The 70,024-nt window shown below is 48.6% G+C and overlaps 6 protein-coding genes across 8 annotated transcripts; 4 read left to right on the forward strand and 2 right to left on the reverse strand.

Moving 5' to 3' along the window:
• The first annotated feature begins 16,350 nt into the window (after positions 1 to 16,350).
• Positions 16,351 to 17,954, forward strand: LOC136524800 (uncharacterized). Its single transcript, XM_066518046.1, has 2 exons — positions 16,351 to 17,090; positions 17,634 to 17,954. The coding sequence occupies exons 1-2, from the start codon at positions 16,483 to 16,485 to the stop codon at positions 17,638 to 17,640; spliced, it is 615 nt and encodes a 204-aa protein (XP_066374143.1). The 5' UTR covers positions 16,351 to 16,482; the 3' UTR covers positions 17,641 to 17,954.
• Positions 17,955 to 26,148: 8,194 nt separating this feature from the next.
• Positions 26,149 to 26,874, forward strand: LOC136521810 (small ribosomal subunit protein eS17x-like). Its single transcript, XM_066515576.1, has one exon. It carries the CDS (start codon positions 26,245 to 26,247, stop codon positions 26,671 to 26,673), a length of 429 nt encoding a protein of 142 aa, XP_066371673.1. The 5' UTR covers positions 26,149 to 26,244; the 3' UTR covers positions 26,674 to 26,874.
• A 2,150-nt stretch (positions 26,875 to 29,024) lies between these two features.
• Positions 29,025 to 32,900, forward strand: LOC136521562 (uncharacterized). 2 transcript variants are annotated; one of them, XM_066515309.1, is made up of 2 exons: positions 29,025 to 31,858; positions 31,963 to 32,900. In XM_066515309.1, exons 1-2 carry the CDS (start codon positions 31,215 to 31,217, stop codon positions 32,174 to 32,176), a joined length of 858 nt encoding a protein of 285 aa, XP_066371406.1. In that variant the 5' UTR covers positions 29,025 to 31,214; the 3' UTR covers positions 32,177 to 32,900. The 2 variants fall into 2 exon arrangements, with proteins under 2 accessions (XP_066371406.1, XP_066371407.1); XM_066515310.1 differs by having other exon boundaries at positions 32,593 to 32,900.
• A 16,497-nt stretch (positions 32,901 to 49,397) lies between these two features.
• LOC136519674 (uncharacterized) lies at positions 49,398 to 50,267 on the reverse strand. Of its 2 annotated transcripts, none has more exons than XR_010775013.1 (4): positions 50,003 to 50,267; positions 49,810 to 49,903; positions 49,627 to 49,728; positions 49,398 to 49,518 (listed from the first exon to the last, which is right to left on the reverse strand). XR_010775013.1 is itself a non-coding variant. In XM_066513052.1 (4 exons), the coding sequence occupies exons 1-4, from the start codon at positions 50,249 to 50,251 to the stop codon at positions 49,451 to 49,453; spliced, it is 510 nt and encodes a 169-aa protein (XP_066369149.1). In that variant the 5' UTR covers positions 50,252 to 50,267; the 3' UTR covers positions 49,416 to 49,450. The 2 variants fall into 2 exon arrangements, 1 of the variants encoding a protein (XP_066369149.1); XM_066513052.1 differs by having other exon boundaries at positions 49,416 to 49,515.
• A 6,683-nt stretch (positions 50,268 to 56,950) lies between these two features.
• LOC136521657 (exocyst complex component EXO70B2-like) lies at positions 56,951 to 58,967 on the forward strand. The gene has a single exon (XM_066515410.1). The coding sequence runs from the start codon at positions 57,164 to 57,166 to the stop codon at positions 58,655 to 58,657; it is 1,494 nt and encodes a 497-aa protein (XP_066371507.1). The 5' UTR covers positions 56,951 to 57,163; the 3' UTR covers positions 58,658 to 58,967.
• Positions 58,968 to 65,376: 6,409 nt separating this feature from the next.
• LOC136523622 (uncharacterized) lies at positions 65,377 to 67,031 on the reverse strand. The gene is made up of 2 exons (XM_066517241.1): positions 66,927 to 67,031; positions 65,377 to 65,588 (listed from the first exon to the last, which is right to left on the reverse strand). Exons 1-2 carry the CDS (start codon positions 67,029 to 67,031, stop codon positions 65,382 to 65,384), a joined length of 312 nt encoding a protein of 103 aa, XP_066373338.1. The 3' UTR covers positions 65,377 to 65,381.
• Between the last annotated feature and the right edge of the window lie 2,993 nt (positions 67,032 to 70,024).

Consider the following 70,024-nt stretch of genomic DNA (forward strand, 5'->3'; position numbering starts at 1 on the left):
GTCCGTGCGGTGTTGTTTTCGAGGCGGGGATCACGGGACACAGTCCAGTGTGGGCGCTGGTCGTGGGCACAGCGTTGGGATACAGTGACCGGTAATCCCCGCCGTGCCCTGCCTCAGCCAGTATGGGGCTGATGCGACCTCATGTCCCGTCGGCCATTCTGTGGTGTCGAGCCATCGTTCGGCTGAGATTGCGGGAGTGGTTGAAGTATTAATGGGACATGACGCGCTGTCGGGAAGACCGGCCGAGGCGAGGGCGATGGACTATGGATAAGCTGGCCTCGCGCGAGACGGAGATCGGGCTCCTCGCCGAGGCCTTCCGAGGGAGGCCTCGCGCGATACGAAGGATGCACCCCCTGCCGAGGCCTTCCGTGAAGAGCCTCGCGTGAGGCAGAGATTGTGTTCCCGGCCGAGACCTTCTGCGCGAGACTCGAGGCGAGGCGGAGAGCCTGGCGGGCTCGGATGTGGCGGGTGAGGGGCCCGCGGCTTACCTTCTAGCTTTGAGTGTTGATGGGACTTAAGTGACCCCTTTGATGTTCGCTTGGGGTACCCCATTCTAAGGTACCCGACAGTAGCCCCCGAGCCTCCGGGGGAGTGCGTGCACTCTCCCTAAGGGTTTGCCAAGGCTTGGTTTATACCCGCTCCCGTAGGAATTGGGTTTCGTTTCTTGAGGTTCCGGTGGGTGCGCGCGAGCGCACCCGCCGGGTGTCGCCCCTGAGGCCCTGGAGGAGTGGAGTTACTCCTCCAGGGGCTTTTTTCATTTTTGCATTTGAGCGAGGAGTTTTTATCGCATTTGCCGAGCCCATAAGCGCAAGTTCGGGTTGCGGGGGTCTCGGCGAGGCTGCAGGAAAAGCCTTCTAACCTCCGTGCAGAGCGAGAGGTCCGTCAGGGGTTCCCCTAACTTGGGGTACGACCCTCACGCTTCCTTTTTGCTCGGAAGGAGGGGTGGAATGTGCCAGGCTACCCTCGATGGGCACGAGCGTGGGCACTTCCGGTGAGCTGTTATCGGGTGAGTCCGAGTGGAGGCCCGTACCCCGTTCGCTAGGGGACGGCTAGTGGTCTAGAGACGCACTCCAAGAGTACCAGAGGGTTTCTCTAGTGGGTGCCGAGGCCGTTCGCTGGGCCTCGGTGGCTCGGTGCCTCCCTACGGTGGGATCCCATTCGGAGACTTCCCTGCCGGTCTCGGACACGACTTAGGACGCCCCGAGCGATTGCTCGCTCGGGCCTCGGCCATTCGTAGGCTCGCCCTGAAGTCATCCCTGACTCTGTTGCCCTGGGGCGGCTGTCGAAACCTCTTGGAGGCCCAGCCTTCGAACCCCTGTACCATAACGGGCTCGGTGCCCTTTATCGTGTTTGTAACGAAACCTCTAGCGTGGACTTGGACCGTTTGTCTTTGTCTTAGGTGCAAGAGGAGTCCCCCGAGCCTCCGTCTAGAGCAAGAGGGCGGTCGGGGATCCCCTGACCTTTTCATCCGACTCTCATATATCCTTTTCGTTCGGACGGAGGGTTGGTTTGCCGAGCCCATTCTGGTCTCGGCAAGGTTGCAGGAAGAGCCCCTAGCCTCTGCGTGGAGCGAGAGGGCCGTCGGGAGTTCCCCTGGCTTTTTATACGCCCCTCGCGCATGAGGGTTTGTTTGCCGAGGCCCCTTTGGGCGCGAGCTCGGGTCGTGGGGTCTCGGCGCATTTGCAGGAAGAGCCCCCTAGCCTTTGCATAGGGTGAGAGGGTCGTCAGGAGTTCCCCTGTCTTTTTGTAAGACCCTCACGCTTCCTTTTCGCTCGGAAGGAGGGTTTGTTTTGCCGTGCCCCTTTGAGTGCGAGCCGGGGTCGCTGGGTCTCGGTAAGGTTGCAGGAAGAGCCCCCTAGCCTCTGCATAGAGCGAGAAGGCCGTCGGGGGTTCCCCTGACTTTTTGTGCGACCCTCACGCTTCCTTTTTGCTCGGAAGGAGGGGTGGAATGTGCCTCGCTACCCTCAGTGGGCACGAGCGGTGGCACTTCCGGTGAGCTGTTATCGGGTAGTCCGAGTGGAGGCCTGAACCCCATTCGCTAGGGGACGGCTAGCGGTCCAGGGACACACTCCAAGAGTACCAGAGGATTTCTCTAGTGGGTGCCGAGGCCGTTCGCTGGGCCTCAGTGGCTCGGTGCCTCCCTACGGTGGGATCCCATTCGGAGACCTTCCTGCCGGTCTCAGACACGACTTTGGGCATCCCAAGCGTTTCGCTTGCTTGGGCCTCGGCCCCGTATAGGCTCGCCCGCGGTCGTCCCTGACTCTATTATCCTGGGGCGGCTGTCGAAACCTTTTGGGGCCCAGCCTTCGAACCCCTAGACCGTAATAGGCTCAGAGCCTGGTTCCTTCATACGAAAGGAATAGGCCATGGGGAATATCTTCTCTATTGGCTCGGCAATGGGTGGCGCGCCTTTTGAGGCGGTTTCCTGGGGAGGTGAAACGACGCCTGCCGCCGTAGTGGCCGAGCGTGACATGGTGGATGTTACGTAACTGTTCTCGCATTTAATGAGGGAGACGTGGGCGCGTGGGCCAGTGAAATCGGCTCGTGGTTAACTGCGCCGGATCAGGGGGGAAACTTTCCCGATTTCATCGCTCGTTCATTTCGCCTCCCCCCTGCATAAATACCCGAAGAGTCTCGCCCCTCCTCGTCTTACCTTGCCTGCATAAGCACTGCCTCCGTCGAGCCGTCGCTAGAGCAGCGGGTGCCGGGAAGAAGAGGGGAGAAGAGCGAGCCTAGGGAGAAAGCGAGAAAAAAGGGAGAGCATGGGAGAGAGAGAAAAACTCATCGCCGCGCTCGATTCCTCCATCGCACCCATGGCCGGCGACATCGTCGTTGTCGAGGCGGACCCCTGGGATCCTTCGGACATCACCAAGGAGATGCTTCAGTCGCTTGTCGACGGTGGACTCCTCCGCCCGGTGACAGACCCCACCAGGCCGGAGTGGATTGCTCCGTACGGCGAGCCAGAGCCGAGGTCTCGCGATGGCTACATCGTAAACTTTGTCTCCTTTCACGAGCGCGGCCTCGGTGTCCTGGTGGATCGGTTCATGCGGGCGCTCCCGCACTACTACGGCGTGGAGCTCCACAACTTCAATCCCAACTCCATCGCTCAGGCGGTTATCTTTGTTGCTGTCTACGAGGGGTATTTGGGGATTGCTCCCCATTGGGAGTTATGGCTCCACCTATTCTAGGCGGGGCACACTACCAAGCCGACGGGTACGTCGGGTAAGAGGAAGGCGACGAGGGCCGGCGGCTGCACTCTCCAAGTGCGCCAGGACCGCCTGCACCTCTACATCCTGGCCCAACTCGCGTCCTCCAATCGCCGGTGGTACACGAGTTGGTTCTACCTTCGCAACGACGACGGAGGACTTCCCCCCTACACTGGGCGGATTGTGGGGAGTTGCCCGGAGAGATGGAAGTACGGCGTCCCGAAGGACGACCAGCCCAAGCTGCAGCCGCTTCTAGAGGGGCTGGCGAGGCTGCGGGGCCACAGTCTCACCGTGGCTGTGGTCGTGGCCACCTTCCACCATCGGAGGGTGCTGCCGCTGATGGCTCGACGGCGGCGGCTGTTCGAGATGAAGCCGGGTGAGCCCATTGAGGGCACCCGGATGTCCTCCTCCGCCCTTTCCGACGAGGAAATTCTTCGTCGGGTGGGGGAGACGGTAGAGGCAAAGCTGAGGGCGGCAACTTGACCCCTATCGCAATGCGGCCGTCGTGGGGGTTCCTTTCGCTGGTAAGTCATGTGCCGTTGTAGCCTCCGAGCCTCCTCAATCTCCCCTTACCCCTTGTTTCCTTATGCGCGTCCGTCGTTCCTGCAGGGGATGAGGGACGTGCGCTCCTCTCCGCCGCCCGTCCCCGAGGACACGAGGCGGCGGGCGATCAACCGCGCGCATGCCGATGCGTAGAAAAAGCGGAAAGACGCGAAGGCGGCGAAGCGCACGAAGCAAATCCTTGCGCGCGAGGAGCTGGATAAGCACCGCCGTCAACAACGGAAGGATGGTCTCCCGTTGAAGGAATCCCCGTTGACGTCACTGTCGACGGAGGCCTCGGACAAGGATGACGGGGGCGAGGTGGGGCGAGGTCCCCTAGACCACCTTCCTGATGTAGTGGAGGTGGTGCCCAGGGCGTTGGCAAGCAGCCCGGCACTCTCGGGAGGAGGAGAAGTGGACCCGAGGTCGGCGGTTGCCCGCTCCGGGGCCGAGGCCGACACGCCCGAGGCACGGGCGTTGGGCAAACGCGCCGTCAGCCCGGTGGGCTCGGCAGCCATGGTGGAACAGGTGGCGGTGGAGGCGACGCCACCGCCCCCGCAGAGGACCGAAGGGGCGCCGGGGTCCATTGAGGATCGACCGGCGCCGATGGATACGGAGGCGACGCCTCTGCCGCCTCCTCCGCTGTTGCAGACGAGGTTTGCCATGGCGAAACGGTTGCCGCCCCGTTCAAGGTAAGTGTATTCTTGGCAGGGTCATAGTGCCTTCTGTTCACCTTTTGGTTTCGCGCTGACCCTGTAGGTTATTTTTCCTTAGTCGGAAGCGGCCCGCGGACGAGCTTCCCTTGGCGCCCCTTAAGGCGCTCAAGGCAAGCCCCGGCTCCTCCGCCCACTAGGTGGCGGAGGCCCAAGCCGCTATCCAATGTGGCGCGGCGTCGACGAGGGTCGACCCGAAGGAGCCGGCTACCCAAAGAGGGGCTGCCGAGGTGACCCCTACACAGACGAGGGAAGGAGCGCTTCCGCCCCGTGGGGGCGAGGCTCACGAGTCGGATGGGGCCGGCGCGCCCTTGGTTGCCGAGGCCCCTGGGGTCTCCGAGGCTGAGGCGATGGAGGACAGTGCGCCCAAGACCGCCGAGACCGCGGTGGCCGCGGTCGGTGTTTCCGCGTCCTCCGAGGCCACGATGGCGGAGGCTGGAGCCCCCGAGGCCGTCGAGGCCATAATTGCGGAGGCCAGAGCCCCCGAGATCACCAAGGCCGTCGTAATGGCAGCGAGGCCATCTACCCAGGAGGCGGAGATGAAGGCAGCGGAGGCCTCGGTGGCGCCCTTGGTTTAGGGGTCACCGTTGTTGCGAGAGAGCTCCCGGGAGGCGGAGGTCTATCTGATCTCCTCCGACGATACTTCCCGGGCGCTGGAGGTGGTCGACGCCGAGGATGCCGGTAATGTGGAATAGCCGACGCCGGTCTTGGACGAGGGAAGCTCGGCCCTCGTGCGGGCGCGACCCGAGCCTCGCGGGTGGGATCACCCGCGGGTACTGTGGCGGAGCCGGGATGACCCTGAGGGGGAGCCTCTGTTCGCCCTTGAGGACGCAGTTGAGGGCGGGCGCTGGGGCACCTTCGAGCAATACCGCTAGCTGGCGGAGCGGTCGCTGCGGACGGCCCTATCCGTGGTGGCCGACGAACTGCCCGGAGTCGCCCAGGTTCGCGTTTTCCTTTCTCACGCGACGTTGTCCTTTTCTGGTTTTGTTGCAATCAATGACCCCTGTTCTGCTTCCCCAGGAGCTCGAGACCCGGTCCCTTGGGAAGTCGGTCTTTCTCCGGCGGGAGAGGGGCGTCTGGGACCAGCTTCAGCGGCAGAAGGGCCTTCTTGCCAGCGCCAACGAGCTCCTGTCGGCGCGGAGCGCGGAGGTAGAGGACCTCCGCCTTCGTTGTGCCGATGCGAAGGTCGAGTCGGCCACGGCCTAGACGCAGCTCGCCCCTCTGGCGGCGCGGGTGAAGGAGTTGGAGGAGGAGCTCGCCCACGTAGTCAGTGATCGGGATGCCTTCAGGGGCCGAGCCGTTGAAGCTACGGCCTCGGCCGTGGCTCTCGCAGGGCAGCTGGGGGCGGAACAGAGGGCGCACCAGCTGATGAAAGGTGCCTTGGATGAGGCCCTTGCTGCAGCTGAGGCCTCGCGAACCGAGGCTGTGGTCTGGAGGGGGACGGTTGAGGGTAAGTTTTAGTCCCCCCATTTTGTTTTCTTTTCCTTATGTTCGCTCCCTAACTCCCTTGTGTGACGCAGAGCTGGGGAGTGAAGCTTCCAAGGCGGCCAAGGCTTCTCGGGTCGAGGCCCAGCGCTTGAAGGAGGAGGCCGAGGCCCTGCGCTGGAAGGAGAGAGCCGAGGCCTGTCAGGTCAAGACCCGACGCTGGGAGCGGAAGGCCAAGGGTGAGTTCTATGGGCTTCTGCCCCTAACTTAGGTTGTTTTTTCCCTCGCTCGACCTCATTCCATTTTCCGTGGTGCAGAGTCAGAGGCGGAGGTTACTCAGGCCGCCGAGGCTTCCAGTGTGGTGCAGACGGTGCTCGAGACCGAGATCGGGGAGCACGAGGCGCTGAAACGTGCTGCCCTTTCCGCCTGCGAGGCCTTGGAGGTTGAAGGGGTTCAGTCAGGCAGCTCCTTGGGGAGCCGTTTGATCGTACTGAGCAACCAGATGCGCGAGAGGCTCCGAGGAGCGCTGCACATGGGTGTCAAGCGCGCGCTGGCCGTCATCTCTTCTCACTACGTTGGCGTTGACCTCCCGGCCATTAGTGATGGGTATGTCATGCCTGATGATGACGAGGAGGCTGACGCGGCGGTCATGAAGCTAATGGAGGCGGCGGAAGGCCCTGGCACAGCGCTGGCGACGCTCTTCGAAGAGGAGGTGGTTCCTCCCCTACCATCTACCGGTGCTGAAGGCCCTGAGCCTTGATCTGGGCCCCGGGGGCTATGTAAAAATAGAGAAGGAGTTATTTTTGTATCGTAACGCTTGTGGCCATCGAGGCCTTTATTTTTGAAGTATTTGTGTTTCTTAGTTGTTTTTCTTATGTTTTCGAGCCTCTGCCCTCTGTTGCTCCTGATCAGATTTCGTTTGCAAAACACCCCCTTAGGGCCTAAGCCGTCCCTTGGGCGAGAGGTAGTGGGGGAGTGCCGTAGCCCGGAGGCGTAGGCCGTCTCACGACTCTACCGGCCTCTTGCTTAGGAAATAGACCTTGGTCCGAGGGGTTTTTACAACTGATTCGTCAGAGCCTACTAGAGTCTTGGCGTAGGAATTTTTTGTGAAAAACAACTGAAGAATGGTGCGTGGGACCTAGGGGGAGTCCCCTATCTAGCCCTCGAGGGAGGCTTGGTTCTGCTGAGGCAGAGCCGAGTCTCCCTTGCCGTGTTATTGTATTGCCGAGACCTACGATGGGCTCGGGGGATTTCTCGAAAAATTAGACCAACTAAAGAACGCTTTTTAATTGTATTTCGAGAAACGACATATACAATGCTTGGAGATTTTAGGGATAAAAGCGATGTAGCTGTTCTATGTTCCAAGCGTTGGTGAAGACTTCACCCTTCTCATTGGCCAGCTTGTAGGTCCTAGGCTTCAGTACTTGGGCGATGATGTACGGTCCTTCCCATGGCGGGGTCAGCTTGTGGCGGCCCTTGTTGCTCTGTGCTAGCCTCAACACCAGGTGACCTACCTTCAAGTCTTGGCCTCGGACGCGTCGGGCCTGATAGCGCCGTAGGCTCTACTGGTATTTGGCCGAGTGTAGTAGCGCGACGTCTCGGGCTTCCTCCAGTTGATCAAGGGCGTCCTCTCGGGTGGTGCGGTTACTTTGTTCATTATAGGCTTGTAGCCTTGGGGAACCATATTCTAAGTTGGTGGGGAGGATGGCCTCGGCCCCATAGACCAGGAAGAAAGGCGTGAACCCCGTGGCTCGGCTTGGAGTGTTCCTCAGGCTCTAGATGACCGATGGGAGTTCGGCGAGCCATTTCTTGCCAAACTTTTTCAACCGGTTGTGAATCCTTTGCTTGAGGCCTTGTAGGATCATGCCGTTGGCACGCTCTACTTGGCCATTGGTCCTTGGGTGTCCTACGGCCGACCAGGCCACACGGATGTGGTGGTCGTCGCAAAACGTCAGGAACTTTTTGCCGGTGAACTGCGTCCCGTTGTCGGTGATGATGGTGTTGGGGACCCCAAATCTGTGGATAATGTCAGTGAAGAACAGCACCGCCTGCTCGGATTTGATTTGATTTGATTGATCGGACAAGCCTCGGTCCATTTGGAGAACTTATCGATTGATACCAGTAGATGGGTGTAGCCCCCGAGGGCCTTTTGCAGAGGCCCGACCATGTCGAGCCCCCACACGGCGAACGGCCACGTGATGGGGATGGTTTGCAGGGCCAGGGCCAGGAGATGTGTCTACCGAGCATAGTACTGGCATCCTTCGCAGGAGCGTACTAGCTTGGTAGCGTCGGCGACCGCCGTCGGCCAGTAGAACCCTTGGCGGAAGGCGTTCCCCACGAGCATCCGAGGCGCCGCATGGTGCCCGCAGGTGCCTGCGTGCAAGTCCCAAAGCAGGGCTTGGCCCGCCTCGGCAGTGATACATCATTGGAGGACACCTGAGGGACTTTGCCTGTACAATTCATCATTGTAGAGGGCGTAGGTCTTGGCTCGGCGCGCAAGCCGTCGTGCTTCGGTTCTATCGCCAGGAAGCTCCCCCCGCTCAAGCCAATCGAGGAATGGGATTCGCCAATCCGCGTCCTGATCAGTCTATGGAGGCTCGGTGTTGACTTCCATGACCTCGGGCTCGGTTGAGGGGGTCTTGGCAGTAGAAGGGGTGTCGAGCTTTGCCGTGGGTTCCACAGGTGGGCCCTCCTCTGTTGTCGAGGTGTAGCCAATGGAAGGTTTATGGAGGTCTCTGGCAAAGACATTCGGGGGGACCGGGGCCCGTGCTGAGGCCATCTTTGCCAGCTCGTCGGCGGCCTCGTTGTACTTTCGTGCGACGTGGTTTAGTTCAAGGCCGTCGAACTTGTCTTCTAGGCGACGTACCAATTTGCAGTAAGCCTCCATTTTGGGGTCGAGGCAATTTGACTCCTTCATCACTTGATCCACGACGAGCTGCGAGTCGCCTCGGATGTCGAGACGTCGTGCCCCAAGTTCGATGGCGACTTGCAAGCCGTTGATGAGGGCCTCGTATTTGGCCATGTTGTTGGAGGCGGCGAAGTGGAGCCGCACTATGTAGCGCATGTGTACTCCAAGGGGCGAAATGAAGAGCAGACCCACGCCTGCCCCGGTCTTCATCAGGGATCCGTCGAAGTATAGGGTCCAGCACTCCGTCTGAATTTGAGCAGGTGGCAGTTGGGTGTCTATCCACTCAGCCACGAAATCAGCCAAGACCTGAGATTTGATCGCTTTTCGAGGCACAAAAGTCAAGGTTTCCTCCATAAGCTCGACGACCCACTTGGCTATCCTCCTGCCCGAGGCCTCCCGGTTATGAACTATCTCCCCAAGGGGAAAGATGATACCACAGTCACTGGGTGAGACTCGAAGTAGTGACGCAATTTGCGCCGGGCCAGGACCACGGCGTAGACCAGCTTCTGGATGTGGGGGTAGCGTGCTTTGGTCTCGGAGAGCACCTCGCTGATGAAATAAACAGGACATTGGATGGGTAGAGCATGCCCTTCTTCCTGCCTCTCTACCACTACGGCAGCGCTGACCACTTGGGTCATTGCGGCGACGTAGAGTAAGAGGGCCTCGTCCCTGGCCGGGGGTACCAGGATGGGAGGATTTGTGAGCAGCGTCTTGAGTCTGTCGAGGGCTTCTTCGGCCTCGAGGGTCCAAGAAAAACGCTCGGATTTTCTCAAGAGTCGGTACAGAGGCAAACCTTTTTCGCCGAGGTGCGAGATGAAAGAAGTCGCGAGCTGGTCTGACTCTTTCATCTTGATTTGATGGTAACCAGAATATGCATCAAGGAAAGATAAGGTTTCGCACCCTGCAGTGGAATCAACGATTTGATCGATTCAGGGTAATAGGAAGGGGACTTTTGGACAGGCTTTGTTCAAACCGGTGTAGTTTACGCACATCCTCCATTTCCCATTTTTCTTCTTGACTAACACGGGGTTAGCCAACCACTCTGGGTGGGACACTTCTTTGATGAATTCGGCCGCCAAGAGTTTGTGTAACTCCTCACCGATGGCCCTACGCTTTTCCTCGTCGAAGCGGCGCAGGCGCTGCCTCGCCATTCTAGATCCGGCCCGGATGTCCAGGGCATGCTCGGCGACCTCCCTCGGTATGCCCAGCATGTCCGAGGGACTCCATGCGAATATGTTGGCATTTGCACGGAGAAAGTCAACGAGCACGGCTTCCTATTTGATGTCGAGGGTGGCGCTGATCCTCAGCGCTCGGTCGTCGGGGCAGGCGGGGTCGACCGGGACGAGTTTGATGGCTTCCACGGGCTCAAACGCCCCCGCACGACGCTTGGAGTCAGGCGCCTCGCCGCTGAGTTGGTCGAGGTGGGCGATGAGGGTCTCGGCCTCCGCAAGAGCCTCGGCATACTCGATGCACTCAACGTCGCAGTCGTATGCATGTTCGTACATGGACTCAATCGTGATGACACCGCTGGGGCCTGGCATCTTGAGCTTGAGGTAGGTATAGTTGGGGACTGCCATGAACTTGACGTAGCACGGTCGCCCCAGGATGGTGTGGTAGGCTCCCTCGAACCCGACTACCTCGAAGGTAAGGACTTCCTTGCGGTAGTTGCAGGGGCTGCCGAAGCAGACGGGAAGGTCGATGCGCCCGATGGGTCGCGTGCGCTTCCCTGGCACGATGCCGTGGAAGGGGGCGACCGTGCCTTGGAGCCTCGACCGGTCGATCTCCAAGAGCTCCAGGGTATTGACGTAGAGGATGTTGAGGCCGCTGCCTCCGTCCATCAACACCTTGGAGAGTCGGGTGTTGCTGATGATCGGGTCAACAACCAGTGGGTACTGCCCGGGATTCGGAACATGGTCGGGGTGGTCGTCTCGATCAAAGGTGATCGCCTCCCGAGACCAGTCGAGGTACTAGGGGTGGCTACCTTGATCGAGAAGACCTCTCGGCGTTCCCTCTTGCGCTGTCGTGCCGTAAGGCACGCCGAGGGTCCGCCGAAGATCATGAAGGCGTTGCGTACCTCGGGGAACCCGTCGTCCTTGTCCTCGTCCTGGTCGCCGGCGCCCTTCTGCTTGGCGTCGTCGTCGGGGAGCCCGAGCCTGGCGTAGTAACGTCGTAGCATGGAGCAATCCTCGAGGGCGTGCTTGACCGGGCCTTGGTGATAAGGGCAGGGTTTCTTAAGCATGTCGTCGAAAGGCCTAGGGCCTCTGGGCCTCGGGGATTCTTGCGTTCTGTAGCCCCAACTAGATCGGCCTCCAGGACCTCCTACTTCCCTAGGCGCCCCTTTTTCTTTCTCCTGGGGAGGTGGGAGGCCGAGGCCTCGGGGGCCTCGTCCCTCCGCTTACCCTTGGTGTCGCTGTCGGGGAAGATGGCTCCGACAGCCTCCTCACCCGAGGCGAAGTTGGTGGTGATGTCGAGGACGCAGCAGCGGAGCACGGTACGTTCCGGCCTAACTCTCGAACCAGGTCTCGGCAGGTGGTGCCGGAGAGGAAAGCCTGGACGATCTCCGAGTCACCGACGCTGGGCAGCTCGGTGCACTGTTTGGAGAAGCGCCGGATGAAGTCTCAAAGAGACTCGTCCGGCTTCTGGCGGCAGCTCTTGAGATCCCAGGAGTTCCCAGGGTGCACGTATGTGCCCTGGAAGTTCCCGACAAAGATCCTAACCAAGTCGCGCCAGTCGTGGATTTGCGAGGGAGGAAGGTGCTCGAGCTAGGCTCGCGCTGAGTCTGACAAGAGCAAGGGGAGGTTGCGGATGATGAGCAGGTCATCGTCCGCGCCACCTAGCTGGCAGGCCAGGCGGTAATCGGCAAGCCAGAGTTCGGGGTTGGTCTCACCGCTGTATTTTGCGAGATTGGTTGGTTGCCGAAACCGGGCCGGGAAAAGGGCAGCGCAGATGGCCCTGCTGAAGACCCAAGGGCCTGGCGGTTCAGGGGAAGGACTATGGTCCTCCTCGCTGTCATAGCGGCCGCCTTGGTGTGGGTGGTAGCCCCAAGCGGGCCCCTCGTTGTCGTGGCATCGTCGCCTGCTGACCACCTCATGGTCTCCCTGCACCTCGCGTCGATTGCCGAGGCGGTCCAGAAGCACGGGGACCCTGTGGGCTATCGGTGCGCGAGCGGGTTCGGGACGAACCGAGGCTTCCCTATCCTGCCGAGGCAGGGCTGCGGGCAAGTTCGAGGCGCCCCCGTGCCATCGGGAGGCGGAACTTTCGGCCTGTTGTACCGCGGCGGTCTCTAGGAGATCCCGGAGCTCGCCGCGGACCCGCCGCCCCTCCATGGTAGAAGGCTCAGGCATTGTGCGGACCAGCATTGCCGCTGCCACGATGTTCTGGCTAGCGCGATTGAAGACTGGGGGTTGCTCACTCCCTTCGTCGTCATGGATGCGGTGATGCACATTGTGGGCCCTCCGTCGGGCTCCTCTGCCCTCACCGCGACCTCGTTGTTCCTGTTCAAGAGAGTCTCGAAGCTGCTGTAGAAGAAGTCGGTCTTGTTCGACCTTGGCCTAGAGCTCACAGAGCTGTTCCAGGTCCGGGCGTTGAGGTCGCGCAGGAGCGAGGTTCTCGTTCCGTGCTGCCGGCAGGACAATGCACGGAGGTGTGGCGGCGCCTGTACCCGGGTGAAGCGGGGAACGGCTACCTACCCCCTCGTCCTCTTCGCCCGCCCTCGGCATCCTGAGTCCGACGTGAAAACACTCGCGAGTGGGGTCGTAGGTGCCTTCGTCGTCGGAGTCGGAGTAGCCTAAGCAGTAGTCGCTTGTGGCCAAGAACTGGCGCATAGCCCCAGGGTCGTGGAGTCCGGAGAAATCCGCTCCAGCCCATGCCTCGTCCTCCTCCGAGGAATCGGTGTAGGCGTGGGTCGACTCGGTGGTGTCGAAGTCGAGGGCGAAGCGCTGGCGGCGTGCCGAGGGATCCGCGTGAGCAGCAGCATAAGCGTAAGCATAAGAGGCAGCGGCGTTTCTTAACCCAAAGGGGTATGGGGATGGTGCCGTCGCCTGACTTTGCTTTGCCGGAATTGGCTCCCCAGGGAGTGGTGGAGCAGAGCTTGATGACTGGGCATCGCTGTGTGCCACCGGAGATTTTCCTTTATCCAAGCTCAGGCTAGACAGGTCCCCAGCCAGGGACCCTGTGCCAATAGCTGGTCGTAGGATATCGGCGGGGAGCGGCGTGCCGCCCCGGATTCACGTAGCGTCAGGGTGGTCTTGGTCGCGTCGTGACTGGCGAGCGCGGCGAGAGCGGCCGCCCGGGCGCCGCCTACGCCTGGGCTGTCGGTGCGTGACTTCATCGTCGGTTGGTGGGGCTCGAGGAGTGAGGAGTACCATGTCGTACTCATGCCCTAGAGACATGAACTCTAGGCTCCCAAACCAAACCACCGTGCCGAGGCGCAATGGTCGTACGGGGTCTGCCATCCGGGACTTGCTGGGATGACGAAACTGACACGTAGAGGCCCCTACCTGGTGCGCCAACTGTCGGTGTTTCGGACCGGGGGGTCCTCAACCGACTAGTGAATTTGAACTGCGTGCTCCCGATTCCGAATGGTGATGCAAAGAGACACAAGGTTTATACTGGTTCAGGCAATCGATGCCCTACGTCCAGTCTGAGAGATCGATCTTGTATTCCTTGCACCGAAGTGCTTGTAGTAGGGGGTTACAAGCAGGGTGAGAGAGGGAGCTGATCCCGTGCTCTCAGACGTTTCTCTCTCCTCTAAGTGGCCCAAGTCCTCTCCTTTTATAGTTGAAGGGAGGACAAGGACAGTACATGTGTTAACTATGCAGCGTCGTGCCAACAGGGGCGGCATGTTCGAGCCCTGTGGCCTGTTCCTGTGGCGGCGTGGTCGTCGGAGTGGTCCGTCCTTGGAGCACTGGGGCGGCGCGCTAGTCCCATCCGATCCTGTGCGTCGTGGGAGCCCCGGGACTGCCTCGGAGTGGGTGCGGTGGTGGACGTGCAAGCCGCTGTGGACGGACTGTGCGCGAGGCCGAGGCTTGGTTGGTGCCGAGGCTGCACCGCGGTGGGGGGTCTCGGCGGGCACAAACCCCGAGATAGCCGAGACCTTGGTGCACAGTGCCGAGGCCCCGAGTGGGCGGCTGATCTGGTGCGCCGGCTGGAAGGCGATGATGACCCGGGCTAAGTTGTCCGTGCGGTGTTGTTTTCGAGGCGGGGATCGCGGGACACAGTCCAGTGTGGGCGCTGGTCGTGGGCACAGCGTCGGGATACAGTGACCGGTAATCCCCGCCGTGCCCTGCCTCAGCCGGTATGGGGCTGATGCGACCTCATGTCCCGTCGGCCATTCTGTGGTGTCGAGCCATCGTTCGGCTGAGATTGCGGGAGTGGTTGAATTATTAATGGGACATGACGCGCTGTCGGAAAGACCGGCCGAGGCGGGGGCGACGGACTATGGATAAGCTGGCCTCGCGCGAGACGGAGATCGGGCTCCTCGCCGAGGCCTTCCGAGGGAGGCCTCGCGTGATACGAAAGATGCACCCCCTGCCGAGGCCTTCCGTGAAGAGCCTCGCGCGAGGCGGAGATTGTGTTCCCGGCCGAGACCTTCTGCGCGAGACTCGAGGCGAGGCGGAGAGCCTGGCGGGCTCGGACGTGGCGGGTGAGGGGCCCGCGGCTTACCTTCTAGCTTTGAGTGTTGATGGGACTTAAGTGACCCCTTTGATGTTCGCTCGGGGTACCCCGTTCTAAGGTACCCGACAATATTCATATTTGTGGTACCAAATAAATTTATTATAAAAATGCATATCTTAAAATGGTACTTATTTAATATCATAAAGATTAGTAATATTTTTATTTATAATTGATCAAATTTAAAATACTAAAATGTGTGCTATAATTACATCCGGCAAAAGCCTCCACCTCAAAAGTCTGGTAAATGCGAGGCGGCTGGCAGAGGATTGCCCGTTAATCCGAGGACACGTGACCCTGGCCCAGTCCCCTCCTTCAGTCGGTGCCGTGCGCCACTGTTTGTTTTCCCACGGGAACGCCACTGATCCGATAAACCGCGCGACGGATGCGAACCGCCTTCCCCGGTCCGAACCAACCACGCGTAGGAAATGGAAGCCGCCAGTCTCGTCTCGTCTCGCGCGGCGGCAAACAACCCCCTGCCCGCCCCTGCCGCCCTGCGTCGCGCGATCTGTACCGTCTCGTGCGCACGTCGCCCTCACGACCGGACGCCAGCTCACGAATATCCATCCGATTTAATCCCGGCCCCTTCGATTCCGCCGCTCCCGACCTATCACATAAGCAGATGCACCTATCGATAAGCTCTACAGCATCTACCTATCAATAAGGCCACTGGCTTCTGGCGGGTGGCGTGGGGAGAGAGAAAAGGGCGAGACCGCGAGAGGTCTGCAACGCATCGAAGAAAGCGAGACTAAAGTTTCTCTCTCCCCCCAACCCAGCCCTCTTCCACATCTCCGCTTCTCTCTCGCCTCCGCTTCGCTCGCGAGAGAGGCCGAGAGGGGGCCGACGACGGAACCCATTAGTTGGTGAAATTTTTTAGGAAACGGTACTACAGCATTTTTATTGTTATTTAGCAATTAGTGTCCAATCATAATTTAATTAGGTTTAAAAGATTCGTCTAAACTGTGTAATTAGTTTTATTTTTTATTTATATTTAATGCTTCATACATACGTTCAAAAATTTGATGTGACGAAGAATCTTGAAAAATTTTGCAAAATGAAGTGGACTAAATGGTACCTAGGATTCGCGCCCGCCTGGGCGGCCGAGCGACCGGGACCGCGCCCTCCGGACTCGGGGCTGCCGGCCAAGCTCCAGGGCGCGTGGATCGAGCACCGGGCGGGTTGAACGGGCGGCGAGACAGCGTTAGCCCGTTGAACGAGGTTGGCAGGATAACCAGGTCAGCGAGACAGCGAAGTGCCTGGGTAAATTCCGCTGCCAAAATATGGTCCACTAGACTACTTTACGCAATAACAAGCCTGACGAGTCTAGTCAAAGGGAATTTATGTCACATCAAATATTTAGATACTAATAAGGAATATTAAATATAGATTAATTATAAAATCAATTACCTAGATAGAGGCTAATTTCTAAGACAAATTTTTTAAGCCTAATTAATCTATCATTAGTATATGTTTTCGGTAGCATCATGTTGTCAAATCATATCCTAATTATGCTTAAAAGATTCGTCTCGTAAATTAGTCGTAAGTTATGTAATTAGTTTCGTAATTAGTCTATATTTAATACTCCATGCTTGTGTCAAACATTCGATATGATCGAAATTTTAGGAGACGCCTAAAGAACCAAACAGGGCCTGTCGTCGAAAGGGAAACTGTTCTCCCAGAGATCAAGAAGCTTTGCCTTCTCGATCGATTCAATCAGTTGTTCAACAGAAACGCGCGCTCATAGTTTTAACGTAGTTTCTGTAAAGTGTAAACCAAAGCTACGCGTAAACGTGTCTGTGTTTCATGCCGGATGGGCGGATGCCGGGGCCGGGGATGCCTATTAATAGAGGTTGCTTCACTAGCTCGGTTGCATATACGAGAGACACTGCATACCAGCTCTTCGTGGAGACAGTCCTCAGGCCACGCAGCTCTGTCTCCTCCAACGAGCAAGCCGCCCTTCCGGCCTTCCCCGGTTCCCCCTCCCTCCACGCCTCGAGATCCTCCCCAAACGAACACCATGGTGAGCGTTTTCGCCGCCTTCGGCTTCGCCGACCTGTGTCTGGCCTTCGCCGCCCTCGAGCTCTTCACCTTCCTTGACTCGCAGTGCGGTGCGGGCACCACGACATCCGATCAGGCCCCACTGCTCGACAGCGCGGCCGAGCTTTTGCCGCCGTTGGCTGCGGTGGTGGTCCTCTTCGTCGCCGTCGCGCTCATCTACCACCACCTGATGGGTCGCCGCGTCGTTGCCGTCCCCGTGGCCGGCGCGGGCAACGGGCGGCGCTCGATCTCGGGGCTTGTCATGTTCCTGCTGTGCGTCTCCGCGGGCACGCTCGAGTTCATCGTGTTCGGGCACGGGCAGGCCGCCGGTGGTGGTGGTGCGGGCCACGGCGCGCTCGGCCTGGCTGCTCTCCGCGCGCTGCCTGCCGCGGCGACGGCCACGTTCTTTCTCGGGATGATGCTCATCATCGTCTCGCACATCCGCGCCGGCGGTGAGGGCGGCGGCGGTGCCGTCTCCGGAGACGAGCCGATCCAGGGGCCACTGCGCCCACTCGCCAAGGTCGCGGCCGGAGCGGCGGCGGCGCTCGTCGTCTTAATGGCCATGGCCCTCGCTCTCCACGGAGCCAAGTAAGTTCCCCCCAAACTCCACCTGCCGCCGACCGACCTCACCCTTCCCGGCTGCCCCGCCGGCCCGCCGTGCGCCCGAGCATCCGCCCTCCGCCCCCGCACGGTACCGCAGCCCCACCTCCCTTTCCCCTTGCCGCCTCGGTGTTCCGTGTGCCCGTGCCTCTTCTCCGGCGTCCCCGGCTCCCCGTTTGCCCTTAACCCCCAAACCCCTCTTGCTTTGCTTTGGTGGTGGTGCGGTGGTGCCTGCTGGGAGGAGTCAATTATCCATTGGAGCGTGCCGCAGGGCGCAGCATTGCCGGCTGCTTGCCACCATTTGCTTTGCTTCCGCGTGCTGCTTCGGTGCTTCCTCGAGCTGAACCTTTTAATTTCCCCTAGAACAGATGGATGGTTAATGATCATCCAATCACAACCCTTTCATTATACATTTATACAATCATCTTTACAATTTACTCGTATCGTTTACCTTTTGCGGTGTTCAAGATTGGTGGTTGCATATACAGATGATTAAACATAAAATTAATGTGGGCAATCTTGTGTCTTCAGGTACTAAAATTAAAGCATGGAAGTAGAGGTGCTGTCTGGTTACATCCATTGGTATTGACAACGGCCTACCACAGCAGATTTCAACAACATCTCCATAAATAAATTTTTGTATGTGTAATTCAGATGGATCATGTACTACAATATGGTTGTTGTGGTTACTTGTGACTGCGGGGTGGAGTCAGCTGCGATACTGTTTCGAGCTTGTGTGTCTATTATGGTCGAAACTTGCGTATGCATTTGTCACCATTTCGTACTATCAGACATATGGGAATTGGTTGAGTAATACTCCGTATGGTACAATCTTCTGTGTTGCCGAATGTACCTGATGATTGCTAATTTTACCGATTTGATTTGACGCCTTGTTTAGTTGGGTGAAATTTGGAAATTTGGCTACTGTAGCATTTTCGTTTTTATTTGGCAATTAGTATTCAATCATGAACTAATTAGGCTCAAAACGTTCGTCTCGCGATTTTCAACCAAACTGTGCAATTAGTTTTTTTTCCGTCTACATTTAATGCTCCATACATGTATCGCAAGATTCGATGTGATGTCTACTGTAGCATTTTTTAGGAAAACTTTTTGGAACTAAACCAGGCCTGAGATTCTTGTATTGGTGCACTGGCATATGCAAATGTGCAATAAATGCATGTGTTGCCTTTTGCCTAGGAATGGACCATTTCTTTCCATATACGGGTTGAGAACTGGAGACTTGGCAGCTGAGCTTGAAGGCCCCGTTCGCTTAGCTGAAAAAACAAGTCGAAACACTGTTCTGGCTGATTTGTTGTGAGAGAAAAATACTGTTCCGGCTAAAAAAATAAGCTGAAAAAAACGGATTATAAAAGAAGCGAACAGGGTTATATGCCTCTATAAAATTGCAAATTACATCTATTTGGTATTTCAGTTGGCTCAGTATTTTGGGGCCTTGTTGGAGTACTAATTCCAGTTTGGTGGTTCCTATAAGTACCTTCTGTTATATGCTTCTGTAAAACTTCTCCTGGCTTCTGTTCAAGCTATGGGGGTTACTACACATGCACTTTGCTCTAAAAAGATCTGAATGAGTGTTAACAATTTCTCTGAAAGCATATTCTGTCAGCTATGGAGTACATCTTAAGCATATCATCACTGCCCAAAGATAAGATATAATGCTGTAAGTTTTGCCTCTAAACCTGTCAAATAGTAAGACTCTGATTTATCACTTAAGGTGTCTTTTCAGACTTGTTAATGATGACTTCACTTGAGTCTTGAGATGTGGCAATATATAGCCACAAACCAAATATGCCCTAGCTAGTCACACCTAGTGTCATGCTTGCTATAAAACTTGTTTAGCCCATTGCAATCTGGTTGTGATCTTGTGGCAAGTTCTCGTTGATCAATCTCGTTGATCATGCTAAGATATCCGTGGTGGCCATCGTGCCGAACATGGCCCTGTGTGGACAGTGATGGTTCATGGCTGTCAGCGAAAGTCTGCAAATTTATCATTGGAGTAGTAGGGGGCTTGATCAGTGGAGTATTAGTGCGGCTGGGTTACAATCAAGGCCATCACTGTCACTGGTAGCGCACGTACGGACTCATCCTCGCCGCGCCGCGCGACCAAGGCAACGCGGCTTCGCCTTCAACCTCAAACTGTCGAGAGACGTTTCCATCGATGCGACAAGCAAATTGCATCTTGTGCGTGCGAAAGTATCCACTCTATATTTTGTGCTCCTCCGTCTTTTTTTTTTAGTTTTTTTTCCACACTGACAACGAGAAGGTGATATTGTAATTTTCTCAGCTTCTTTGATAGATTGTCCGGGACTTTCAGATTGTCAACACCAGCAGTAGTTCCTTTAACAATCGCAGACGGGGTTGCTGCAACTCTGGTCTGGTGTGCCAATGCCAAGAGGAATTCGCGCTGCGTTTTAGGGCGCGTTTGGTTACCTGCATACGCCGCGGCCAGGCTCTACGGATGCAGCTCCGAGCGTTTGGTTGGCTAGTTGGAGGTTGGGGCCTGTCCCATGCGGTGCAAGATTCTCTCGTGAGCCAGACTCAACTCTTACGCCAAAAACCCTCGTTCCTCCGCGGCTAGGCTCGCGCGAGCGCAGCAAGCATGCAAACGGGACATGTCAGTGAGACAGCCGATGCTAACATGCAGTGAACCAAACGAAATCTCCGAACAGACAGGCTCTGTGAGTACGATAACCAAACACCGGCCATGTGCACGCGCTCGGCCTGGCTACCTACAGCCTGGCTGCCTAGGTACAACCTGGCTCATCTGAGAAGCTAACCAAACGCGTCCTTAGACTGTCTCCAACAATAAGAACCTAAACACAACATCTATTTTCTGATTTGGGTCATGCACAGAAAAAAAATCCCCATCCAAAATTTAGATTCTCCAACACACGACCTAAATCACTCCCCCGTCGTCTACAATACACCGGTAAAAATATCTCCTCTCCTCTCTCTCTCTCTCCCCTCGTCACTTCTCTTCCTGTGCTTTGGCGTGCAGCTGGAAAACAGGGCATTGCATAGACTCACTCTTTCTTCCTCCCGTGTTCATTTCTGTAGGAACGCACAGCAGGAAAAGCAAGAGGAAAGCGGCGGCTAGCCACGGCCTGCAGGGCCCGTGCCTGCACCGCTCTTCACGCGCTCGCCGGCGGCCAGGGAGCTGCGGAGGGGCCAAGGGCGCCCGTGCGCCCGCGCCAGGGGACTGGGCAGCGGCGTCGGACAGCCAGGAGGGCAGCCCGTGCGCGCGCCGCTTGCTGCGACGGCCGGTGCGGCTTGCAGGGCCGACTCGCTCGCGCCGGCGGCCAGGAGGCCGGCAGTAGCGCCGGCGGGGCCGGAGGCGCCCGCGCGTTCGCGTCGTTGGGGCTGCAGCGGCAGCCTGCGGCCGGTCGGGTGCGCTCACCGGTGGCGGCGGCCCCTGCTGGGGGCGGACCGGATCCGCGAGCCTCTCCCCTTCCGGTCAGCGGCGCGGAAGGCCGAGAACTGTCGCCTCGCCGAGGCGGAGGCCGCCGCCGTCGTCGCTTCCGCGTCGGAGCCGTCCAAGGCCGCTTCCTCGTCAACGCCGTCCAAGGCCGCCACGCGCAGCAGAGAATTGGGTGGAGGAGAGAGACACATGCATATTTGGGTTCCCACTCGACTCTGACGCGAACTGCGTGTTTGGGTTGGGTACTCCGTTCCGTTAGACCGTCGTTTTTTTCACCAAAAGGGGTTTGGTACCGTGGCTATCCTGTTGGAGACCGTCTTAGTCGTTGCGTAGCCGCACACGGCATCGATCAATGCATCATTCCCAGCCCGGAAGTCGGAAGCGTGTGGTCCGACGCGCCAAGCGGCAAGGCTGCTGGCCTGCTGGGGTCCCTGTCTCCATTGAGTTGGGGTTTTGCCGTTTTGGCCGCTCCTGCAGGCGAATCCCTGTCTGCTTGTGTCAGGTGCCGCGTGGGGATTAGGATCTAGGCTGTCTGCGAGAGTGGGAGACACGCACATGGGGTTCCGACGATCAGCCGAGCAGGACCAGTCCAGCGCCAACATCACGCAACCTGAAAACTAGCGATGAAAACGGATCGGATACGAACGCATATCACTCATATTATATTTGTTTTCATATTTCTGTTCAGATTCGGATTCGGACACAGATAGCGTTCGGATACATATACGAATACGGATTGACTCGGTTACGGATACGAATAATGAGTATCGAATACGGTATGAATCGGATTCGAAGAAGGTCGGATACAAATATCTATTCGGATATTGAGTAAAAGCAGCATATATATATATATATATATATATATATATATATATATATATATATATATATATATATATATATATATATATATATATATATCATACGTGCGCAAACCATTACACCACTCTATGAGTCCATAATCCATCTAGATTAAGCCAAAAGACTAAAGAGTAAAGCAACAAATAAGATAAAGATACAGATACATCATACATCAAACATCATACAAGCACCAATCTTCGCGGCATGAGTAGAAATAGCCAAGCTCATGGCTTCATGGGTCTCATGGAGTCATGGTCATGGATTCAAGATCTACAATCCTTATATAGGCCATTTTTTTTCATTTGAGAAAGTTTGAACAAAATGTAGTTCAAATTTCACAAGTGTGACATAGTTTTAGAAAGTCTATACGAGATTCAAGAATTTGTTACTAGTGTTTGATACAACTTTCTCAAATGGGAAAATGAGCTATGTAACAATTGTAGATCTTGCTGAGATGATCAAACTTGGTATTCAGAGTTTTTTCATCTGAGGTCATTTAGTGTCTCATTTGAGCAAGTTTGACCAAGTCAAATTTGGTCAAATGAAAAAACAACACTTTGACTCTAGTATTATGAACTCTAAATGACTTCAAATTGAAAAGTTTTGAATACCAAGTTTGTTCAACTCATCAAGATATACAATTGTTGTTTTGGTCAACTTTCCATTTGAGATAGTTTGGACGGTTCAAATTTGTGATTTTTAAATTTCAACGCCTACAAACTAGTTTTCGGAACCCTAGATTGTCTCAAATTGAAAAGTTTTGAATACCAAGTTTGTTCAGCTCATCAAGATCTACAATCCTTATATAGGCCATTTTTTCATTTGAGAAAGTTTGAACAAAATGTAGTTCAAATTTCACAAGTGTGTGACATAGTTTTAGAAAAGTCTATATGAGATTCAAGAATTTGTTACTAGTGTTTGATAAAAATTTCTCAAATGGGAAAATGAGCTATGTAACAATTGTAGATCTTGCTGAGATGATCAAACTTGGTATTCAGAGTTTTTTCATCTGAGGTCATTTAGTGTCTCATTTGAGCAAGTTTGACCAAGTCAAATTTGGTCAAATGAAAAAACAACACTTTGACTCTAGTATTATGAACTCTAAATGACTTCAAATTGAAAAGTTTTGAATACCAAGTTTGTTCAACTCATCAAGATATACAATTGTTGTTTTGGTCAACTTTCCATTTGAGATAGTTTGGACGGTTCAAATTTGTGATTTTTAAATTTCGACGCCTACAAACTAGTTTTCGGAACCCTAGATTGTCTCAAATTGAAAAGTTTTGAATACCAAGTTTGTTCAGCTCATCAAGATATACAATCCTTATATAGGCCATTTTTTCATTTGAGAAAGTTTGAACAAAATGTAGTTCAAATTTCACAAGTGTGTGACATAGTTTTAGAAAGTCTATATGAGATTCAAGAATTTGTTACTAGTGTTTGATAAAAATTTCTCAAATGGGAAAATGAGCTATGTAACAATTGTAGATCTTGCTGAGATGATCAAACTTGGTATTCAGAGTTTTTTCATCTGAGGTCATTTAGTGTCTCATTTGAGCAAGTTTGACCAAGTCAAATTTGGTCAAATGAAAAAACAACACTTTGACTCTAGTATTATAAACTCTAAATGACTTCAAATTGAAAAGTTTTGAATACCAAGTTTGTTCAACTCATCAAGATATACAATTGTTGTTTTGGTCAACTTTCCATTTGAGATAGTTTGGACGGTTCAAATTTGTGATTTTTAAATTTCGATGCCTACAAACTAGTTTTCGGAACCCTAGATTGTCTCAAATTGAAAAGTTTTGAATACCAAGTTTGTTCAGCTCATCAAGATCTACAATCCTTATATATGCCATTTTTTCATTTGAGAAAGTTTGAATAATATCCGGATAATATCCGTTTGAATAATATCCGGATATATCCGATACTTAACCGGATTATCCGATATCCGCCGGATATCGATGATATTACATTCGTATTTGATATCCGCCTAAGATATCCGTTTTATTATCCGTATCCGAAAAAAATTACAGATATCCGAGTAACTATCCAGATAAGTGTTCATATTTGTTCGGTCAAACGGACAGTCGAATAAATATCCGTACCGTTTTCGTCCAAAACAAAGCAACACGCACACGAACTGGCGGCGAGAACGCCGAGAAGCCGTGCGCCGGCCGTAGTACGCGCCGCGTGCTACACGCCTACACTCAGTTCGTGTTGTGCCAATACAGAAGACAGAGTACACCCTAACAAATTATAGAAGTCGGGAATAGAGTATGACCCTAAAAAATTATAGAAGTATTTTTTTTAAAAATATCTAAATATTTTTCTAGAATAAATATGCATTAAAAAAACTAAAATCTGATTTATTATCATAAATTTTGTTATAACTTAGAAAAATATGAAACCGGTTTAATATTTTTCCTAAAACCATGTTATACCTTTTTGTTCCTTTATTAGAATTATTTGAATCTTATATGGTCTCCTAAAATTTGAAAGTAGGACAAATACGAAATGAAGGATACGGACCAAGATAAATTATTGCAGACCGCAGCTAGGATCGCTGTGCAACCCGCCATGCAAACTAAAAAAAAAATCCTCGGCGGCAATGTCTTTCTTAGCCATCAAAACATGCATGGGAAAATCCAAATAAAACATATAATTCGAACTCTGATGGCATATTAGTAGAATGTATGATGTGATTTAAATGTGTAGCAACAGTGTCTTCTTAAAGGGACATCGCAAAAATGACGTGTGTAGACTCATTGGACCGTCAACAGCAGTCGGCATGTGACTTATTAGCCTCCCAAACTGACTTTTGTGACCTGACCAACAACATCCGAATGCACACAACCACTTCCTTTTTTGTCGTCACTGTTATAGGTTTGCACATGCACCGATAGCACACTATTCAGCAGGGAGGCAATTTGGACAGGTTCAAGATGTCGGACTTCATGTTTTTCTAAAATCATGATCTAGATTATGGTGTCTAGCTAAGAAAAATATAAAACATGATTTTAGAAAAAAAAATGAAATTGGTTTCATATTTTCTAGGTTGAAATAACTTTTCTATGATTTTTCTCATATTAAATCAAAATTTAATATTTTTAAATTAATATTTGTTCTAAAAATTATTTAATTTTTTTTCAAAACTTATTTATTCAAATTTTAGGAACATAATTTCAGGAAAATATGAAACGCATTTTATATTTTTCTGAGTTAAAACAATTTTCATAATGTCAAATTAGATTTAGTTTTTTTGAATGCATATTTATTCTAGGGGAAATATTTGGATATTTTGTTGAAAAAATATTTTACAGATTTTTTATAAAATTTAATTAACCTTTCTGAACTATCGCGAAAGTCTGATTTTACCTCCCTTGTGGTTGACTTGGCGCTACGTCAACAAAAAAACCACTCTTAAAACCACTTAGGTAGGTAAATTAAATGATTTAAATAGTTGGAGGAGTCTAAAAAATCAAATTTTCTAAATGAGGGAGGTAAATCGAACATATGGAATAGTTGAGGCATGTTAAAAGAGACCTTTTTCCCATTTTAGTGGCTGATTAAACTTTTAGGCCCATTCGAATGAAGCCGAGACAGACCATGTTTTGGGCTTTTTTAATTCCTTTTCTCAACTTTCACTTTTTTTGCAATAATAAATTTCTTCATTCCGTTCTGTCCACTAAGGCTAGTACTTGTTACTTCTAGGGCATCGTTTAGCTCTTAGTGGTACTGGTTTTTACATTACTAGTACGTGTTTGTAATTCGAAAAAATTAAGTTATTATCGATGTTTAGCTGTTGGACTGTAGTAGTTAGTTACATTTGTGTACACTAGCGCGTGTCGTATGATGAATACAATGACGCTGTTCGCTTGAGCTACTTTTCAGCCATAGAACAGTGTTTTTCTCTCACAACATTTCAGCATAAGCATCAGCATAAGCTAAATTTTAGCATAAGCGAACATGGAAAATATTTATATTCGGACAAATGTTAGACTTTGGACGGCTAGGATCTTCTGGCCCCGTTCGCTGGTCTGAAACTTGGCTGAAACTGGCTGAAAAACACTGTTCCGGCTGAAAAAAGAAGCCGAACAAGCCGAATATAGGGTAAGCCGAACAAGGCCTCTACATTCTCCATGAGCTCATCAGAATTCCTCCAATCATCAAGATTGGGTATCCAGTTGCAGCTACAAAGCAAGTTTCAAGCGTCACTTGACCAAGACCAAGCCTAAACTATAGCTAGATGCGCAATTGTTACTCTCCTCACACTAATCACGCCCTTAATAAAACTTTGCAAATCACTTTACGTGCTACAGGTCCAAAACTAGTTGTTTTTTCTGCGACCCTATCCATCCAAAGTCTAAACAAGTGGAATTGTTGTGCGACCAGTTTTTTTTTCCTTTTTTTTTAGAATCGGCCGAGTAAGTTTTCTGGGGCCCAAAACGCACAATAAAAAGGCCACTGTTGCCTGGTGGTAACCCCTGCGGCCCTGTAGATCCGGTATGAGCGCTAGCGGTTGGACGCAACAATGAACCGATTTTAACGAACTTGTCCAGTATGAACGGATGGGCCAAAAAGAACTCCCAACACCAGCAGGGCCAGGCAACAAAGCCCAAACTTGCGTCATCCATATCTGTCCGCCCATCTCAAATGAACGGCTCAGATCCTCCACAAACACCGAAACCCTAGCCCCAGCTCACCCGCCTCTGCTATAAGTACCTCCCCTCTCTCTCCTCACCAAAACCCTTGCCCTACTCCTCGCGCCGCCGCCACCACTGCCCCAGCGCCCAGCCGAAGCCACCGCCGCCGGAAAAGAGGAGGGAGCCAGCACCAGCCGCCATGGGTCGCGTCCGCACCAAGACCGTTAAGAAGACCTCCAGGCAGGTGATCGAGAAGTACTACTCCCGCATGACCCTCGATTTCCACACAAACAAAAAGGTGCTGGAGGAGGTCTCCATCCTGCCGTCGAAGCGCCTCCGTAACAAGGTGGCGGGGTTCACCACCCACTTGATGCGGCGCATCCAGCGCGGCCCCGTCCGCGGCATCTCGCTCAAGCTGCAGGAGGAGGAGCGCGAGCGCCGCATGGACTTCGTCCCGGAGAAGTCGGCGCTCGAGGTCGAGGAGATCCGAGTCGACAAGGAGACCATGGAGATGCTCGCGGCCCTCGGCATGGCCGACCTCCCCGGCGTCGAGCGCCAGCAAGAGGTCTCCAACGCCCCCGCCTTCGGCCGCCCTCAGTACGGTGGTCCCCGCCGTGACCGCGTCTAGGCTTCCCGCTGATCGCCGTGGTTGCCTCTTGATCGCACTGCAATTCGTACTATGTCAAACTTCTTTTAGATCTTTTGTTGCTTCTGTGGCGGTTAAGTTTTGAACTTGTCTGTTCTGCTATAAATTCAGAAGTGTCGGTCTGCGTGTGATGGACATGAGATTTATATTCTCGCGCCAATGAAGTCTTAAGATATTTTATAAGTTACTATGAGATGTTCCCACCTTTTTTGTTTGACATGCTTGTTATCTTGAATGTGTGCATGTGACAGGGATTTGTGATTTGTGTCTTGTATCTAAATTGCATGTTTATACATCTATATTTAATTTGGTGTTGCTGTTAGGTTCATTGTGTCCTATGCAGATTAAATTTGTTTGGATTCCATTCCTTTAATTTGCTATACAATTCAATGCTGCCTAGGTGTGTGGCTGTTAGCTAGGGCCACTGTGATCTGGGTCGATGAAGTTTTATCAATCCGATGAGATTTAGCTACACATTTTCAATTCAATTAGTGCATTTTTAGTGTACTGAATTGGCCATATTTGTTTGCCTCTATTGAACACTAACTTTACTTGGATCTGGGTTTACTTTCTAGTACTACAATAACCTCAGATTAAATTATGTTTTTGTTATAGCATAGCATTTTCACTTTCATATTTGCCATACACTTGTCCTCCATGTCATCAGCACTGTGTGGTATTTTCATTTCTTTGTTTCTATAGGAATCCAGTCGTTTACTTGGTTTCATTGAAGTAGTTGTTTAAAATTACTTGGTTTAGAATCTAGCTGGCTTTAATACTGTAGAATCTACTGTAGTTCAAGCCGGCTGATAAGTTAAGCGGACAGGCCTATAGGGCCTGCTTGTTTTGTACTGCTGGAACTCCAAGTACACCTCCACCTTAGATTTAATGGAGCTATCGCCCATTTTTATATCAGCAAGCCTCATATGTTGTCCAGCAAGCAAAGAGGTGCTCCTCTGATTCTTTTTTAGTTTCTATGTCACCGTTTATTTTTTGGGTGCAGAGTAGGTGTTTATTTTTGGGGGTGCAGAGTAGGTGTTTGTTTTTGTTTTTTTTGGGGGGGGGGGGGGGGGGGGGGTGCAGAAAAGATGAATGTTGAAGAGCCGTGTGAGGTTGTAGGAATTACGGAATTAATAATAACACAACTTGGGCCTCGTTTAGATTGAAAAAAATTTCAACCCGATGAATAGTAACACTTTCGTCTTATTTGGTAAATATTGTCCAATCGTAGACCAACTAAGCTCAAAAGATTCATCTCGTGATTTCCAACTAAACTGTGTAATTAGTTATTTTTTTTATCTACATTTAATGCTCCATGCATGCGTCCAAAAATTGATGTGATGGAGAGAGAGTGAAAAAACTTGGAATTTTGGAGTGATCTAAACAAGGCCTTGATTAGCATCAGAAAACATTTGCTTTCGTCAAGCTTGTTTTGTGTATGGTTCATATTGTTTGCCTTAACTTTTTTAGATGGTTGCTTCTGTTGTGATTGAGCATTTAACTTACCAGGTATGCTAAAATTTGAAATGCTTTGGTCTGTGATGGACATATGTCTGTATTCTTGGGCCAATGAATTCTCATTTGCTTTTGATAACTTAGTATGTATTCTTGGGCCAATGAATTTTCACTTGCTTTGATAACTTAGTATGAGATGTTGCCACTTACTAATTCATTCATGTGTATTATTCTGACTGCTGAAATGTGAAAGGTATCGTTATTGTTGACTGCTGAAATGTGGTGTAACGGGTGTTCTGCACAATGGCTGGCCTTGGTGCCGGTGTGAAAAAAGTCCAGGTGTCTTTTCGACCTGCAAATGCGTATACAGGTCAACACATACGTTTTTTTTACACTTACGCAAGCGTTCATGTTCTTAATTTTCGGCCTCGGGCAACATGGAAAGGCGAGTAGAAGACTTCTGTAGCTGAAGCAAAGCGACAGAGCCGGTATATCCTGGCGTGCTGATCTCGTCACAGAAAAATGCACCAAATATTGTTTTCCAAGCGTCATTTGGTCACTGTTTTCCATATTTCTACTTGAATTTCATGTAATTGACTCGAAACTATCCACCGAGTTGTATGCCGAAGACAACACCTCCTGTATTAGTGTATTTCCAGTAGAGCATAAATCAGTGTAGACAAGTTATAACCAAAATTAAATCATCAACAAGGATCAGACTGTTTTTGAAATGGTGAAGATTACAAAAGGGCGGGAGGCAACTCGACTGGTGTTGCATCTGCTACAGGACCATTACGAACAGGAAGCGGTGGAGAATCAATTTCAGGACTCCACTAGCCTTGCCGGCCTTATAAATTTTGGTTACGAGGAGACGACGACTCCATGTTCCAGGTCAACTCCGGGTCTCCGCCCAAGCCAGAGGAGCTCGAGAGCAGCTTGCTCGCGCACCTCTCGCCGCAACGTCCTGCGCTCGCCGGCCGGGCGGGCGGCAGCGCCACCGCGCTAGCACCGCGGCAGGCCGGCAGCCGGCAGGTTTGCCCAGTGGTGTCCTTCCTTAGTTCGTCTGGCCTCTCCGTCTCAGGTTTCATTCCTCGCTCTGGTCTGCTGCATCTTCTGCTAATTTTGCTCGCTCGGCGTATTTTGTGCTGGCTCAATAGGCACTTCCTTTCACAGCACATAGCAGTCCGATTCTTTCTAGGTAAAAGATTGGAATAGGTCACTTATAGATCTGGCCATCTGCTTATAACAAAGTAAAGGTGATCACTGATCAGGTGATGTACATAGCCTGATTTAGGATGACGAATTTCTTGGTGTGGGCAACATGCTTGGTGAGAAAAAAAGAGAGGTATGTTTAGTTTCCAAAAATTTTCACCCCAAAGTGTCACATCAAATCTTGCGGCACATGCATGAAGTACTAAATGTAGACGAAAAAAAACTAATTGCACAGTTGGGTGAGAAATCGCGAGACGAAACTTTCGAACCTAATTAGTCCATAATTAGACACTAATTACTAAATACAAACGAAAGTGCTACAGTAGCCAAACCCGAAAAATTTTACCAACTAAACGCGCCCTTAGCTTACATGTCACATCACATTGTCAATTGTGCCAGTCGTTTGCTCGTAAACGATTGTAAATTTCCAGCCAAGAACAGTGTTTTTCTCTCACACCAAACCAGTCAGCAGTAAATAATCCACGATCGTTTACGGCCTCCCGAACAGCTTCACTCGATTTATTTATTTTTTTTAAGTTTTGAGAGGAAAGCTCGACTTGGCTAGAAGAGCTCAGTAATCCCAACCTAGGAATGTAGTTAGTGGATCCTGGACCCCCTGTTGCCCTGTATTGCAACAAACATCCTTTTGTAGTTTTCTTTTCCCTTTTCGTCCATCTATAGAATACAGTGGGATTACAAAAATCAAAGATTTGATCGTTTTTTTTGGCACAATCCTGCATACCACTACTGATTACTGAATGTTTATTACTGCATCCACTATCCAAATGGAGATTTGTCGATACCTTGAGTACCATCACATTTCTGAAACCTTGACATTTGCATGATCAATGCCTTTTCATATTTGCGGACAGATTTAAGATAATTAATCTGGCCCATGCTTCTTTGTTTGGAATGGTTGAATTTGTTTCAAGTGTGTTGCTGGACCTCTCGTTAAACTAATGCCAATGTGCCATATACGTATGTTTCGTTTAGAGTCTGCTAAGGATCATTATTAGCAAAATAATGTGTCTTTTCTTGTGTTAATGATAACTGGGCCTTAAAGAGCTAGTAAAACCAATGGCAAACAATGGCCATCATTTGAAAATGTGCGCATTAGGTACGCATTAGGTATCTTACTTTTTTTTTTTGAGATCGCATCCGTTGACACCGTTTCATTAAGAGGAAATATCTTACTATTTTAGAATGAGTGAAATGTATAGATTTTTTCAAGAAAGACAATTTGAATAGCTACTAATAAGGTTCCCAGTTTATTCTAAACCGCATATGAATCAATGTTTCAGCAAGTGTATGAACATCTCTAGATTACTCCAATCAGCAAGCGTATGGACATCTCTAGATTACTCCAAGTAGTACACAAGAAGATAAGATATAATTCTATTAAAATGATGACATGATGTCATGAACTCATGATGTGATATAATACTGAAAATCTATGACTTAGAGAGCAAAATTTGTTGGATGCTTCTTTGACAGTGACACACAACAAAATCCTGGCTTCTATTTATGCTTCTCATTTGGACAAGTTCCGGACAGAATCTGTTTATGCGCTATTGCAAACTAGATGATGTACTTTACCATTAAAATGACCGCCTTTACGTATTACTACACGTTTAGTTGTAGACCGGTGAAAGTGAGGAGCTTATGCTTATCCAACCACCAAAGCACCGCACAGATTTGCCATCTTTTTCCATGCCAATCCTCGGTACTCCCCAGTTCACCATAAATACGACCATGGCCGGAAGCCAGGAGGCATCCTCCCGTTCCACTCCCTCGCTCGCTCGTTCCCGTCGCTGAGACCAGCACGAATCCACGAGAACAAGAAACCACACACACCCATGGCGGCCTCAGGTCGGAACATCGCCTGCTTCGCCCTGCTCGTGTCGATCTTGGCTCTCCAAGTCCCATCCTGCATCGACCAGCGGGGTACTACTAGTGCGGTCACCACTACCACGGCTGCTGCCACGGCATCCCCGTCCGCTCCGCCTTCCCTCTTGGACGACGGCGCTCTGAAGGCGGCCATGCTGGCGCTGGCCGGGATGGATGCCCTTTTCATCGCCGCGGCGGTCATCTACAGCGGCCACACGCATCACGCCGCCGTGGGCGCAGGCGGCGGCGGCAACTGGCGCATCTCGGAGCTCGCCTTCTTCATCTTGTGCCTGCAGGTTGGCGTCCTCCAGTTCGTCCTGTTCGTCCAGCAGCCCGCAGCGGCAGGTGACGCCGCAGCCCGTGCGCTCGGGATCAGTGCTGGCGCTGCCCATGCTTTGCCTTGCGTTGGCTCGGTCACCTTCTTCCTGGGCATCACCCTCGTCTATGCGCACGTGGGCAACGGCGGCGGAGCTGCCGGAGCTGCTGTCGCTGGCAACGGACCGGCCCCGGCGCCCGCCACCGTCAGGCTTCTTGCCGATGTGACGCTCGGGGCTGCATTAGCCTGCCTGATGAGCATCATCCTCGCCTTGTTCTACTTCTACGTGAACACCAAGTGAGTTCAGTTCCTTAATTTATGAAATGCTACTGTCGTTCTCTTCATTTCTGGGATTTGGGCTTTTCAAATCAAGAGATTTCAATGGGAATTCTGATCTGAAGCGGGGAGCCTGGGACCGTACGTACCCAATACCCCTGGGCCGATCGAGCTGTTGTTACAGCGACGCCCCTGATCGATGCTGATTGCCGAGGGTCGCGTTCTAGCCAACATCACCGGATCTCAGTGACTCGAGGTGGGAACCGCCGCCGGACATGGGGATCGGGATGTAAGCTCGCCGGGTCGTTGCTCGTGCCCGATGACAGCCCTGCACTGTGACCGTGACCGTGAGGGCCGCGCGCTTTGCTACGGCGTCGGGTCAGGCCCGAACTAGGCGGACGCACTTCAGCTGTTGAGCAACCGGCAGCACGGCCGCGTGGTCCTGGGTCTTGGCCGGCCGCCGCTTTGCGGGTGTTGTTTTCGTCGTAGTACGTTGGAGGACGCACTTATGGAGAGGGCGCTTTACATCTTACATGCCGATATTGATCGCCTATAATCTCCAATTTGGTTTGCGGCATCGCGTGTGATTAATCATGAACTTGACTGTCAATCAATCAGCACTTCCACTGACCCTTTTTTCCCCTTATTAAAATTCTACATCTTTACAGTAGGTGAATTTGTTACCTCTTTGCAATGTTCAGTTATTTTGACATGCTGAGAAATTCCCTGAATGTTCCCTGAATTTGTTTTGCTAGTAATTGGTACTTGTAAGGTGGTGTAATCGATCATATCTGGTGCTATACCTTGAGCCCGATTTTCAGCTTTTTGTGGTCCAATTGCCATCTTTTTGTGTCGATCTAGTTTCTGTTAATTTTACTCACTGTTGTGAGACTAGTATTAGCAAATGCGATTGTTAACCATTTGATACAATATGGATCATTATTGATCTACACATTCAGGCCATGGGATATCGTTGGTTGTTGTATCCAACTGATTCACGTTATTATTCCTTGGTATCACCACATGCTATCTGATTGTGTTTTCCCCTCACTATCATCAGTCATCCATTATTACTACTATGACGGCATTTGGCAATAAATAAATATCGTGGAGATGGTCTTCATGTGTATGCTGCTATTGTTTATATCGAAAAGTTGGCTTCATTCATACTTCGCTGGTCTGAAACTTGGCTGAAATTGGCTGAAAACACTGTTCCGGCTGAATTGTTGTGAGAGAAAAATACTGTTCCGGTTGAAAAAAGAAGCCGAATAAGCCATTTTTAAAACAAACGAACATGGTGACATTTGAGACAACATACAACAGTGGCGGAAAAAAAGCAGTGGATTCGGACGGGGATCATGCTGCATCAATAATCCTTTTAGTGATGTGGGACATTGATGAATTTGGAAAAGAAAAGACAGTGAAAGACAGCCTGTTCGCTTGCCTGTATCTGGCTTATAAGCCATGGCTTATCAGTCAATGAACAGTCAATATGTTCGTTTCGGCTGAAACGATCGTAGATTATTACTGCTGGCTGGTTTGGTGTGAGAGAAAAAATATTGTTCTGGCTTATAATCCACGATCGTTTACGACCAAGCGAACAGGCTGAGTATTTTTCTCTCACACCGAATCAGTCAACAGTACTTTCAGTCATGGCTTGTAAACTAAGCCAGCCCAAACAAACAGGACGAGAACCGAACCACTTTTCGTGATGTGGGCCCATGACGAACTGCGTGTACCTTGACCTTTTATGTATGATGTTTGGTTCTACATGCTGACAATTGCTTGTCTTTGTTGGTTGTAGTGTTGTGAGCTAGATTAATGGTAGCAATGGGATGGGGTTGGTCCTCTCTACTTTAAACCCGTCTTAGATCCGCTTCTTTTTTCATTCGGAACGGTGTTTTCTTCTCACAAATTCCTCCAGATTTCTTCAAAATTTCTCCAAACGAACGGGGCCTAGATCTTGTTGATCGTTTATGGCTAATTGATCTACCCTTGGGCCATGGCCAATCATGGGATCAATATTGGTTCTATACCGCAAGGATATTGAGCTGACAAACGTAAATGAAATTGAACCGGCGGGAACAGATTTGAACTAGCTGGCCTTTACATTTGCGTTACTGTAAAGGAACCAAACAGCTCGTGAGAATTACCTAAACTAGTACACCTGTTTTCAAAAGGCCGATAGGAACGTCGCAGATGCTTTCCACTTCCCATAGATTTATTAGCTATATTTATCAGTTATGATATAGTGTTTTTTTTCATAACAAAACAGGAAGACATGGACCCATCGCCCAATCAAAGGTTCCGTGCAAGCCGAAGCTTGCTGCCTGCTGACCCGTTGGACGTTTTGCTCACCCACCCGCACAAGGTTGCACGGAAAGCGACAGCCGCTTGCCCATCTGGCTTTCGGCATTCGATGGAGAATGGTTGTCGCTCACGTGGAGTTGCGGACCGTACAGGCCGTCGGCGGTGGTGACCCGGCCGCCGGCCAGTTGCTTCCAAAATCCAAACTTTGGCATTATAAAAAAGAAGATTTTCCGTCACATCAAACTTGTGGTACATGCATGGAGTACTAAATATTAATAAAATCAAAAACTAATTGCACAGTTTGGTTGTACTTTGCGATACGAACATTTTAAGCCTAATTAGTCAACGATTGGACAACTATTACCAAATACAAACAAAATACTACCGTGCGCTACAGTGCCTCCAGATTTCAGTCGGCGCCAACTTTGGAGCCAACTAAACGCGCCCCAGGTGGAACCGAGGCACGCGGAATGCGGGCGTCAGGATTTGGAGATTTCGATACGCATACAGCCCATATATGACGGTCTCCACACCAGTCAATGGGAATATCGGCCGGTCGGTCAATTCGCTGTAGTGCTGGAGTTGGATTTTCCAAAAGTTCGAGAACATGAATATTCTAGTAGTACAATATAATTGGCCCCGTTTGCACATAAAAATAATGAAATCGAGCATCCCTTTCGCTCACACTAGGGCCTTGTTTAGATTGAAGAAAATTTCAACCCGATGAATAGTAGCACTTTCGTCTTATTTGGTAAATATTGTCCAATCGTGGACCAACTAAGCTCAAAAGATTCATCTCGTGATTTCCAACTAAACTGTGCAATTAGTTATTTTTTTTACCTACATTTAATACTCCATGCAAGCGTCCAAAAATTGATGTGATGGAGAGAGAGTGAAAAAACTTGGAACTTTGGAGCAAACTAAACAAGGCCTAGTACTACTTGATTTGAAGAGCCGATCCGAAGAGAGCATTTTGGATTGGATTTCAGTCGACGACGTCACCAGCTCGTCTACCTTGGGAAGAGGCCAAGTGCCTACGAAACCAACAAATCAATGGCACTGAAAATCCTCAGCGACCAGGATCACTCCAGTCGCCGCCGCACTCTTACCAGAAAACGGCTATGGTGCTCGGTATTCGTACCCACGGGGCACTTTTTTTTTTCTCCAACTCCCTCCGGCCCAAAATATCTATCGTTTTTACTTTTTGATAAACAACTTTAACAAAATATATTTTTAAAAAATATTAATATTTATGATATATAATTGGTATCATTAGAAAGATATTTGAATCTAGTTTTTTAATAAATTTATTTAAAGATATAAATATTGCATATATTTTCTATCAATTGAGTCAAACTTGTGGTATGAAAACCAAAAACAACAAATAATTTGGGACCGAGGGAGTAGACTATGAAAAAACATGGCAGATACGATACGACCCAAGAATGAAGGATGGCGTTGGGATGGCATGCCCCCGTGCACGCCGTGTTGCCCTCGTTTTGACGTGCTTGGGGTATTGCTGCAGACCTGCAGTGCTGCTGTGCGCGTGTGCGTTGCGCTGTTGCCTACCCGTCCGCCCCGCTGGCCGCTGTCAGAGTCCAGCCTCCGCCTGTGCGCCGGCGGTCGGTGAGCAACACAGCTACACCGATGTGTGCTCCACGCGTGCTCTTGGTCAACGTTGCTGTGAGATGACTTGCTGCTGGTAGGCTAGGCGCATCTCCGGATTTCACAGTTCGCACCGTCTGTGACTTGCTAAGCATCTGTGTTTGTTGTGAGGGTACCATTGTCTTGGTCGTTTGGCTGATAAGTCATGGCTGAAAGTACCATTTGTTGATTTATTGTAAGAAAAAAATATTATTCGTTGACTAAAAAAATACGGTTTATAAGTCAAACGAACAGGACATAACAAATCTCGGCGAGTATTATGGTTGGACCTTCTTAGCGGGCCAGGCCTGATAACACATCCTTGAGTAACGCTTAACTAGGCCCACGTCCTGGCCTTACTTTTATTTTCTTATTATTTCGCCCTGTCATCCTCACACCTGCTACAATAATAGCACTTTTTTTTCTTGATATAGAAACTTAATATTAGGAACAGATGTCAAGAATGTCCTTGAGAAGGCATGCACCTTAGGGGCAGTTCGCTGGTCTGGTCTGAACCAGCCAGCTGGTTGATCCCCTCTCATTTCACTGTTTACAAAACCAGCCAACAGTGTTTTTCTCTCACAACAATTCAACCGGAACAGTGTTTTCAGCTAAATTTCAGATCAGCGAACGGGGCCTTACTCCTACATGCCATGTTGTCCTCGTTTTAATGTGCCTACGTGGGGGAAAAATCCCTGCAACTAGTCTGCATAGCGCATCCCGAGCTTACTGCTCACGGTGAAGGCTTAGTTTGGTCGTCTCATGAGGACATGCCCAGAAAAGAAAATAGTGATCCAATCCAGTGCTTCCATTGTGTTCTTAAATGACTGCTTGATATATGATACAAACAAATGAGAAATGAAATTAGCTTTTCTCCATACGAGTCTGCTACAAACAGTCTGTTCGCTTGTTGGTTTCAGCCAGCCCAAACCAGCCAGCCAACAGTGTTTTCCTCTCACAATAAACCAGCACCAACCAGCCCAAACCAGCCCAGAAACCAACCAGCGAACAGACCGAAAGATTTATATCTTCTAATTTTTAGTTATGCAACTTCAATTAATCTGCTGACTCCCATTTGATCTGATAGATATGCTATAACAAGCCTAGAGATAATTTGGTTAAACGAAGATACATTAGCGATCCTTCTTGTATTTTCTGCTCTGAACAAGAGTCTTCACATTTATTCATTGACTGCTGTGTTGCCAGGAATGTCTGGAACACAATTTCTGAATTCTGAGTTGTTGGGGGTATGAGATAGATGCAGATTTTGAATCGGTAGCTCGGGTTGCCAATAAGCGATATAAGTTAACTAAGCTGTTCGGCTGATGGTTTCTGCGGCTGATAAACCGACTGATGTTGATTTATTGTGAGAGAAAAATACTGTACCATTGATGATAAGTCGGGCTAATAATGTTTCTTCGTCGGTTCTGTGGTTAATTTGGAAACTAAGGAACGAAATCTATTTTCAGGGTGCAACATGGACAGGAATGAAGACGATACTGCTGCAGATTCGTAAGGATGCTAAGGCGTTGGATACCAACGAGCAGGAGATGGAGATTGAGGCTCCGTTCGGCTTAACTTATATCTGATTTGTTTAGCTTCTTTTTTCAGCTAAAACAGTATTTTCAGTCAGTTTTAGCTAAGTTTTAGCATGCCGAACGGGGCCTCAGGTGCAAGACTTCGCACGACAACTGGATATCAACGCAAACTCGCCGCCTCAATACAGTGGAGGATGGAAGAAGCGACAAAATACATCATCTGAGTTGGCGCCATTGGCTGTTCGGCGTTTGGCAACAAGTAGGCCTTGAATTCTGGCAGTGTGCCGAAACTTAAAACTGTGTAACCTTTGCTTTTTGAAATAAAAAAAGCAGGGGAAACCTTCCTTTCTAAAAAATATATGCTATAACAAGCTTCCTTCTTTGCCAACTAGTGTTACTGATTCAATGAACAAAAAAAAAAGCTATCTGTATAGCACGATGTTCGTGATGCAAAGCGTATAGCTTAAAACAATTTGCTTAATAAATATGTATTTTGCTGCTGCACGGATGCTTTCACTATTGTATTTTCCAGCATACTCACTTTTAGCAGTTGAGCATATTGAGTCATCCATACCTGAGACTTTCAAGGGACATGTTCTAGTATATCTGCATGAAATTATACTTGTTATGTATTAACCCATTTATCCCACGGCTCCACTGAACGGCCGGAAACAGCGACCAGACCAGATGAGGGGTGAATGAGAGCCTCAGATTTTTTTCGAAATATTCGGCCGCTGTCCCAAAATCAAACCCTAAAAAGCAACCACACTAAAAACATGATGTATCCACGCTCCAACTAGTGGCTAGGCACCTCCGGTGATGACCTAGAGGCACAACGGGACCATCAAGAGACAACCAAACCGAGCGCACGACGGAACACCAAGAACCGGAGAAGACTGGGGAATTGTGGACGGGTTTGCTCGTGGATTATCCACCGTCCGAAACTAAGAAAACGACCTACCGAAACAGGTTCTGAAAACTACTGAAACAGACATGGCAGACTGTCTGGAGTCAAGGCTCGGACTGTGCGCATGTCAAAAATCCAAAAACGAACCGAGAGAAAACCTTCTGGCCATGGCTCGCGCAGGGGTGGCAGACTGTCCGCACCTAGACCCCGGACTGTCCTCGAGTTTGGACACTGTGCGGGCGCAAACGTGCTGAAACCGAGCCTGATGGCCGGACTGTCTGGGAATGAGTCCCAGACTGTCTGCGGGTCGCCTGATTTGCGGTCAAATCAAAACCAACTGCCACCAAATTCGGACAAGATGGTCACAAGGCAATAGGTGAGCTACACCTAAGAGATCATCGCTCGAAGTTGAGCCAATGAACAGGAAAATCAAATCAAGCGAAAAACACCGGTTTTTACTCCCCGAAAATTGAATCGCCCCGATCTATGAACTCGAGAGGAATTAGATAAATTCGTTCAGTGGAAGGGATCAACTCATGTCCTAGTTCATCTTCCAACAATCGGTTTGACTCAAAACGCCCCAAAACTCAAGATCCAAGCAAGAACATGAGAGGAGGGGGAAAGGGAGAAACAAGAACGCGAAGAACACGAAGCGCGATTCACAAAAACAACTCAAACCTTGAATCCCAGAGGACAAGAGGAGGTTAGGGCCTCCATTCCTACAAGCAAAAGGATTACAAGATTCGTTTTTTCACAGATGAAATGACTACAGCATCTGTGGACCTCTGAAGCAGAGAGAGAAACGAGAGAGAGACCTAGAGAATGAAATGCTAGAGAGGTAAGGCTGAGTGGAGGCAGTCTCATCTTATTTATAGGCTTATTATATAATTTTATTAGTGCCCCTAAATATTTTAGGGCGAACCACCTAGCCTAGGGGCATTATGGTCCAACCCAATTTTTGTTGATCCGACGGCCACACACCCTTCGTGAGATAGCTTCGCCTCGATACAAATTCCTCGTTGCCGTCACGTGTCGCCACCGTTCCTAGCCCTGGGCAAATATAACCGAGAACCGAAAACCGAACCGAAAGAACCGGAACCAAAACCGAAAGAACCGAAACCGAAAAATTTGGTTCCTTATTCGGTTCCTTATATTGAAGAACCGAAATAACCGAAGAAAATTCGGTTCCTACTCTCGATTAACCGAATTAACCGAAAGAACCGAATTACATGAATTATACTTCACTTACTTGTATTTTGTAGGATTATGTGTAGTGTTTTATATTTGAACTGCTATATATTTGTGTTACTATATTGCTATTGTTTTCTTATATATTATTATTATTAAAAATGAATATAGTGTTGCATAAATTTGCCTTAGAACAAGTATATTTATTATTGTCTTGGGGTCTTCTGGAAAAATTCGGTTAGTTCGGTTAGAACCGGAACCGAACCGAAATAACCGAGAACCGAAATGCTCGGTTCCTAAAAATTTTTGGAACCGATCGGTTCCCGTTTTCTAGGAACCGAATTTCTTCGATAACCGAGGGAACCGAACCGAAACCGAACCGAGAACCGAACGCCCACCCTGAACCGTTCCTCCTCGGAACCTCCACCCGGGTTTTTAGGCCCAAACCCAAAACCGTCCACCTGGTGGTTTTGAGGTTCAACCCACTGTCGATGCGGGACCCACAGGATACCCCGCAAAGGAGAAAGAAGATCTAGTCCAACTAGGATTCTTTCCATGTAATCTTAGTAGTAGAACTATTAAGTAATCCTACCAGGAAACCTCATTGTAAACCGACTAGGACTCTGGCCTCCTGACTATGTAAAGGAGGGCAGGGCTCCTGAGGCGGAGAGAGAACAATTGTACGACACAACACTTGACAATCAATCCAACGCAAAGGCTAAGGCCGACTGGACGTAAGGTTGTTACTCGATCTACGATCGAGGGCCTGAACCAGGATAAATCGGCTGTCTCTTGCGTTAACCATCGAGTTCGGCATACGCCGAAGCCCGAACATACTGCCCCGGGTACCCCCATGGCAGGCTATCGGTGGTAAAACATCGACAGCTGGCGCGCCAGGTAGGGGCTTTCGGCGACTTTGCATCCGAGAGCTCGATGGACCTCGACAACATAATCTTCCCAACGGGATCAACTTTCATCTTCGGCTCATGGATCTGCGAGGCAGATAACAACGGCAAGCTTCAAAGTCATCTCCTCGAAGACCCAGATCATCTTAAAGAAGTTCCTATTTCAACAACTGCAACGGATCAGCTCACCAGAAGATTCGCGCAACTCATAGTATCCGATTCAAATCAGATTTCACGACCACTCGAATCTGATTCGAATTCAGGCTCCAAGGCGAAGTTTTATCCGAGTGCTTTCTGGAAGCCGAGTTCTCTTTTGGAAAGATTCCAGAGCACAACCCAAAACAACTCGGATTACCCCCAGAGTTCTCACAAGAAGTCGAGTTCTTTTCCATTTGGGCTCGACAACATGGCAAAATCCTATCAGGGACAGGTCGAAAGATCTTTCAATCCTAGATTCGGGATACCACTGACAGGAGCTCAGGAGGGTCTCGTGCTAACGATAACATCGCAGGACTGTATCATCCACTGGCCGGGTTCCGTTCCTGAGGATAGCGGAACCCAACTAGTCGGCACATCAACAACAGCTATTCTACCTTACCAAGAAGGAGACTCGATCTACGACACCGAGGCATCTACTAAAGTTATCAGCGACTCCGACAGCATGAAAACTAATGCCAATAACAGAACGACTCATGCGCGAGAAGTGCTCATGGTTCGACGACCGCGGTCACCATTAAATCCCCCGGAAGCACCCGATGTCAGATCATCAGATGAATCAGAATCCAACATATCACCTTTTGCCCAGGGCTACGACGGAGAAACAGATAGTCAGAGACAAGCTAGAGAAAGAAAAAACAAGTTGAAGCAAGGGCGTCAACACCGTGCTAGGCAGCGTAGGGAAGCTTGGATCAGATACGAGTCAGAATTGGCTGAGTACGACAAAAGAAAATCGCAACGAGAAGTCGAGGGGAGACGCACGGCGAATACACCTTACGATAAGATTCGAGAAGCATTAGAAGAACTCGGAACAACTTCACATCCCGGTGAGAAGTATGAACAGCTCCAAGACTTGCTCCGATCAACGATCCTGAGAACTTATGAAGAGAGAGCCCGATCAAGACTACCCGCCAGATCAACAACCCACAGGCAAGAAGATCAAAATCAAAGGAAATCCGCTTTCGAAAGACTTGGGCCGGGTGGAAGCCATGACGGAGGAAGTAGGAAGGAACATAATCAAGGCCACCGATTTGAACAACCAAGGAAGACTAGGAGTAGGGTACCTACCCAGACAACCTCGCGAGATTATTCCCATGAAAACGACAGCTGGCCAGAAGAAGGTGCCGAATCCGAATTCAAAGAAACCAAGACACCCGACAGATTCCCCTGTTTCGCGAACAGGCTTGCATTGGTACGATTACCTCACAAATTCAAACCGTCTAACCACTCCAAGTATGATGGCAAAACTGAACCAAGACAATGGCTCAGAATATATTCACAATCAATTGAACTAGCCGGAGGAGACGACGATATCAAAACCCTGTTCTTTCCTATGGCACTGGAAGCCATGCCTCTCCAATGGTTCGACAAACTGAACCCAGGATCTATCAGAAATTGGGAGGATTTGCAAAGAGCTTTTTGTGAGAATTTTGCAGGAATCATCACACATCCAATCACTCATGTGGAACTAAAAGGACTCAAGCAAAAGGGAGGTGAAAGTCTCAGAGACTACTATCGACGATTCGGCGAACTACGAGCTCAAGTGCATGACATAACCGAACGAGAAGTAATTGAAGCTTTCTCTCACGGAATCATGGCTAGGTGGCAATTCCAAGACTTCTACAAAGAAAATCCGAGAAACAATGAAGAATTCAGACGTACAGTAGAAAAAATGATTACTGCAGAAGAAAAAACACGAGAGAGGTTCCCGGACAGAAGCAACCAGGACAACTCAGACAAGCGAAATCACCGAAATAGCAGACATCCAGAAAGAAAACGTAGACCAGACAATACTATGGCAATGGCCGACAAATCAAAGAAGTTTCCCAAACCTAGAAGATATGATGACATTGAAAACATACGTTGCCCATTGCACCCTGGCGGGAGGCACACCATCGGAAATTGCTACACTTTCAACGATCGATACACAAGAAAAGATAGTAAGGAAAACACCAAAGAGGACAATCAGAAAAGAGAAGAAGACAACCACGAGGACAAAGGATTCCAAAAACCCAGGGGAACGGTAGCAGTGATTTTCTCAGGGGCTCCGGATTGCAGAAGCAAACATCAAGAAAAACTAGCACTACGGACCATTATGACGGCAGAACCGGCTACACCAAGATACCTCAATTGGTCACAGTATCCTATCCAATTTACCAGAGAAGACCAATGGACTAGCGTGGGAAACGCAGGCCATTACCCACTGGTTCTAGATCCGACTATTGCTGGTATGACCGTCACCAAAGTACTAATCGATGGAGGAGCTGGACTCAACATCATCTTTTCAGAAACTCTAAGGAAAATGGGACTACAACTCGCCGGGATGATTACGCCAACAAGCACACCTTTTTACGGAATAGTACCCAGCAAAGCAGCCATGCCACTCGGACAAATTACTTTGCCTGTTACCTTTGGAACTCCTTCAAACTACCGAACAGAGTTTATCAAATTTGAAGTCGCCGACTTCGATTCGTCATATCATGCAATCCTCGGACGTCCAGCACTGGCCAAATTCATGGCAATACCACATTATCCGTACCTACTGCTTAAGATGCCAGGACCCAACGGTATACTTTCTCTTCGAAGCGATTTAAAGCGCGCTTTTGACTGCGACGTTCAGGCGATCCAAATTGCAGCTAAAGCGCAAGCCGACAATGGAAGAAAAGAAATAGCCGCAATCGCTGCAGAAACAAACCAAGAAGAATTAGAAATACCAGCTAAAAAACCCAGTATCATCGCACCACCAAAAGAAGCCAACGTCAAGCAAATCGACTTAGGCACAGGCGACACCTCCAAGACAGCAACTATCAGCGCTCACCTCTCGGCAAAATAGGAACTCGCGCTCACCAACTTTCTTCGGGACAACAAAGATATCTTCGCTTGGAAGCCAGCCGACATGCCAGGGGTCCCAAGAGAGTTGGCTGAGCACAGAATTGATGTTAACAAAAGCTCCAAACCTGTAAAACAACGGCTACGACGATTCTCACCCGACAAGAAGGCAGCAATTAAAAAGGAAATAACAAAACTGATGGCAGCCGGATTCATCAGGGAAATCCTACACCCAGATTGGCTAGCAAACCCAGTCCTTGTACAGAAGAAAAACACGGACGAGTGGCGCATGTGCGTCGATTACACAGATCTCAACAAACATTGCCCAAAAGATCCGTTCGGGCTACCACGCATTGACCAGATAGTTGACTCGACAGCAGGATCTGCGCTATTATCTTTTCTCGATTGCTATTCAAGATATCACCAGATCGCACTAAAAGAAGAAGACCAGAGCAAGACATCTTTCATCACCCCGTTCGGTGCCTACTGCTACAAGACCATGTTGTTTGGACTAAAGAACGCTGGCGCCACGTACCAAAGAGCTATCCAGACTTGCCTTGGGAATCAAATCGGTGAAAATGTGGAGGCATACGTGGACGATGTGGTGGTGAAAACAAAGAACCCAAACACTCTAATTGAAGATTTAAGGCAAACCTTCGAAAACTTAAAGAAATGGAGATGGAAATTGAACCCAAATAAATGTGTATTTGGGGTTCCCTCAGGACAACTACTCGGATTTTTGGTCAGTCAGCGCGGGATCGAAGCCAGCACCAAGCAAATTCGAGCTATAACAGAGATGGGCCCACCTAGAAGTGTCAAAGATGTGCAGAAACTAACAGGATGCATGGCGGCCCTCAACCGATTCATATCAAGACTCGGCGAAAAGGGGTTACCTTTCTTCAAATTACTAAAGAAGACAGACAAGTTCGAATGGACAATAGAGGCCGACGAAGCTTTCAAAAAACTTAAAGAATACCTCACTTCGTCGCCTATCCTAACACCTCCAAAGAAAGATGAAGATATGATGCTATATATTGCGGCAACTCCTACCGTAATCAGCACAGCAATAGTCATAGAAAGAGAAGAACAAGGGCGCGTGTATAAAGTGCAACGTCCCGTATACTACATCAGCGAAGTACTGTCAGAATCCAAAATCCGGTACCCGCATGTACAAAACTACTCTACGCTCTACTCATCACCTCACGGAAGCTTCGCCACTATTTTGAAAGCCACAAGATTACCGTAGTGACGGATTTTCCACTTGGAGACATCCTACGCAATAAAGATGCCACGGGACGCATATCCAAATGGGCAGTCAAAATCGGAGCTCTTGACATCAATTTCACCCCACAGAAAGCAATAAAATCTCAAGCCCTCGCCGATTTCGTGGCCGAATGGACAGAGATTCAACAGCCTTTATCAGATACAATCCTTGACCACTGGAAGATGTACTTTGATGGTTCACTCAAACTAGGCGGGGCTGGTGCAGGTGTTCTCCTCATTTCTCCAGAAGGAAAACAACTCAAGTACGTCCTTCAGATATTATGGCAAGCTACAAATAACGAAGCAGAATATGAAGCCCTCATCCACGGGCTACGAGTCGCGATTACCCTCGGAATAAAAAGATTACTCGTATACGGCGATTCAGCAGTGGTCATCAACCAAGTCAACAAAGATTGGGACTGCACCAAAGAAAACATGGGTGCTTATTGTGCTGAAATACGGAAACTTGAAAAACACTTCCAAGGATTAGAAATTTTACACGTCCTACGCGATTCTAACATTGCAGCAGATGTCCTTGCCAAGCTCGGATCAGACAGAGCAAAGGTTCCACCCGGCGTATTCATAGAAGAGCTATCAATTCCCTCTATCAAACAACCCGGTGAAACAACACAAGAAATCCAGGCTAAAGGCATTCAGATCCTGATAATCAACACTTCATGGACCCAACTTTTCATTGACTATATCAAAGAAAACAAATTACCAGCAGATAAGGCAGAAGCCACCCAAGTTGTTCGCAGAAGCAAAAACTACGTTCTAGTAGGAGATAAACTTTACAGAAGAGCAGCATCATCAGGAGTACTCCTAAAATGTGTCTCATTTAAAGAGGGTAAAGAGATCCTAGACGAAATACACTCAGGTTGCTGTGGAAATCATGCCGCCTCAAGGACACTGGTTGGCAAAGCATTTCGCACCGGATTCTACTGGCCAACCACTTTGAAAGACGCAGAAGAACTTGTCAGAAAATGCAAAGGTTGCCAAATGTTTGCAAGACAAGCCCATGTACTAGCTCACAATCTTATCTGCATCCCACCCGCTTGGCCTTTTTCCTGCTGGGGGCTAGATCAAGTAGGACCCCTGAAAAAAGCAAAAGGCGGCTTCGAGTACATCTTTGTGGCAATCGACAAGTTCACCAAGTGGATTGAATACAAACCACTCACGAAATACAGCGCAACCAAAGCAGTCGAGTTCATCCAAGACATTATGCACCGCTTCGGCATGCCCAATCGAATCATCACAGATCTAGGCTCCCCCTTCACAGCTACAGAGTTTAGGAGCTGGGCACAAGACTGTGGTTTTAGTATAGACTATGCGTCTGTTGCACATCCAGAAGCCAACGGACAAGTAGAAAGGGCTAATGGACTCATACTAGCCAGATTAAAACCAAGGCTATACGAAGAACTAGTGGACTATGGGTCCAAATGGATTGAAGAATTACCGAAAGTAGTATGGGGGCTACGAACTCAAATAAGCAGAGCAACAGGCCACTCACCCTTCTTCCTAGTTTACGGGTCAGAGGCCGTACTACCCGCCGACTTGATCTGGACATCCCCAAAAATAGAACAATACGATGAAGGAGAAGCAGAACACACAAGAAGATTAGAACTCGACAGCTCAGAAGAAGTCAGAGTAAATGCTACCCTCCAATCAGCCAGATACCTACAAGGTTTAAGACGGCATTACAACAAGAGTACCCAACCTCGATCACTACAAGTCGGAGACTTGGTACTAAGAAGGATACAGAAGACTGACGGACGACATAAGCTACTCAGTCCATGGGAAGGTCCTTTCATTGTCACAAAAGTCACCAGACCAGGAACATACAAGTTAATAACCGAAGATGGAAAAGAAGTCAGCAATACATGGCACATCAGCCAGCTAAGAAGATTCTACGTGTAAAAACAACTCAAGAAAAAACAGATATGCAAGCCACAAGGGACCAACGTTCACAATCGATGAAAAGCAATACTCTTCAGCAACATATGTAGTAGTTTATACTCATGATCAATAAAGATGACATTCGTCCACAGCATGTCTTGTCATGATTTTCAACGAGTTGTTTTCACGAAACAAGAAGCAAAATGGCTGAAAACATGCCTGAGCATCCCGGCCGAGAGCAAAATAGCTGAAAAAACGCTTGAGCCCGCCGATGAGGGTAGCTAAAAGCTAACACCCGAAATAAAAAGCAAAATGGCTGAAAACATGCCTGAGCATCCCGGCCGAGAGCAAAACAGCTGAAAAAACGCTTAAGCTCGCCGATGAGGGTAGCTAAAAGCTAACACCCGAAACAAAAAGCAAAATGGCTGAAAACATGCCTGAGCATCCCAGCCGAGAGCAAAATAGCTGAAAAAACGCTTGAGCCCGCCGATGAGGGTAGCTAAAAGCTAACACCCGAAACAAAAAGCAAAATGGCTGAAAACATGCCTGAGCGTCCCGGCCGAGAGCAAAATAGCTGAAAAAACGCTTGAGCCCGCCGATGAGGGTAGCTGAAAGCTAACACCCGAAATAAAAAGCAAAATGGCTGAAAACATGCCTGAGCGTCCCGGCCGAGAGCAAAATAGCTGAAAACATGCTTGAGCCCGCCGATGAGGGTAGCTAAAAGCTAACACCCGAAACAAGTCGACCGAAATTTAACTTCAAAAGACCCTCCAGCACTTCGTTCCGAAAAGCAAGAGGCTCGGGGGCTACATCCAGATAGGAATAGGAATACTTTTTTCTTCAGAAAAGCACGAGCGCCACTCAAGAAAGCACTCGGATGCCGAAGTTTGTCAAGGCAACATTCTATACCGAGTCGTTTCACATAGCGCAGGCGAAAGGTTGTTAATGCAAAGCGCCCGACGGATCACAAGGGAGAAAGAAAAGAAAAGTACTCGACAAATCGAGGGGCCTCGTCAGAATAACGCACAGAGTTGTTTTACGGAGCAGAGACGGGAACAGGACAAGGTACTCAGCCAGTCAAATGACTTCAACCGCACCCAGGCAAAGAATACATCAACAAAAATAAAGAATCTTCATTTAAAAAGAGTGTAATATTACAAGAGGATGCTCAATCGAGTCAGGCATTGTCATCAGAAAGGGAAATATCAATATTTAGACTATCTACAACCCTACTGGCTAGATCTTCGACCTCAGGCTCCATCCTTTCAACGGCGTCAAGATATTCTTGGCTATCAGCTTCTTCTGCTATCTTGGAGAGAGGCGCCTCTGGAGCAAGGACCTGGACCTGGGCCAGCACATTCTTGGTACATACTTGGGCACACCTCTTCGCGAACTCTTGGAAACGAGTCGGAATCCGGGGAATGAACTGCGCCCAAGATTGCCCGTCATCCGCCGGAGTCCGAAGGACATCGGCTACTGAACGAAAAGATTTCCACAAAGCATTCCAATTCTCAGTAGCCGTCGCCAGCTTCTCGGACAAGTTTTCAATAGTTTTTTGGGCCTGCACAAGATCTCTGTCAGCTCTGCGCCTAATCAGCCTAGCAAGGGCGAGTTCTTCCTCAGCATGAGTAATTACCTCCTCAGCTTTATTGTGACTAGAACGGACAAGAGCCTTCATTTCATCGATACTCTCCGAGAGTTTCTGCTTCTCAACTCGAAGAGCTAGATAGGACACCCAAGAACAAGTCAGCGGGAAAACAAGTCAAAATACAAGAAGAAACAGGCAAAACCCGCGGCACCTTTGCATTCATTCTTCGCAGACTCCACCGCAGCATCTCTCTGCTTCTCCGTCTCCACTACCCGGGCGCGAAGGGTCTTCTCCTCCTTCTGGTGCATTTGACGCTCCGTCTCCAACTCAGCCCGGAGGAGGTCAAGATCGGCTTTCAGAGCGTCCACCTCCGAAGATAACTTCCTCTCATTCTCAGATGAGAAGAAGAAGCCAGAATGATCGCGAGAGAAAGACTGAGCAAAAAGAGGCAAAGAGAAACAAGACGTAAGGATAGAAGAGAAACAAGCATGCAAAAAAGAAGTAGCAATAAAACCTACCTGGAGTTTTTCACCAAAAGAAGACGCAAGGGTCGACGAGCTCCCCCAGGCTGCGGTCAGCTCCGATAACCGATAAGTGGCATCGAACTGTTGCACCACGTCACCGGAAATCGAGGCTCCACCAGAAGCAAGAGAAGGGGAAGGAGAGGCCGGCTGGGGCGAAGAAGGAGCGACCAAGGCAACCTCCAGAGAAGCCGGAGCCAAATCCTCAGAAGGACCCGGCGCGACGGCCACAGTCACCTCCGGAACGGCCAAGTTCGCAACTCCGCCGGGTAGCTCTGAAGCCCCCGCGGCGACTTCATCGACAGAATGTTGTGAGTCCCGAGGCTCGGAACTCGTGGGTACGGCAGGAGGCAGAGAAGAAGTCGATAAAGAAATAAGAGAAGACGAAACACTGAAAGATGATAAAAGGAAGCACCATTAAGAACCAGAGGAAGGAAGATAAAAGCCAAAAAGATAAAGCTAGAATCTACTCACCCAACCACTTTCTTCTTCGCGAAGCCAAGAGAAGGCCTCGCAGGAGGAACCACGACGGCGAAGACGTCCCCGCCACCCGACGACGGGAGCAGGATAGCCGACAACGGGGCCACGAAAGAAGCCAGGACTGGAGCCGTAGAAGAACTCCGCACCGGAGGAGCGGTAGAACTCGGGACAGAGGCAACCAAAGAACTCGACACCGGAGCTTCAGAAGAAGTCGGCGTGGGAGCCTCGGAAGAACTCACACCCGACCTCCGATTACTTCAAAAAAGTTCAAAACTAAAATTCAAAACAAAGAGGAGAAATTCAGTGCAACAAGAACATGAAAAACAACTCACCGCCGCATGATGAGGGGGACTTCATCATCCTCTTCTTCCTCAGCCAACGAAACCAGAGCACCTGCTGAAAAGGAGATGAAAAGTACTCGGTTCAAGAGAGAAACAGGAAAATAAAAGAACAAAGAGTATTAAATGCGCTCACCTAAGAGCATGCTAGCAACAACTAGAGTACCTGAGGGAGTACTTGGTTTGCGAGGCTTCTTGGAGACAGGCAAGCCAGATGAAGACCCGTCCATTCGCCCCCTCTTCGGGACACTGCGAGGACCGCGAGGGACTAGACGAGGAACATATTCTTCATATACATCAACAAATCCGGAAGAAACCCCAGGAAGGGCTGTAAAGGTTCGAGACTTACTAATTGCAGAAGTACCAGCTAGGCGATCCCCAGTCTCCGCCACGGCAGGGAGAACATCAAGGGGGATCGGATCGACAAAGTTCCGCCCAAGCTCCTACGAAAAAGGATAAAACACCGAGACAAAGAAAAGCTAAGCAAGAGCGGATGCAGCAAGAATACATAAAGAACTCAAACAAAAAGATAGACAACTCACAGCTGGGGGCGGGTTGATGGCCGAGAACTCAGAGATGGCAGGAGGAATGACGCTCACTCCTTTTAGCATCTTCTGAAGGCGCTCGAGTACCTCCTCACCGGTCAGCTCAAGAGCTGGGACCATGCGCGAAGGATCCTCGGCCCCAGAATACTCAAAGCCGAGATGTTCCCGTTCTTTCAGGGGCTGAACCCGGCGACGAAGGAAACTTGAAACAATACCAAAGCCGGTCAAACCCTGCTGTTTCAGCATGCTAATCCTATCAAGGAGTGGCTGGATCACTTGAATCTCGGTAGGTGACTCAAGCTTCTTGTCCCATCGGTCATTCACCACAAGACCGGATCCGGAGTGAACGGCAAGAGAAGGGATCAAATTGGCAGCGTAAAACCACTCGGCACGCCAATCTTTGACAAAATCGACCAGGTCATAATCAAAAAACTTGATTTTGAGACCCTGGCGAAACTGAATCCCGCAACCGCCGAGGGCACTGGTTTCCTCACGGCGGGGTTGAGATTTCAGGCGAAAGAAAAAGCAAAAAAGAGAGAGAGAAGGAGGGATCCCAAGGAAGGCTTCACAAAGATGAACAAAAACAGAAAGATGGAGAACGGCATTGGGGGTTAGATGGTTCAGACTAACCCCGAAATAACCAAGAAACTGATGAAGGAAGGCGGAAGCAGGAAGACAAAGTCCAGCGCGGACAAAAGAAACAAAAAGGACAATCTCACCAGGACCCGAGGCCGGAACCCGATGCTCGCTCGGAACTCTCCATTCAGCGATGACTTTGCTTTGGATCAAGCCATCACTAACGAGCTCGCGCAGCTGGTCTTCGCTGGTTGTTGGAGCAGGCCAAACCTTCTGAGCTGCCCTCATGGCCACGAACTCCTGGTTTTCAATCAAAGACAGGGATGACTCCTCGTCCACGAAGGTCGCCTGAGACTTGCTTGCGGTCTTCTTCTTTCCCATGAACTGGCGGGAGCAAAAAAGGCGCTAAGGAGGACGAAACTAGAATGATGGCGCTCGGGCAATGGCGACAATGACGGTGGCGAGTTTCTGAGAACTAGGGTTTAAAGGCAAGAGCTGGGTGACAAGGGAAAGGAAGATAAAAGGTCTTTAAATAGATTTCTCAATGATACAAACGGCCCATAAGGCCCGTTAAAGCACAGCGTGGAAACGCAACGATCCATTTACCGACGCAGCTAAAACGACGGAGGGCACGAATCCACACAACGGTACAAACCAACGGATAGATTTCAGACTTATCCGCACAGCACCACAGCAGGGTTATCAGATAACTACAAGAACAACTCGTTGAACCAAGAAGAATGAAAGGGCTACCTCATGAGGGACAAAAGAACCCGGTTATGTAAGAAAGAACTCGGTAGTCTCATGAACGACAGGGATCACAACAGAAAAGTCAAGGACAACTAAGAAGACAAGATTCGTTACATTACAAGCGACTTCAAAAATAGAGGATTACAAATCTTACAAGACCCAACGAACTCGGCACCACGAAAAGCAAAGTAGCAAAGAGGAACACGGACACGACTAAGCTCTGGAACGACTACGTGTCCCAAATTGCTACTCGGAAGGACAGACCGCCATCAGCTACACTGTTTTCTTCAAAGGACGGACGCAGTGCATCCAAGGCGGAAATCGGCAGCACGGCAGGACAACATGGAGCAGAGAAGGCCGGCGGGCATCTGTCTACCCAAGACCGATGTGATGCTGGATATGGTGTTGATCTGCGCCGGACGGTCCCAAGACAGGCGACGAGGATCAACCCAGAACTGCCGGATGAAGGAACGAAGCCCACATCACAAGACTTCCTCCAACTACCACCACGTACATCCTGGCACAATGCTGTCGCGGGACTAGCCTACCTCTAATCCCTATCACAAGACTTCCTCCAGCTACGATAAGACACACAGGAACTACAAAATACGCCCGGGGGCTGCTCTACTTCACAAACTACCATGTTCACAACCGCGAAGGTTTCAACAGAATGTCCAATGGATGAAAACAAGCACCCCGAGACAGTATTTATAGGCCAAAGGATCGGCGCACATGGACCAGGAGTGCCAACGAAATAAGCCTAGCAAAGGACACAGCGAAAAGACAGGACTCAATAATGGATGGCTCAGGCGAGAAGAAACAGTACTCGAAGACGGGCATATTCGAAAGAATATACTAGCACAGTACAACCCGTGAACAAAAGGCATTTACACTCAACCACCACCACACAACTACATCTGACAACAGCAGACTATCAAAAGAATACGCCAACACCTCGCATCCGAGTTCTTCCTGAACAAAACAACACGGATATACGCTCGGGGGCTCGGCCAACATCATAGCTTAATCAACACTAAGCTAGGGAGCTCGGCTTTCATTGTCAACCACTCCCGGAGGCTCGGAACCAAAGACAAAGGACCAAGAATACAAGACACATCAAGACTCTTCATCCAACCCCTTTTCTAAAAGAGAAGAACTCGGAGAAAGCAGGATACATAACCACAGAATTTTTTGAAGACAAGAATCGGGACCCTCCAACTTTTGCAAAGCAAAAGCAAGAGGCTCGGGGGCTACACTCAGTGAGTGCAATTTTTTACGAAAAATTGCACCCAACCAAAAAGAACCCGGACATAAGCTCGGAGGCTGTATGCCGCGTAACTACTCGGATGATGAAATAATCCAAGTCTCGGAAACTACTTCAGAACACAAATTTTAAAGCAACATAAAGGATCAAGACCCTCCAACTTTTTGTTCCAAATAGCAAGAGGCTCGGGGGCTACACTCAGTGAGTGCACTTTTTCTTCGAAAAAGCGCACGTCACCAAAAGACTTACTCAACGCATACCACTTCAAGACATTACGACAAAAAGAACCCGGAACGAGCCATATTCGAGTTCTTTTTCATAAAACTTCAACGAACAATCAGAGCAACTTCAAGACAAGATCCTCCAGCTCCTTGTTCCAATTAGCAAGAGGCTCGGGGGCTACAACCAGATGGATGTACTTTTTTCAAAAAAGCACTCACCACTCGAAGATCCCAAGAAGCGCTACAAGGTTTCACTCCAGAAAGTACTCGGATGACATTTTGTTCCTACTCAACAAGACTTGAAAGAGCAAAGCGAGACTTTCAGAGCTCAACCATGAAGTGCTCGGGGGCTTGTCGATGCGGGACCCACAGGATACCCCGCAAAGGAGAAAGAAGATCTAGTCCAACTAGGATTCTTTCCATGTAATCTTAGTAGTAGAACTATTAAGTAATCCTACCAGGAAACCTCATTGTAAACCGACTAGGACTCTGGCCTCCTGACTATGTAAAGGAGGGCAGGGCTCCTGAGGCGGAGAGAGAACAATTGTACGACACAACACTTGACAATCAATCCAACGCAAAGGCTAAAGCCGACTGGACGTAAGGTTGTTACTCGATCTACGATCGAGGGCCTGAACCAGGATAAATCGGCTGTCTCTTGCGTTAACCATCGAGTTCGGCATACGCCGAAGCCCGAACATACTGCCCCGGGTACCCCCGTGGCAGGCTATCGGTGGTAAAACATCGACACCCACCAAACCGTCCTCGAATAGCATACTCCATACGCGTCCCCCCGTAACTTGATGCGTGTCACCTCGTCCTTGACCGCCCGACCGCCAAGTCTTCCGGAGCCTTTGCTCGACTTGCACGTTCGCCGTCGTGACTCGGTCAACACGGTCACTCCTCCATGTACACTTGCGCTTGTCGATGTGCCCAAGTGTCAGCCACCGCGGCTGGTCACCCGACGTCCTGATCCATTGGCCCAAGCCTCACATCCGTCTTTCACCGCTCCTAGTCCATCGGCACGGCACATTCCTACTTGACCTTCATCTCGCCATCGACCACCGCCTCCGAGCTCCACACCTGTGCACTATAATCCAAGAGACATGTTGCACAACCCAACTCACACCATGGTTAGTTTACAAACTCAACCCAAGACGCGAATGATATTGATAATCATTCATCACAAATTCGAACCACAAGGACACATATCAACCTTGTGTTCACAAAAGGAACTCAAATTTGACCAAGTTTACAGTAAATAATATTAACATTTTTGTCTTCAAATAAATATATTATGAAAATATATTCTATAATGACTAATCTAATGGTACTTATTTTGCATGATAAATGTTAGTATTTTTTTATAAATTTAGTCAAAGTTCAAACCATTTGACTCCTCAAAAAATAAGAATTACGTTCTCTTTCTGGATGGAGGGAGTACTTCAGATGAGGTTACCGACGACAGACCACATTATCAAATATCAAGCGAGGTCAGACGAACCCAATCTGTAAACTATGTTACTCTAGGCCAGAATCTCATAGTCACATGAGAGTAAATTGTACTTACGCCAAAAGAGTTTGGCAGAAGGTGGAAATATGGTCAGATGAACAAGGGCTGAAGGAAAATCAAATGATATCAAAGATTAGTGACTGGTGGACAAGATTGTGCCGGGTGCAGGGAAGCACAAATAGCACACCCCAACCAGCAACGAGCTGTTATCATAATCTACATAACATGGAACCTTTGGAAGGACAGAAGAGTCCGTCCGTGTAGAAGCAGAAGCAGCATATTCAGTTGTTGCGTCGGTCTTCCTTCCTCTCTTTTCCCCCCCTCTTTTTTATCCCTCATCCAACTATGTACATGTAACATCTCAGATTGTTCTTATCTACTAAATGAAAAGGCACTCCACTGCCCAATTTGCTCAAAAAGAAGAACGAGCCGAGTGGAGCGGACTCGTTATCTAGCCCTGGCGCCCTAGCGGACAGCGAAAACGACGTCGATAAGCGTCAGCGATGACCGACGAGGCGACGACTCTCCACAGTAGTCCAGTGCAGGCCACGGCCCTAGTGCTTGGATTTGGCACGTCGCGAATTTGCAAATAGCCTCCAATCAATCACCAGAGTCCTTTTTTCAATAAAGAAAAAGGAGAGGATCCGTATGAAAGCGGCAGAGCACCTCACGCATTTTATTTGTCCTTCCTGACAGGCCCCGGGAATTGAGAGCTGTCGTCTGTTCAGAAAACAGCACCGATAATTGGTGAATTCACCGAGTATCACTAGAGGCACTATGCATTCACGAAACAACACTCCACCCCCATTTTAATCTCTTTTAATTTTTTTCATAACTTTTTTAATACCTTTGCGCTGCTCTCATGAAAGGCCACCATCCATTGTGCCCCTTCTATGTATTTTTTTTTATAAAAGACAATACCAAATAAACATCATTCATGTTGGGGAAAATTACGAATAAATAACTGAATAGATACTGACACAAATGCTACTTTCAAGTAAGGTTAAGCTTGTGGATTTATATATTTATTATTTAATATGCAATTTTTCTAGATGTCATTTATTCAAGAGTAAAATTCATCGGCAGTCCCTAAACTTGCACTGTGGTGCGATCTGGGTCCCTAACTAAAGGATCTTGATTTATAGGTCTCTAAATTTGTATGACAGTCTCATCTAGGTCCTTACTTCTTGAATTTTGATTTTTTTAGTCTCATAACTTGTTTAACGGTGTCATATAGGTCCCCAAACTTGCATGCCAACACGCACATGGTACTAATGTGGCATACCAATTATGTGTTGATGTGCAAGTTTAGGGTAAATGACACCGCAACAAAAGTTCTGGGACTAAAAAATCAAAATTGGAGAACTGGGACCTAGATGATGGCACCATTGTATAAGTTTAGGGACCCATTAATCAAGATTTAAAAGTTAGGGACCCAGATGGTACCATCATCTAAGTCTAGGGACTACTGATGAATTTTATTCTTTATTTAATATGCAATTTTATCGATGTCTATTATTCATTATGTATTTTCTGGAGTGGATATGCTTAAAGTAGCATCTGTATCTTTCCATTCATTCATTTTTTTAACTTTCCCTGTATGCATGTTTTTTTTATTTAGTTAAGGTAGTGCATTTGTTTAAATTACTGAAAGGAATATAAACAGTGGATGGCGTGCCTTGCAAGAGGCAAGGGATATTGACAAAGCCATATATGTCCAAAAAAAAAACAGGTTAAAATAAAGGTCGAGTACTGTTTCGTGCATACATTTATAGTCTCTTCGGTGCTATTCCGTGAATTCACCAATTACCAGTGTTGTTTCTTGAACACCAGTCTAAATTAATGTTATTTTGTGAATTCCCTCTACACATTTAGTATGTTAATTTTATCTTTTTTTACATAAATTTAATCGAATTTGAGAAAATTGGGCTGAACACTATTCTAGAATTTCATTATTTTAGAACAAGACACTGAAGAGTCATAAAACATGCCTTCACTGGGCCTTCTATATTATAATATTTTATAAGAAGAGAAAAAACAACTCACGTAAAGAGTGATGCTATAATCGCTAGCGCAAAGATTAGCCAACAGACTTTTGCTTGGGTGATTGTACTAATTAGACTGAAGCCATATGCAAGTGGACAAGTGGTCTCACGTAACTATCAAGAGTGTCGTTCCTAAAAAGTCAAATATTTGTAACTTTAATCAAATACCATATAAGAGAATATTAATATTTATGGTATATAATTAGTACCATTAGATGAATTTATTGTTAATAAATTTACGAGCTGTTCAGCTGATGATTTCTGCGGCTAATAAATTGGCTGATGTTGTTTTGTTGTGAGAGAAAAACACTAGACCATAACTGATAAACCTGCTAATATTCAAACTCAGCACAAACTATAGAGACATTCTTTTTTGACTAAGATATATTCCTGCCTCCTCAACAGTTTTTTGCACGGCTTATTTCCTGTTCGTCCACACTGTTGCGTACAGTATTTTTGAACTGTGGTATTTTCCTGTTCGTTCACACTGTTGCAAACAGTCGTTTGCACTGTTCACTCCGTTTGAGCACCTATACACCAACCTCGCCTGATGTTCGTCCTGCTGTGGTTTCCTCTCACGCCAAATCACGACCCCGCCTGATGTTTATCCTGCAGTGTTTTCCTCGAGCACACCGAATCAGTGAAGGATATTTTTCAGCCCGTCTTTTCAGAGAAGAACAGGGCTCCCCTGTCCTTCCTGTTTCCTTCCCACGTTCGCTGTTCACAGGATCAGATCGATAAAAGCACGCGCGTCCACTGCGCCATCGCAGAAGCTCGTCAGTCGCCGCCATGTATGCGCGCATCAAGACCATTATTGCCGAGGCCCGGTTGGAGTCCGGCGGCGGATGCGACAACAGCAGCGGCGGCGGTAGCAGCCCGGCTTCGCCAGGCGCCTCTGAGAGCGATGGTTCAAGCAGCGCCGACGAGCTCTGGCACCACGACCTGGGTGAGTTCCGGCGGCACGCCTCCACTCTCTCCTCCGTCCGCGGCGACGATGTCGACTGTGACAGCATCCGCATCCGCCAAGTCCTCGTGTCGTCAGCACGCGACCTCGACGACATCCACATCCACAAGCACCAGCAGCGCATGCACCTCCTCCTCCCATCCTTCGCCTCACCCGCCGTCGACGCGGCGCGCGCCGAAGCGTTGTCTTGCTGGCTCACCGGGTTCGACGTCGGTTGGGTGCTAGACATGGAGGCGCCTGGCTTCGGCAGAGGCGAGAGCCTCCCGCGCCGGGAACTTGAGAGAAGGGTCAGCGCGTGGGCGCAAGCGCTGAGCACCATGGAGCGGGTCTTCCGGTACCAGCACCGTGAGCTCACGCCCGCGCAGGTGGCCGCTCTGGAGGAGCTTGCAGTCGCGAGCACTGGAGCGATGCTGAAACCAGTCGGTGCCGTGGCGGCGCTCGGGAGCTCCCCGTCGAAGCTGCTCACGGCGCTCGACCTGTACGCCCCGGTCTCCGAGACGTTCCCCGTCCTCGCGAGGCTCTTCTCCTGGGGCCCCTCCCACCCCGTGTCGGCTGCTGCGGAGGCCACGCTCGCCGCCCTGGTGGACGCGGCCCTGCGCTGCAGGGGCGATCTCACGGCGTTCATACGATCCCACTACCCATGGAGGATGCCGCAGGGTGGCGAGGTGCACCCTTGCGTCCGCTTCTGGATGGGCTACTTCCTCTGTATGGTGCGCAACCGCGTCTCTCTCCACTTCATCCTCGGCAACGAAGACGGCGACGCCGAAGCGCCAGGCGCTGAAGATGGCCTCAGCCTTGTTGCAGAGTTGATCTCGTGCCAGGAAGCCGTGCTTGAGGAGAAGTCCGCGGCCCTCGCGTTCCCGGGGCTGCGTCAGGTGTTCATGCTCAACAACACGCACGCTATCATGTGCCGCGCAGCAGTGGGCTCGGACCTTGAGGTCTTCCTGGATCCAGAGTGGATCCGTGTCCGCCTCGACCGCATAGAAGGTTACATCAGAGATTACATGGACGCGTCCTGGACGCCTGTCGTGTGGCACCTGGACGGCGGCGGCCGCAACCGCAAGCAATCCGCGGTCTCCCGGCGCCGGAACCGGAACCCGTTGAGCGCTTTCTACTCGGCGTTTGAGAACGCCTGCAGCACACAGCGATGCTGGAAAGTGCCCAACCCGGAGCTCCGGGGCGTTCTCCGGAGAACCGTGGCAGAGAGCGTCATTCCTCACTATCGTCGGTATTTGGAGGACCACCCAGAGGTTGAAGTGGCATGCGGACGCACCACGGAGGAGCTGGAGCAACAGTTGAGGGACTTGTTTGAAGGATAGAAGACGACCGAAGGTTCAGTTCAGCCGTGTGGTTGCACAAGCCTAAGGTGAGATACTGAGATGTACGGATCCTATAATTGGAGCAGGAAACAGAGTAACCTCTGTTTCGGATACCACCTGTGCACCCTAGTTTGTTCGGACTTCGGAAATTCAGTTTGCCTGAGGCCACGTTATGGCTCTGTTTTTCTTTCCTTTTTCAATTTCTTGATTTTTTTTACCTCCTTCTAAATAGTTGGAGACTATATGAGAAGTTATTCAGACAAATTTTATTTATATATGTAAATTAGTTGATCGGGTTGTTGAACAGATGTTTTTACGAAACTTAATACGTGTTTAGAAAACTATTTTAACCAAATTTTCACGGTGAAGTTGAACGAGCCAAAATATTTCGGTCGCAGCACAACGTAACTTCCCCATCAAGCTCTGCATCACCCTCCCGGCCTCCCGTGCCGCGTTAGCGGACCACGGATCTCGCATGCTCGCGCTTACACGAGGGTGAGGCCGTGAGGGTGTCTGAGTTTGTCCTGAACTCCTGATGCCCAAGGCCGAGGGCTTCTACGTCCTCGCCTCATCGGAGAAATCACGACGCCGAAGCATCCGCTCGTGCTTCTTCCCAAATTATGCCGTCGACAACCACTTTCTGCAACGCCCTATGCTTCCTCAATGACTATATATTTTTTCAGATTCGCTAATTAATAACCGGTTGTTTTGCGTCTAGGTAGCAACCGGTTTTTTTTTTACCGTAGGATTGGTACGGTTCCTCCCGTCGCCCGATTAGGCTGCGTACGGTTGGTTGGTTGGTGACTTCGTTCGGCTGCTCGTTTGTCGCCCGATCGCCTGAGGCCGTTGACGTCGTGCGGATCGAGTGCCATGACCTTTCTTCCATTCGTAAATTTTTAAGTTTGGGAACAATTTGATATATATTTCTTTATACGGAATTCATAGAAAAAATTTATATTTTTTTGTGAAAATTTGACATATATTTGTCTGAGATCTTGTGTTATCCTCAAATTATATCACTCTGTCTAATAAATTACACTGAAAAAATCATTGTAAATATAGTAATAAGGTGATGTAATATAATTACAAGACAACTAGCCAATGCCCGTGCGTTGCTACGAGTGATAAAACTAATTAATAAAATTTGCTCCTATAAGAAGGGTTTTCAAAACAATGTTGGCACCAATAACGAAGTTACAACACATGATCTATTATTTGCATCACTGGTATAAGTGGAAATGAGACATTAATCAAATTATATAGCAGTTCATACCTTGCAGTCCAAGGCATGTATATCAACAAACTGCATGCTCACTGTTTGAGATACAAGACCAAGGGCAAGTGCCTGGTAGTGTCTTTTGCGAGCTCAAAGTTGCTCAAGAGGAGAAAAATGGTAAGAATTGGAAGAGAAATATCTTGCCATGTCATTGAAATTAAGTACCTGCAAGGCTACAATAGAGCTAAAAGGCTTTGTCAACAAATCAAAACAAGGGTGCACGAGGTCAGGTAGCACATCTGCAGGAAATTCACTACATCTCCGACAGCAAGCTGGTACAAGAAGCATTTTGCAGCAGTAATGGCCTGAAGGTCACTGGAAAAACATAGTCAAGTGCAATTTGTAGCAAGGACATGGTGCTCCGAACTCTACCATATAGTGAGTGCATGGTTCAATCTGTTGTTACTGAATTTGAGTGCAGAGAAGTGAATAAGAGGATCCAAACACATGACCACAAAACGGTTGCCAAAAATTGCAATCATGTCAACAAATAGGGAAAATTAGCTCAGTACCATTAAAAGATCCGATCTTTAGAAAAATATCATTGAAAGATTGAACTGCAGAAAAATACCATTGAAAGGTTCCTCCGTTGTAGCCTTTTAGCATTCCCGTTAACTTCACGTTAGCTGGAGGAAAAAAATTAGATCCAACCTGAAAGCACCGACATGTCCTGGTTCCTGACCGGCTGGCCCAAATGCACCCAGCCTGCTTAGGAAAGCACGAACGCACCTGGTCGCGACCTCCAGCGGCACTCTTCCCCTCAGCGGCGGCCCCTCGTCCCCTCGGCGGCGGCGCTCCTCCCCTCGGCGACGACGACAGCGACTTCTCATGCCTATCCCCCATGGTGCGCCCTTCTCCATCTATTTGTTCTTGTTCTCCCATCTTCTTATGCTCTTCTTTCATGGTCTGAACCCTAGGTATTGGGGATTCTGTAGTGCTGTGACAAGGGATTGGAGATTTGAGCGAAGATGGACGCTACTAAAATTCCAGAAGGATAATCTCCTTGGACACACGCTATATTCTTCCAATTTGTATCTATTTTGCTGGTATTTTTCCCTATTTTTGTGTGCACATGGCTATGTGAACGTACTGAATGAGGACCTAATTTTTTTTGTGAATTGGACATTACTTCTTCCCCTGTGTTCCATGTGTTTCGGGCTGCATATCACAGGATTGATCCAAAGAATGCTTCTAGAGTAGAGGTCACTGTGAACTCATACTTCAGTACTATACATGGTAAAAAGGTCAACAATAGGGGCAGAGATGTAAGCTGGGTTGTTGATTCAGAAAAGTATTCAGTCATCAATCTAGAGAAGGATATTGCTTCGCACTTTACATGGGACAACAACCAGTAGGCAAATTTTTGGGTTGTAAAAGGGATGCATTGAACGTGCAAGTTAATTTCAGATGGTCAGCTTCGTAGCTTGCTAAGGGCATCTCAATTGGTGAAATTTATGATAATAGTGGGCAGTCGTGTGGAGGGGGATGAGATGTCTCCTGCAGTGAACATGGATTGTGAGGGCATGCCTAATGAAGTGCCAATTGTTAAGGAGAAGATGGAGTTTGAGGGATTTGAATGGGCAGAAGTACCACAATATGGAGAAACCATAGCAAGGCCACCAATGCCTGAAGAGGAGGAGAAGAAGCACTTCATGACTGTTGGGTGTGACCCTGATGGGGATGAGCCAACCGGAGTAGATGAAGAGTGGAGATACTTCAAACCAGTTGATGTTGCAGTTAATGATATACAGCCAGACTTCGATTCTGAATGTGTTTATGATGATGAGGCTACTATGATAGATTATTACATTGCACCTTTCACAACACATGACAGAGAATCCGGTTATTAATGAAGAAGATACATTTGGAGACAAGGACGAGTTCATCATGACCTTGAGGACATATGCCATAAAAAATGAGTTTGATACTAGGGTTGAACATAGTGACAAAGAGAGATACATGGCAAGGTGTGTAGATGCAAACTGCGATTGGAGAATTTTTGTAAAGAAACTTCATGGTTGCGACACATTCATGGTTATTTTTTTTCTTTAGATCTTATAATCTAATATTCATTGTAGTGATACAATTTTTGCATGTACAGCTCGAAGACATGGTGCGTTGTTGGAGAAAATTGGAACCGAATGTCCTAAAGCAATTCCCTTTTTAAACAACCATCACAAGCTGATATGGAGTAGATCTAAATTCTCAAAGAATGCAAAGTTGATTATGTTAACAATAACATATCTGAATGCTTCAATAATTGGATTAAGGAATATAAAGACCTTCTGGTTGTTGATCTAATGGATAAGATTAGAGAGAAGATCTACACAAGGCAAGAGATAGCCAGCAGACTTTAAGGGCGCATCCTCCCTAGTGTGATACATGAACTGAACATGAAGAGTCGAGGGCTGCACTATGATATCAACAAAAGTAATCCCATGTCAGCTGAAATTTTAGGAACAACAAAGGAAGGAAAAACTTGAAAGTATGCAGATGACCTTACGAAAAGAGAATGTGGCTGTGGACAATGGGAGGTGTCTGGAAAACCATGCACTCATGCTATATACTTATTTGGAAAAGTGAGGCAACTAAACATTGAGGACTTTGTACATGATTACTATTCTATAGAGAGATTCAAGATGGCTTACCAATTTTAGATCGCTCCTACGAATGACAAGTCTGAATGGCCAAAGGTTAATCTTGATTTTGAAATGATTCCTCCACCACTACAAAGGGTTGCTGGTAGACCCAGGAAACAAAGAGTAAAGGCTAAAGGAGAGCTAGGAAAAAGAGGACCATACCAATACAAAAAGGTGTTTTTAGTTTGTACATATAGAGAAGGGTTGTAATGCTACACAAGCTGAATTAGAACAAGAACTTCCACCACCTCGTCCAAAAAAAGGAAAAAAAACAAGGTAATGTAATATTTTGTTTCTTTTTACGTGCTTAAAATATTGTTTTATCAACCCAAGCTTTCAAACATAGGATAAACAACTCTGAATCTGTTGGAGCCTCCACAACTGATGTTGGGACATCCAAAGCAGCTGTTGAACCCTCTCCAACGCCTCATTCAAGCCCGGGTGTAACAACTAGAAGGATGTCATCCACTTATCCCTTTCTCCAACTAGCCCAGGTGTAACAACCAGAAGGATGGCTGCAATCTCACTTGGTGGAATCAATCGGAAGCTCATCATTGAATAGATGAATTAGCTATATTAGTACTTTAGTGTGTGTACTGTGGTCTTATATATATATGTGTGTAGTTTCTGGAGAAACCTTGCTAAAACTTCTGGAGAAACCATGCTAAAACTTCTGTTGTATCCTTGATGAGAGTGTTATATCCTGAGGGTTTGGGCTAGACGACAGCATATATGCTGCAGTCATCAAGTCTAGAGGGTTGTTCAGTGTTTGCTGCTTTTTCACATGTTTGCTGTGAATACGGTGTGAAGGCTGCTCAAATGAATCTGCAATAGGAGGTAATGTGGAGTTAACGGATGTGTTAAAAGGCTATAACGGAGAAACCTTTCAATGATATTTTTCTGCAGTTTAATCTTTCAATGGTATTTTCTAAAGATCGAATCTTTTAATGGTACTGAGCTAATTTTCCCCAACAAATATTTTTATGGAGATATCAATGTAATGGATCCTTCGAAGAAAACTCAGTCAAGATACCGTAACAAAACAATTAACTATTTAGGAAGCTTGTCTACCATGGTAAGAAATGCCATAAAGCTAAAACTTCAGGTCTGGGCATCCTATAGATCATATTTTTCATTAACCCAAATATGAAAGGACCTGTCATCACTCTATCTCAACTACTTACAGTAAAAGAAGAATATAACACCGGTGAATATTCTAGGCACAATACTTTTTAATAAAAAAAAAGAGACATTACACGGTGGTTTATAGGAATTTCTAAGAAATGATTCATTCCAGGTTTCTCTTTTTAGGAGTAGAGAAATCGTACCACGATGGCTAGGTTTTCAGGTGACGCTATTTTCTTTTTCTTCATCAACATGAGGCTAAAACTTATTACAGATCAACCACGGTGGTTACATTGACTTCTTAAAAGGTATGCATGAAAATGAAACAGTGAAAGATTGTTAGTTTAATAAGTATGGGCACAAAGTCTTCTGGCTAACTTTCAGATAAGCGGATGCTCAGTACTAACTGAAATTCTGTGTATAATGCCTTCTGATAATCTGGATAGAAAACAGGGAAGAACACAGCCAAGTGGCTAACCTGCATGTCAGGACTAACAGCAGACAGCATGTACCAACAGGTGTTACATGCAACGATCAAAGGGCTTACTCACTGCAGAGAGCTCCCGCTCTGTGTGGGGTCTGGGGAAGGGTGTTAGTGGCAAGCCTTACTCTCGCATGTGCAATGCGAGGAGACCGCGACTCGAACCCGGGACCTTCCGGTCACAGGCGGTAAGACTCTACCGCTTACAACGATCAAAATAAATATTTTTCAGATATTTTGTATATTTAAAATTAAAAAGACTATTTTTCTGCCAGTGCAAACCTGTTTGAGAGATTTCGTAAGAGACTGGGGTGCTTTCAGGTTCTGTGTATCCCAAATTTTCAGAACACTGTCATATATTTATAAAGGCACAATATCAGTATTAAAAAAATATATAAAGGTTAATTACTCTACAAGAGAGGAAAACAAGCAGAATTAGCAGATAGACGATCTCAGGCCAACTTATCATCCGGTAGGTGCTTCATGTTCACAGTGATATCACAATGCAATGCAAGCCACAAAAACACCGAAGATGGGTAATAATTTAAAATGCAGAACAAAACCAAAATGGAAGAACATGATTAAATGTTTATCAAAACTAAATGAATGAATGGCATGACAGCTATTTCAGACTTGCAGTGTGTCCAGTGCACTTCCTATTTTTCATAAACTTACAATTTAACTTTCAGATTTAGTACAATGCTGCATCTAGTCAGTAGTCACTATCTTAGCACCATTTATTTTTAGATGAAGCTACAAAGGCAATACTAATTTAACTTTCAGATTTAGTACAATGCTGCATCTAGTCAGTAGTCACTATCTTAGCACCATATCTTTTTGGATGAAGCTACAAAGGCAATACCATATAATCTACATCCGATTATTTTTGATAAAGCTACAAAGACAATGTCATATCATGGGACAAGCGATGTTAACTCATTAATTATCACATCCGACTATTTTTGAAGTGGCACACCACACACCATTACAGTTTACAGTTAGAGACTTCGAAACTCTGATATGAAAAAGTTTATGGTTGTAATGATAAGCTGAAGCTTAAAAAATCCAAAGCCTAGAATCCAAAATTCCGAATGTAGGCAATGTTTATGTAAACACAATAGCTCTGTTAAGGAAGATGGCTGACCAAAACAACAAAATCCGAAGAACTGAATTACTGAAATTAAAAGAAAAACTGCTTACCTGCTACCAGTTTGGCGTTTGCCTCTGCGGAGTGCACCTCTGCTGCCGGGTGCCGGTGGCGTGCCTGCTGCAGCTGGCTACGGCCTGTGGCTGGGGGCTGCCGGCTGGTTGCCTGGCTTGGCCGCTGTGCCGCCTGCGCCCTCCAGGCTGCCTCCTCCTTGTGGCTTGCTGGAGCCGGCTTCCGGGTCGACTTCTGCCTCTAGTTAAATGCTACCCAAAATCCAAATAGCTGGACCAGAAAAGCAGGAATGAATATGTCGGTGTAGAAAATAACCAACACGTAAATATTTATAGTTTTGCTATACGTTGTGATCGGAGGTGGCCTAGCACTCAATGACACAGGGTTTATACTGGTTCAGACAACGTGCCCTACGTCCAGTTTGAGTCGGTCGGTGACTTTATTCCTGAGCCCAGGTGCTCGAAGTTTGTTGCGGGGGTTACAAACGGAAGGAAGAAAGATGGGAGGTACAAGAGGTCCGGTCGAACTCTGGTCTGAAGGGCCGAAAGTGACAGGAGCTCCGCTATGAGCTATGTGTTCGAGCATGTGTTCGAGGATTGAACCTAGTGGTTTTGCTGTTGTGTGTTAGTGAATTGATCGATCTCTCTTTTGGGAGAGAGCGCATCCCCTTTTATAGATGAAGGAGATGGCCTTACAAGTGAGAGGAAGAGAGTGTACGTATACTAAGTCTTGTTGCCCACGCCGTCGGGTACAAGATGATTGTAGACGTCCATAACACTGTTAAATGTCAGATGCATGTGGGAGGTTGCGTCGTCTTTTTCTGGTATGACAGATGTCGATGTCTGCCATACTATTGATGCCGAGAGGTATGCGGGGGGTTTTACCAAGTTCGCCTAGTATGGGAGTTGATGGCGCCCACAACACTATAGGAAAAATGTCGGCGCCTACAACACTGCTTGAGTTTTGTCATGTCAGGAAGGTCGTAGGGTACTATCCGGCAGGTGTACAGGATACGATCCTTGGTATTACGGTTGACTTGAGTGCCCTACCTTACTTTCTCTGTCCGTTTCCTGGTTCTTACCGAGCGGGCGTCCCCGATCGGTTGGTCCCAGTCGGCTCTGATTGCGCCAGTCGGAGAGGAGCTGTAACCAGGGGTTCAACGCATTCCCGGTCGGAGAAACGGGTCGGAGTCGGAAGTGGTGTTTTGGCCAGGCCTTTCGGTCGGAGAGGCCGTCCAGAGGTGGATCGGTGTCGGAAGCGAGCGTTGTTCCTCTTTTGTGAGGCCTTCCGGTCGGAGAGGTGGGCCGGAGTCGGAAGCAGGTGTCGTCCCTCCTCGGCCAGGCCTTTCGGTCGGAGATTGGATTGTCCTTCTGGCCTGTCGTTTAGGTGTTTGGGCCGGCCCATGAGTTGCGCGTCGTTTGCAACGTTGTCTGCTGGGCCGAGCCTTTTGTTGGAAAGCCGGTCCGTGAGAGACCCCGGATTTATGAACCCGACAGAACGGATGTTAGTCTTCTACCTCCAGACGCCCTCCAGTTCGCCTTTAGGCTCCTAGCCCCTCCTTCTCTTCATCCCATGGCAGATTCGCTTGCCGTCGAGTAGGGCGGGGCCCACGCGGGTGTACCCGCCGCCGTCGCCGCCACAGAAGGAGGAGGAGGAGGTGGTCGTGGTGGAGGTGGTGGAGAGACGGGCGCCATCCCCCGCGTCCGGGTCGTCTTTGGGGGCGCTTGGCGGTGGCGTCGGGGGCGAGGCGAAGGGAGCACTCCGCGGCGCCGGCGCGAAGCAGCGGCGTTGCCTTGACCGCTATGGAGGCGGCGAGGAGGAGCAGGAGGCGCGGCCTGGGTAGATCCGGCCTGCGCGTCTAGGGTTGTCCTGGCCGCGGCTGCTCACGCGGCGGCTTCGAGGGCGCTCGTCGACGAAGGTGGCGGCCTCTTGGGCGCTCGGCGACGGCGGCCTCGGGAGCGCTCGGCGGAGGGGCGAGTCGAAGGGAAGAGGAGTCCCTTTTTTCGGGAACGGTAGAGGGAGCCCAGGTACATTCGTGGATCGGGAAGGCAGGGGAGTCGGAGGCAGAACGATAGATGTGTAAACTAAGACCGTTTGGTCTTTTTAGGAGCAAACATGTAAGTGCCATAAAAAAATTTGGTTGTTAAGAGAAGCTAAAATAACCCGCTGTTGGCTAGAAATCATTGTATTATCGACTACAAAATTGTAGGCCTCATCGATTTAATTTGAAAAAGGTTAGTGGTTTTACTGTGGTGCATCATGGTTATCATCATATTACGAACCAGCGATCAAAAGTCTCAAAACCATATTGGACTGCAGAAATCCATGTCCGTGAGTGGGGTCCAAAACTGCCTATATTCGTCCCTGAAGAAGGGCCAACCTGGCAAAAATCCTAGGCAATAAGGGCCTGTTTGGTTCGCCTAGTAGCTATTAAATTTAGTAGCTTTTAATTACTTTAGTAACTTTTCAGCCAAACACTATGACTAAAAGATATTAAAAGAGCTTTAGTCATCTCTAGTAACTCTGAAGTTACTAAAAGTGACTGAGGGCCTGTTTGGTTCGCCTAGTAGCTACTAAATTTAGTAATTTTTAGTTACTTTAGTAACTTTTCAATCAAACGCTATGACTAAAAGCTACTAAAAGAGTTTTAGTCCTCTCTACTCTTGAGTTACTAAAAGTGACTAAACCATTTAGTAGCTACTAAAGTTTAGTAGCTCGAACCAAATATCTCCTAAACCGTTTAGTAGCTACTAAAGTTTAGTAGCTCGAACCAAACAGCCCCTAATGATAACTATAGTTGACCAGCTGGGGACCACGACCTGAAAAGCCTGCAAAAAAGGAAAGATCGGGTCAGAAAAAGCAACCAATCAAGATTCGGCAATAGATTCAACGGCCGCTGATACTTGGGGTGTTACATTTCACGAGTTCCACTCCTTGTTACTGATGAGGCTATTAGTTACTGAATCTTGATACAATCAATTCTTTTGCACATTTTAGGCTAAGATTACTACATACATAGCAGGGGTTCTGGGTTCTTGAATTCTTGCTCCTCTGCATTTTCTTTACCTTATTAGGGAGCAGTTCTTGATGAGATTACACCTATTCGTCTTCTCGTTTCGTACTAGCTATCCAAACTGTCAGTTCAAGAAACAAATTTCGCAACCTTTCTTGGAATATTCCTAATAATGTAGGCTTGAAAATTGAAATCTCCCCCATGATGTGTTGTGTTGGTTCATTGGGCTGTTGGATTGCGTCGGCTCATTAGGCTGCTGAGTTCTTGTCATCATTGGAATTCTTCCCCATGATGTGTTTTCTGGGCAATTTGGGATATTCGCCATGGATGGTTGTCTGTTCCTTGCTATTTTCTTGCCAGTGGTGTGCTTGTTTTGGTTTCTATGTCTGAACCAACGACTGGTTATCTATGTCTGAACATTTTGTTCTGATCGTAACGTGTATTCAAAGTTGCCAGTGTAGTCTGCTTGTTTTGGTTTGCTAAACACCAGTGCTCTGCTCCACTGCAACAGCCTCCAGCGGTGCCCGTCGGTGGCCCGATCCGCCGCCGGCGCCGGGTCGTCCAGCCACAAGCCAACGTCCTAGGCATCACGCTGTGCGTGCGGGCCGGCTCCTACGGGCGGCTCACTCCTCTGGTCATCGACCTGCCTTCCAATGAGCAGGCCATGGACATCGTCGTCCTCACCACTAATTCACCAGGTAAGAACTTGCTAGACTTTTTCCAGTAATCTCTGCAGCACTTTCTCTTCTCATGAAAGGTGTTCGGTTGATCATACTGATAAGAATACATATGCTAACTTGAATACTGATAAAATGTGCAGTTTTGTAGTTTGGCCTTTCCTATGAGAGATCAGTGAACTTGTTGCATGCCAGATGTTTAGAAACTGTAACTTGCCTACCGTATACTTTAGTTCAGATGTTCAGATACTTTTCTGTAGTTTTAAATATACATAGTTGACTAAGTTGCTGCATCAAAATCGTCTTGGGTTTTGCATTGGGTTCTTATTTAGTTATTCTACTAGTCATATAGTTTCAAACATATATATAGATTCTGGGTTTCTAACTGTGTTTCAGAAAATGGTATACTTTTTTTTGTTGTGTTTACTGATTCTCTTGAATATAAGTCTTTTTTGCAGATACTAAAATAGTCAGAATATACAAATATAATTCGATTCATTACTACCTTGTCAGTTCAGAAAACAGTGCCACCACTTTGACTCACTGTCAGTTTTTGTTTTTTTTCTGTAATTTTCAGTTTTTGTTGAATGTCTTCTTTTGAACTGCCGTGACAATTGCATCACCAATACATGATGTTTAGCGCCCAACTGTTTAACTCTGTTTACTTGTTCCCTTGCACATTCAGCAGCTGAAGCGTTAGTGCACCCAAATGTTGGTGCACCGTAGAGGAGTATTAGACCAAGACTTCTGACAAGAACATCGCAGTTCATCTCTTCAGAAATGAGAAGTCCCCAGCTTCGGATTCAGTGAGATGACAACTGATATTTTGTTATGATAACTTCATAAAACTCAGCCAGTCCATTTGGGGTAGATGCGTTCTGCTAACTAGAAGCGTTTTGAATTGGCCTTTAAGTTTCAGAACTTCAAAACGTCTGGAGGCATTCTGTGAAAACATTGCTTGAACGATTTTACACAGTAGCAGCAATTGTAGATACCG

This window comes from Miscanthus floridulus, chromosome 18 (genome assembly GCF_019320115.1).
Source record: "Miscanthus floridulus cultivar M001 chromosome 18, ASM1932011v1, whole genome shotgun sequence".
Classification (NCBI taxonomy): Eukaryota; Viridiplantae; Streptophyta; class Magnoliopsida; order Poales; family Poaceae; genus Miscanthus; species Miscanthus floridulus.

Coding starts and splice junctions, on each gene's coding strand:
- LOC136524800 (XM_066518046.1), top strand. CDS start 16,483: ATGGTGAGCGTTTTCGCCGCCTTCGGCTTCGCCGACCTGTGTCTGGCC.
- LOC136521810 (XM_066515576.1), top strand. CDS start 26,245: ATGGGTCGCGTCCGCACCAAGACCGTTAAGAAGACCTCCAGGCAGGTG.
- LOC136521562 (XM_066515309.1), top strand. CDS start 31,215: ATGGCGGCCTCAGGTCGGAACATCGCCTGCTTCGCCCTGCTCGTGTCG. Junction 31,859..31,962: donor TACTTCTACGTGAACACCAA/GTGAGTTCAGTT, acceptor TCTGATCTGAAG/CGGGGAGCCTGGGACCGTAC.
- LOC136519674 (XM_066513052.1), bottom strand. CDS start 50,251: ATGCTGAAACAGCAGGGTTTGACCGGCTTTGGTATTGTTTCAAGTTTC. Junction 49,904..50,002: donor CCATCAACCCGCCCCCAGCT/GTGAGTTGTCTA, acceptor CCTTTTTCGTAG/GAGCTTGGGCGGAACTTTGT. Junction 49,516..49,626: donor CAAACCAAGTACTCCCTCAG/GTACTCTAGTTG, acceptor CCTTTTCAGCAG/GTGCTCTGGTTTCGTTGGCT.
- LOC136521657 (XM_066515410.1), top strand. CDS start 57,164: ATGTATGCGCGCATCAAGACCATTATTGCCGAGGCCCGGTTGGAGTCC.
- LOC136523622 (XM_066517241.1), bottom strand. CDS start 67,031: ATGGCGCCCGTCTCTCCACCACCTCCACCACGACCACCTCCTCCTCCT. Junction 65,589..66,926: donor GGGCCCCGCCCTACTCGACG/GCAAGCGAATCT, acceptor GATTTTGGGTAG/CATTTAACTAGAGGCAGAAG.